Source organism: Gossypium arboreum, chromosome 6 (genome assembly GCF_025698485.1).
Source record: "Gossypium arboreum isolate Shixiya-1 chromosome 6, ASM2569848v2, whole genome shotgun sequence".
Lineage (NCBI taxonomy): Eukaryota > Viridiplantae > Streptophyta > Magnoliopsida > Malvales > Malvaceae > Gossypium > Gossypium arboreum.
Window position 1 is genome coordinate 65,626,682 of NC_069075.1, and position 72,089 is coordinate 65,698,770.

Genomic DNA, 72,089 nt, shown 5'->3' on the forward strand with positions numbered 1-72,089 from the left:
TGGTTCATGGGAACGGTATTTGCCTTTGATTGAATCCGCTTACAACAATAGTTTTCAATCAAGCATTAAAATGACACCTTACGAGGCTTTGTATGGTCGTAAATGCCGTAAACTGTTGTTTTAGACCGAGCTTAGTGAAAGTAAAATCTTCGGGGTTGATTTGATTAAAGATGCTGAGCAGAACATAAAAGTGATCCGTGAAAGACTGAAAGCAGCTTCAGATCGTCAGAAGTCGTATGCGAATTTAAAACGAAAAGACATTGAATATCAGGTTAGAGACAAAGTGTTTCTTAAAGTTTCACCTTGGAAAAAGGTGCTTAGATTTGGTCGTAAAGGTAAATTGAGTCCGAGGTTCATCGGGCCGTACGAAATATCCGAACGAGTTGGGCCAGTCGCATACAGATTGATTTTACCCCCTGAACTTGAAAAGATTCACAACATTTTTCATGTCTCAATGCTTTGACATTATAGATCCGATCCATCGCACATAATTAATCTATCAGAGGTGGAGATTCAACCTGATTTGAGTTACAAAGAAGAACCAGTTCGTATTTTGGCTCGTGAAGTAAAAGAACTACGAAATAAGAAAATCTCATTAGTGAAGGTACTGTGGCTTAAACATGGGGTTGAAGAAGCTACATGGGAACTTGAAGACTCTATGAAAGATCGATATCCTAACTTATTCACTGGTAAGATTTTCGGGGACGAAAATTCCTTATGTGGGGGAGATTTGTGACAGCCCTAATTTGACCCTAGTCGAAAAGTGGTTTCGGGACCACAAAACCGAGTCATTAAAATAATTAACCGTTATATTCTATGCTTATTGTATGTGTACATGCATGTGTGAAAGTTTCATGCTTTAATTTTGTCATTTGTATGTGAAATTTATTAAATAGGACTTATTTGAGATAATTGTGAAATGTGATAGGTAAATTTAAAAGTGGTCTATTAATGCATGTTATAAAAAGGTTGGACTTGCATGTCAAATATCCATTTTTGTTTATAGTGGCCGGCCATGATGATGCTTTTATATTAAATATATGTATTAATTATTAGTTAAATGGCTTTATACTTTATAATATAGATGAATAAAATAAAATAATAATAGAAAGAATGGTGAAGAAAACAAAGTCTCATCTTTGTTCTTCTTAGCCGAATCTAAAGAAAGAAAAAGAGGAGTAAGACATTCGTCCATTTGAATCATAAAGAAGGTTAGTAAATTGTGTTAGATTTTTTGAAATTCTAGCTTGTTTTAGGCTAATCATCATGTTTCTTACTTAGCCCATGCCAAAATTTTGAATTTTGATGGATGAATTGAACATTCGGTTATGGTTGATAAAGAAGGAATTTGATTATTGCCTTTAAGTTTTAATGAATAATTTGTTGATGAAAGAAGTTGATCTTGTTAAAAGTATGAATTGTTAATGCTCATATGTGTAATAGCTGATCATGGAGTTGCTTAATGTCTTGAACAAATGCCGTTTAGGTGTTTTGAATTGAGTAAATTAGATGTTTAAACATCTAAGGATTCGGCATTGTTCATGATTCTTATTTTTAGGGTATGATTTTGAATAATATGAGTATTGGAATGGTATCCGGGTTTAAACACCCGCAGGCTATATGCTGGAATTGTATCCGGGTTTAAAGACCCGCAGGCTTGGTGCTAGAATGGTATCCGAGTTTAAAGACCCGCAGGCTATATGCTGGAATTGTATCCGAGTTTAAAGACCCGCAGGCTTTGTTCTGGAATGGAATCCGAGTTTAAAGACCCGCAGGCTATATGCTGGAATTGTATTCGGGTTTAAAGACCCGCAGGCTTCGTGCTGGAATGGAATCCGGGTTAAAGACCTGTAGGCTCATGTTAGAAACGTGTTTCGAGTTCTAAGACTTGACAAGACCGATGCCAGTAAGTTAAGTAAGATTACGACATTGAATATTCGTGGTATCCATTATCGAGTAAGTAATATATATATTTTACATGTTAAGGTACGTATTATGTACTCATATGTGAATTGATTGCAAAGTAAATTATTAGTATCAAAGAACGATATATATATATGTGTGGATGAATTCGGTATTTAAGAATAAGACAATGACCTATTCGGTCAAGGTATGTCATCATATGAAAGTATGTGACTTAAAGTAATTGCTTAAGCCATATAGTATAGTGAAATATGTGCTGGAAATTTCTTGTTTATTCATATATATATATTCGACCAATAGGTTTTATAACTAGTGTACTTGTGTATATTCAGCCAAGTGAATTACAATTAGCATACGAATTTTGTGATACTCAATTTTCGATTTAAATGACAAGCTTTAATGGTATGAAATGCTTAAAACTTACTAAGCTTCAAAGCTTACTCGTTTCTTATTTTTCATTTTATAGATTGTTGATTTTGGCCACCGACGGGATCGTCGTGATTCATCATCTTGTCGATTTTTTGGTACAGTTATATTTTGGTCTCGATATGGCATGTATAGGTTAGACTGTTGGAAAAATATGTTTTGTAATTGTAAATATTTTGGCCATATGAAAATGGCATATATATATAACTCAAAGATCAGTATGTATGCAGCTCGATCTCTGTTTATGTTAATTAATGTGAATGAGAAATTAAATGTTTAGCTCGGTAATACCTCTTAGCCTAAACCAGAGATCGGACTCGGGCTAGGGGTGTTACAACCCCATCCACAGATACCTCGTGTACTCATATCTAATCAAATTTATCTGTATTAAAATTTTTATGAATCAGTTACAGTTCCAGTGTTTATTAACAAATATTTTATGTAAAGCAGTGCCAGAGTTTGTTTTCATTTGTCACATCTCTAGTAGTTTACTATAGTTTTGGTTTAACTACAGTTTTCAGTATATACTAACTAGAGTATTTGGTCACATTAATCAAAAAGGGGTGAGTTTCGTAAACTCGGTGTGTAATCCCGCAGAAAACAACAAACAATCAGTAATCACAGTGCACAGTCAAACAGTCTTGGGCCTAAGCCCTTTTCAAGATCGATATGATTTGGCCTTAGCCCATCTCGATGTCGATGTCGTCATGTAGTTTTCAGTAACAAAGTCCTACCCAACCAGCCCCTACACACTGTAATACCCCTTACCTGAGACCGAGTCGAGTACAAGGCGTTACCAGACTTATCTTACCTGTTCGGGGCATAAAAAAATTACTTTTTAAAAAATATTAATTCACTCACATTCATCCAATAAATCCCTAAAAAGGGCCCTCGAGACCCTAAAACATGTAATTGGAACAGTTCGGGACCAAACCGGGAACATTAAAAATTTTTCGATTACTTACACAAATCAAAACAATTTATTTCACTATTCATAATAAAACTATCCATCTGCATAACAATCACTAAATTAATTATAACTCAAGTTACGAAACTCAAAATTTAAATATGTAAATTTTTCCTGAAACTAGACTCATAGATCTTCTTACCATAATTTTTCCAGAATTTTTGGTCTGGTCAATTAGTACATTTTATTCATTAAATGTTCCCCTATTTCACAGTTCAGCTGACCTGACCTCTCTTCACTAAAAATTGATTATTTCATTATACAGAAATCGGATAATGTTTCTGTTTGTTTCTAATAAAAATATACTCACTAAGAAATCTATAAATATAAACTTTTACTTATAATTATTTTTTTTACAATTTCTAGTGATTTTCAAAATTTGGAACAGGGGATCACGAAGTCACTCTGAACCAGTCTTACAGAAATTTAAATATCCTAGAATATAGACTTCCTTTTCTTGATCTGTTTCTTTCTTATGAAAACAGACTCAATAAGCTTTAATTATATATCTCATTCGCCATTTAAATCCATTTATACAATTTTTAGTTATTTTTTAAATCCACATCACTGCTGCTGTTTCCTAACTGTTCCATGGCCAACTCTTACTCTTTTATAGTTTTTTTGCATCAAACCTCATTTAGGCATACATAATACCAAAACATGTTCTTATTTAGCTATATCATAAGCTAATTATTACCAAGTATTCACATGTAATTTTTTAATCATATCATAAGGACATACACACAAAATAGCCAAGTCCCTATACATGCCATAACTTAAAGTATTTCTAGTCACAAAATACCAAGATAACTCATTGATAGTGTGAGACGATCTCTGACATCCTTACAATTTTTCGAATTGGTTTTGCGATGCTATAGAAAAGGGAGAAAAGAAAGGGAGTAAGCATAAAGCTTAGTAAGTTTGTATGTAAATAAATAACAACATTCTAAATGAATTATCGAGATAACATGAACCTTTCAAACATGGACTTATCTTACCTTCCCTTTGGCACACTCTTTGAATTTTCCATTGAACCATTTGGAATACTAAGGATACACGGGTACTTTTCCTTTTTAAACTTACCATTTCCATGTCTTGACATGGTCTTACATGGTATCCTTGCCTTATGAACTCACCATTGTCATGCCTTGGCATGGTCTTACATGGGATCTTTGCCTTATAGTAGTTTATCAATGCCATGTCTTAACATGGTCTTACATGATTTCCTTGCCTTGTAGAACTTACCAATGTCATGCCTTGGCATGGTCTTACTTGGTATCCTTAAACCCTAATGTCACGACATTTGTATCCTACACATTCTTAAGGTTCAACCAGGACTTTTAAGTATCATTTCTCCGTCAATTCTTGCTTGAATCATCAAGAAATAAATTTATAAAATAAATATATAAATACTGAAAAATAACATCATTACTTATAAATAATAAAATATTGCATTTATTTACAGCAAACTTATCCCGATACAAAATACGATCAAATATTTTGATTTAGTCCTCAACCTTTTTCTTTCCTCGGTCTAACCCCAAATTTTGTTCTTCTTGATCTATAATAGAAAATTTAACTGATTTAATATTCACATTTATCAAAACAGTCCTTAACTCTAACTTTGGCAAAATTATGATTTTGCCCCTAATCTTTTGCATATTTACACTTTTTCCCCAAGGCTAGGAAATGAAACTTTATCCCTAATTCTTATGTTTTATGACATGATGACCATTTATTTACCTACAGCAACATCAAATTCCCACTCTAACATGTACTTATGACCATTAGGTATTTTTAACGACTATGTTGTTTTACTCATTTTTGCTTAAAATCGCTTAGCTCAAGTCGTTTAACATAATTTCAAGCTTCATATTTTACCATAAAACATCAAAATAAACACATTTCACCTATGGTTATTTTTCCAAATATGAACCTTAGGTTAAATTATTGCTAGAATAAGCTAAATCAAGTTACCGGGACTTCAAAAACATAAAGAACATTGAAAACGGGGCTTAGAATCACTTACTATGAAGCTTGGAATCTTGAAAAAACCCTAGCTAAGAAGAACCCTTGAAACTTCGGCCTAATGAAGAAGATGGGCACATTTTGCCATCTTTTTCCCTTTTTTAATCTTTTAATTACCAAATGACTAAAATACCCTTCATTAAAACTTTAGTTATTTTTATCTATGTATGTCCATTTTTGTCCATGAAAACTTCATGGTCTAATTACCATTTAAGGACCTCTACTTCAATTATACTCTTCAATTTAATCCTTTAGCATCTAAAACTCATATTTATCAACTTTTGCAATTAAGACCTAGTAGGCAAATTAGGCATGCTATATATAAAATTTTCCATCGATACTCTAACACATGCATCTAATCACTAGGTAAATTATAAAAATTAATCGGAATAAACTTTTCTATCTTGAATTCGTGGTTTTGCAGCCACTATTCTGTTTAGGCCCTATTTTGGGATGTTACACACCATCTCCGTCCAACCCTACACTCTTGTAGGGATTAAATCAACCTACCCATCCTTACACTCCAAATAGTACCGAATGCAGCACAAAACAACAATTTGCAGCTAAGCTACTTGTATATTAGGCTTAAAATCCTTTCAGTACACTTCCTCTAAATAATATCAACCCAACCCAATGCAATGCAATATACAATGAAATGTCATGCTATCACAAGTTTGTTAGAAACACTTTCAGTTCAGTATACATGCTTGTATATAACATGCTCAGTACATAATTCACACAATCAATATCACACAGTTAAGGGTCTAAGTAGTGCTTACTGACCCTACGGAAGGTTCACAGTCGACTTGGGCAACCCGTGCAACCTTAATAGTCATTTCAGTAAAAATGAGCTCACACGCCCGTGTGGCCCACACGACCCAAATTTTCCTTGGCCGTGACAGCTTGGCCTCGTTGATCACATGACCGTGTTAGGGCACACGGCCTACCACACAGGCAACCTCACATTTGGGTGGCATCGACAGTTAGGTTTTTGACTTTTACTGAAACCCCATTTTTTGTGCAATCGAGTACAGACCTGTATTGTTTTTTATGCCTAATCACTCACGAGCACTCCAGTACCTAAAATCGACAAATCAAAGCCCCAATTTCAGTAACATAATCGAGACTTAAAACAGTATTGTAACTAGACGTTCATCCATAACTATCGAAACCTTTACCTTCGATCAAAACGAGGAATCCACACACTCAACTAGTCGATTGGGAACGATTTTTAATCCCTTGATTAACTCCTAAACACCAAAAATGAACCCTCTTAGAAAGTAACTAGAAATGTTAAAACTAGCAAGAACCAAAACTTATCGATATCTTACAAAAGCTGAATTAATGAGCCACAGAAAATTTAGAAGTAGAAGGGGAATCAAACAAGGAAATCGACAGAAAAAAATAAAAGGAGCGACAGCAAAAAAAAGAGTGGAAGAGAGAACATGTGCCTTAAATCGCTAATCAGAATGGAGACTAAAGGAAAAATTGAATAGAGATGGAGGACGAAGAACCAAAAATTCGGCAAAGAACAGAGAAGAAAAGAAAGAAAAAAATGAAAAAGAAAAAGTGGAGGAGAAGATGATCAGTTTTTTTTTTTATAGAGAGAACTCTTAGGAAACTATTTTACTCAAATCCCACTACCTACCCTATCTTAATCCATTAATTTTCTCCCTCAACTCCCCCTACACATCCACCACTTAGAATCCCAGTTCAGCACAACTATAGCTGAACTTTAAGCAAAAATACTACTCCTTGCCATCGCAAAGAATCGAACACAAGACCTCCAACACACCAACACTCCACTTAACCACTAGACCAGCTGGCCTATTCTGATATGGTTTTACAAACAATTAAATAAAAGCCTACTAAACAAGAGTGAGACTTAACTTAGAAAAAATTTCAAAATTTACCAAAGACATGGTTGAACTTGGGACCTCTCACACACACCCAGAACACTTAACCACTGAAGCAGATAGAGGTTTGTGTCAAAATTTACAATAACAAAAATAAGAAATTTGGGGCATTACACGAGACCTCTACAAAGGGAGCGTACGATTTAGATCTACAATAAGGTGTGAGGTCTTTAACTTATGTCACATGATGAGTGTTTATTTTATTATATTAGCATGTTCATAACTGTTTATGTGAGGTATGCTAAATACTCATTGAAAACCCCTTCGATGATAAACCTAAGTAAGTGACTCTATCCATTGTTCTTGAAAAGTATATTATGTGATGTGATGTTTGTGCAAATTTCATCTATGTGATATTGATATATGTGTAGATCTTATTCTCATAACATATGACGTATGGTTTTTTTGTTATCCTTATGATTCCGTTATGCAAATATGAAAATATGAATATGACTATGTGATATGTGATCCTATGTGTAAATCATTTTTACAACATGTTAACGTGAATTGATTAAAATGAGAAAATGGTCATACTATATGCATGGGGTGAAATATGTGAAAGGAAGATATGTGGTAGTTTATTTGCAATTCTATAGTTATTATCACCAATTATGTGGTGGCTTGTGCACAATGTGTTATGTCGTCATTTTTGACATTTATGTGGTGGCTTGTCCACCAATGGTGTTTTTAGACAGTCAAGTTCTAGGGAACTCGATATTGGTATGTAGCAGAGATGGGTAGGAAATTCTTCAAAATGTATATTGTTTCAAAAACATGCCTCAATATGTTCTTTTATATGTAATATTGATTTTTGTGAAAATTGTATATATATATATATATATTGTTTTGGATGTGTTATTTGATGTGTTGAAATGTATGCCATATTGCATGTGTATATATTTTGTGTCGATCTCACATTGAGCCTTTTAAAGCTCACCCTTATTACTCATGTGTCTCAGGTAATCCTCGTAACTAGGACTCAGAATAGGTCATCGTAGAGGCTCTCAGAATAATGGTTTCTTGGTTATGGATTTTTAAGATGATTTGGAACTTTTATGGGCTTTATGATTATATTTTGGATTTTATTTTGTGGAAATTTATTAAACTGTGGCATGAGATATTTTGTTTTTAAAATAATGAACATTTAAGGTTTTTGCATGGAATTTTTTATATGGATTAAACATTTTAATGGTTTTCTTAATAAAATCCGATTTTTGCAAACTCAATTAATCAAATATTTTTTTATGATCAAAACAATGTTTTACAATGATAAGTCTTCCTTCGAAGTAATGTTTTTACTACAACGTATAAAAAGGGAATATTAAAGCGTGTTTTCAAAGATTAGATCTATTTTTTTTCAACTCAAGGTTTTCGCCATTTCTATGGCCCATGTAATTGCTTGGATTGGGCTGTAATGTCTAGGCCCAATTTGAAGGGTTACAAATAGTGATTCAGATCCTAATGGCTCATTTTCATGACCTTTGAAGTGAGCCAAGGAGGGTAGACCACAGTAGAATATTATAAGGGGTAATGTTGGAGGTACACCAGGATTAGGGAGGATCCCGATTTGTAGGTTCTGTGATAAACATCATCTAGGTGAGTGTTGGAAGAAGATGGGTGTATGTCTGAGATGTGGATCTATAGAGCACAGAGTGAAGGCTTGCCCACGTCCAGTTGGTCAGATGCAAGCTGTGACTCAAAGTTAGGGTTTTGCGCAGTTACCTCATAATGGTTGTGAGCAAGGTAGGAATGGGAGTTCTGGAGTCATAATAGGTGCAACAGGTACTATGGGTCGTGGTCAAAAAACACCAAGTCAGAATACAACCAAGACTAAGGCTAGACAACTGGCATTAGTTTATGCGACTAGACGTCGAAAGGATTGTGACGCATTCGATGTCATAGCAGGTACTTTTACAATCCATTCTATGCCATAACACAATCTTGGCATGCTATGTGGTGAAAGCACCTAGAAAAAATAGATGTCTTTACTTTGTGAAGGCATATTGTTATTTTTAATGATCAAAGAACTTAATTAATTGTAATTTTAATCTTTAATAACTCAATTGACTGCAAAAAAAACTATAAAAACTTAATTGATTTTCTTTAAAAAAATTTCAAGGACTTCTAAGACCATTTAGCTAAAGAAAAACAACAGTTTAGATTCTACCTGATAAAAGAGGAATTTATTTTCATGTTTTATTGCTCATATTCGATTTTCTATTTTCCTATTTTTTTTCATCAGCCAAATTATCATAATAGATCAAAACTTTATTTAACATTGCTTTTTAAATCAATTTTTTAAGCAAAAAATTCTAACTTTTAACTTTTTAAAAGCTCATTTAGGTGCAATGTTATAAACTACAAAATCATATATACAATTAACATTGTCGAAACCATTTTTTTTTTTGAAAACGGGAATCGACTTTGTTTGAAAGCGAAGATTAAAACGGGAGTCGCCACCGATCTTTCTTAGGTGTGATCGGATCACCTTTCCTTTAATAAAATGTTTTATTTCATTAAAACGGTGTTTTTGGTCTACGAAACTCGAGAGAACTGGTTCGGGAGTCGGTTACGTGCGAAGAAGGATTAGCACCCTCGTCACACCCAAAATTGGTACCGAATTGACTAGTTAGTGTCTTAATGTCGAAAGTTGAAAATCGGGAATGAATTTAAAATACGATCCTTTTTTATTAACGTCGATTTTAAAAATGCTTGAATTAGATCAAAATGGTTGCTAAAGATTTCCTTGTCTCGAGATATCGGAGTATCACATCCCGTAAGTTAGGACACGATACCATGAATTCCCGAGCGCAAGTTTGTCTTTAATTTTCATTGGAATTCAATGTATTTTAAAACTCGAAAGGATGTTTGGCCATTTAGGATCAACGAGAAAACCGAAACTCCGTAAGTTAGGGCACAATTCCTCAATGTTCCAAAACGCGAAACATTGCCTTTATTAAAGAATCTTTTTTTATGAATTTTAGTGAAAATTAATGCAATATTCGAAGTGATATACAACATGCGATAAAATATTACAATAACAATTATGCAATTTGAAAGATGAATACAAAATTAGTGGACTAGTCTCAATGCATAAGTAAAGCCATAAAACAGAAATTCATAATATAAAACAAGCTATCATAGCATAAAAGTGATTAAAATACATGGAATAACAAATGAATGAGTAAGTAAAGTAGATATATATTGTCAAGTTTAGATTTTTTATGTAAAAATAATAGTAGTAATAATAAAATGTGTGAGCAAAGGGATAAATAAATAAATACAATAAATAAATATTAAAGAAAATAATTAAGGAATATCAAGGATACAAAGACCAAATTAAGATATGAATGAAATTAGGAGTACAATTTATAATAAAGTACATAAATAATGATGACAATGAATAATAATAAGAACAATATATGTAGTAAAGAAATACAAATAATCTACATTTTAAAATAAACATATGAATATAGAGGATATTAAATAGATATATAAACAAGTAAAATAATAATAATAATAATAATAATAATAATAATAATAATAATACTCTTGATTTATAACAAAGTAATAAATAAGTAAATGAATAAATTACAATGATAACAATAGTAAAAGATAAAACAAAATAAAAGAATATAAAATGTATGTAAATAAAAAATATAAAATGAAACGAATAAATAATAAATGAAAATATGTAAATAAAACATAAATACCGATAAGCGGTTTGATCACAAATTGAAAAAAATTAATTAATTAATTAATTAATACATGAAAAAATTAAAAAGTTGAAATTAAATAGACTAGGGGTTGAATTGGAAGAAGGAAAGTTTTGAGCTAAAATTATAGTAGAATAAATGCGAAAAGGATTAAATTGAAGTTTAAATGGAAATTTAGGGACAAATCGAGATAGAACGAAAATATAAGGCTAAAATGCAACACGCACGAAGGGACAAGGACCATATGGGGAAATATTCCTAGTTCCCAAACGACACCGTTTCAGGCGTTTACCTATGAAAAGGTTCGAGGATTAAATTGAAATAAAGCAAATAAAATGTGGCGAAATTAAAAAAGGAAAGAACCAGATTAAAATAACCTCAAAAGTGGAAGGACCAAGGGCGCAAATAGACCCTTGGTCCAAAAACACGCGGATCCTAGGCTGTCTTGGGTCGGGTCTTCGGGTCCATGGCTTAAACAACGCCGTTTTGGAGCTACTGAAATCAGCACCAAACGGCATCATTTCATAGGGGTTATAAAAGTAAGTTTTTTTTTCTAAAAAATCACTTTGTTAGGTATATAAAAAAAATTCTGGGGAATCCCTTTTCCTCTGAAATGGGATCAAGCGCCGGCCATGGCTTTCTGTCTTAGCCCTGCCGTGGTCCACCCTAGCCCCGCCACAGACGGCAGTTGGAGGCACGTAAAATTAGGTGTTTCAGCCTATTTCATTTCTTTTCCCCTTTTTTTGATTTCCAGAACATGGATCAAAAGGCGAGTGCCTTGAAACGTCGGTTTTTCTTCCCTTCATGGCACACCCTTCGCGTCCCTTTTTGGCCGAAGCTCAGATGAAACCCTAATGGATTCGGTGGCTTTCGGGTTCAAGAAACGCCTTCGACGATGGCGCAAGAACGAGAAGAGAGGTAAACCATTTTTTTATTTTAATATTTTGTTTCTAAAAGGACAAAAATAAGAATCGAAACAGGAAAATCACCTTTTTTGAATCTGTTTTTTTTATACTGAATCCCCTATTTTTACATTGGTTTCTTTTCAGCTTTATAGCCGATTACAATATTAGAAAAATATTGTCTTTTCTACTGTTTGCATTTTGTTTTGGTTCTCTGTTGGTGCGTCTCGTTTTGGCTTTCCTTTTTTGTCCTTTTTTGCAGGATCGATCGGTCAAAGGCGAATGTTTCAACTTTTTACCGTTTTGGTGTGAGAGGGGGCAGACATCGGATATCGTGCATACCACGGAGGCATACGGGGTGGCCAAAGGGTGCGGCGTTGTAAGGCACTTAGAGTTTTTGTTTAGCTGATATGTTTTGGGTTAATTGGGCTATTAGGGTTTAGGTTATTGGTCTTGTAATTGGGTTTTAAAATTTTGGCTGATTTGGTTTTGTAAATGGACATTTAATGGACTTATTTATTATTTTTGGTTTATTCTTTAACTGGGCCCGGGAAAAATTTGGGTTTCACAGCTGCCCCTCTTTGCTCATTGTCGTGTAACGAGAACAGAGCAAAGACTTTTAAGAAAGACCAATTTTGCCCGGTCTCGCTGAGTCTTGACTTCTTTAGTGCCCTTCTTTTTTAGGTAGCCTCATTCCAGTCCACTGGATCTTGTTGCTTCGATCCACTCCACTACGACTACTTGTAGCTCTAACCTGTTCCACTACAACTTCAGAGAGATCAGGTTTGTGGCTTTAATCTGTTCTTCTGCAATTGCAGCTTGATCTGCTCCATTGCAACTTCAAGGAGATAAGATCTTCTATCTTCAGTCTGCTCCACTGTAACTTCAGGGAGACAAGACTTGTAACTTCAACTTGCCCCACTGCAACTTCAGAGGGATAAGGTTTGTGGCTTCAATCTACTCCACTACAACTTCAGGGAGATGAGATTCACCATGGTAGGTTTGATCTGACCTACTGCAACTTCAGACGTATAGGATATATAGCTTTAATCTGCTCTACTGCAACTTTAGAGAGATAAGATTCCTATCTTCAGTTTGCTCCACTGCAACTTCAGGGAGATAAAACTCGTAACTTCAATTTGCTCCACTACAACTTCAGGTAGATAAGGTTTGTTTTAATCTGCTCTACTGTAACTTCAGAGAGATAAGATCTATAATTTATAGCTTCAATCTGTTCCATTGTAATTTCAGGGAGAAGAGATTTTTAGCTTCGATCTACTCCGCTAGAACTTCAAGTAGATAAAAATTATGGTTTTGAGCCGTTCCAATGCCATTTCAGGGAGAAGAGATTTGTAGCTTCGATCTACTCTGCTGGAACTTCAAGGAGATACGAATTGTGGCTTTGAGTCGCTCCAATGCAATTTCAGGGAGAAGAGATTTGTAGCTTCAATCTACTCCGCTGGAACTTTAAGGAGATACGAATTGTAGCTTCGAGTCGCCCTAATGCCATTTCAGGGAGAAGAGATTTGTAGCTTCGATCTACTCTGCTGGAACTTCAAGGAGATACGAATTATGGCTTCGAGCCGTTCCAATGCCATTTTAGGGAGAAGAGATTTGTAGCTTCGATCTACTCCGCTGAAACTTCAAGGAGATATGAATTGTGGTTTTAACCTGCTCCACTACTGCGTAGGGAGATAGAATGGTGGCTTAAATCTGCTCAAGTACTGCTTAGGGAAATAAGATTCGCTGTCTTCGATCTACTCCACTACTACTTAGGGAGATAAGATCTGTAATCTTTAGCCTACTCCACTATTGTTTAGGGAGATAGGATGGTGGCTTAAATCTGCTCCACTACTGCTTAGGGAGATAAGATTTGTCGTCTTCGATCTACTCCACTACTACTTAGGGAGATAGGATGATGGCCTAAATCTGCTCCACTACTGCTTAGGGAGATATGATTCACCGTCTTCGATCTGCTCCACTACTGCTTAGGGAGATAAGATCTGTATTCTTTAGCCTACTCCACTACTGCTTAGGGAGATAGGATGGTGGCTTAAATCTACTCCACTACTGCTTAGGGAGATAAGATCTATAATTTCCAGCCTATTTTCCTAATGCTTAGGGGGATAAGGGTCACCCTCTTCGATCTACTCCACTACTACTTAGGGAGATAAGATCTGTAATTTCCAACCTATTTTCCTACTGCTTAGAGGGATAAGGCTCACCGTCTTTGATCTGCTCCACTCCTGTTTAGGGAGATAAGATCTGTAATTTCCAGTCTGTTTCTCTACTGCTTAGGGGGATAAGGCTCACCGTCTTCGATCTGCTCCACTACTACTTAGGGAGATAATATCTGTAATTTTCAGCCTATTTCCTTACTGCTTAGGGGGATAAGGCTTACTGTCTTCGATCTGCTCCACTACTGGTTAGGGAGATAAGATCTGTAATTTTTAGCCTGTTTCCCTATTGTTTAGGGGGATAAGGCTCACCGTCTTTGATCTACTCCACTACTGGTTAGGGAGATAAGATCTGTAATTTCCAGCCTGTTTCCCTGCTGCTTAGGGGGATAAGGCTCACTGTCTTTGATCTGTTCCACTACTGCTTACGGAGATAAGATCTGTAATTTCCAGCCTGTTTCCCTACTGCTTAGGGGGATAAGGCTTACCGTATTCGATCTGCTCCACTACTAGTTAGGGAGATAAGATCTGTAATTTCCAGCCTGTTTCCCTACTGCTTAGGGGGATAAGACTCATCGTCTTCGATCTGCTCCACTACTGGTTAGGGAGATAAGATCTGTAATTTCTAGCCTGTTTCCCTACTACTTAGGGGGATAAAGCTCACCGTCTTCGATCTGCCCCACTACTGCTTAAAGAAATAAGATCTGTGAATTCACCGATGTTGCTACACTGTCCTCTAGGGAAAATGCCCTGTAGACTCGGTTTCATATGCGCATTTTTATGTCAAATGATTTGGATGCTATGATCAAAACGAATCAGATGCTCCTAGCCAAATGCGCTATGAATGATATGAATGTAGAATTGTCATGAGAATGATTCCTTTTTTAAAAGCTTAAAGTGTTATCACTCATTATTCATCAGAGTTTTATCACTGTCGTATTATGCTGCCTTTTTGTTCGGCTAGCATTTGCCAACAGAAAACCCGTAGAAACACCCATTTTTCTCAACTGGTTTGCCCCATTGTAACTCAGGGTCCATTTCACTGTACTTCTGGGACCTAAGTTTGTACCATCTTCAAACCCTCCCCTACAACTCGGGAGTATAGAACCTAAATCTTTCATCAATTCAGTCTATTACACCATTCCTCGGGTGTTATGACCAGATGTGTACTCTTGATATTTGCATAAATGAGGAATATCAATTTTCTTTTCTCGAGAATGATCCCCTTTTGATTGGGTTGATCATTATTTGTCGAGGTTGTATCACCGACGCAATATCTTGTCCTTTCGTTCAACTGATAAAAAGTCCAAAGAGATAATCATCTTTCTCCAATATTTCTAGCCCTTAGGCTTGATGAGTTCTAAACAATAGTCCTGTTTCAAGTTCTTGTATTATTTAGAAACTTTTCAAAGTAATATGCATAAGTGTTATTAGTCCATTAATCATTATTTCAATACGGAATTCTTGGAAAAAGATTATAAAAATGGATAAAATTGCAATTTATGAGGAACAAAATCTGAAAAGAACGAATTAACCCAAGAAAGCAAAAATTGTCAAGATACAAAAATAAGTAAGGGGGAAAACAAATAAGCCCCAAATATCGCAGTCTGAGCTTCTCCGTACGAACTCTACAAGGACCACTTTGAGCTTAACACGTTCCTAAGAGATCTTGATACCCCAAGACATAACATATTTCCTCTTTGTTAATTCAAGCATAGCAGACTATCACGTGTTGAAATTTGAATTGCCCTTTCCGAGTTTTCAATTCAAAACCCCTTTGGTCTCGAGGCGCCATTTGCGGGTTTTCACCTCGGCCTCTCCTTTTTTTTTCAAAATGCCCTTTGCAGGTTTTCGCCTTGGCATCTCCCTTTTCAGGTGAAGTACTTCTTGACCGAATTCGAATTTACTGGGTTGGGAAGGCTTTTACGGTCAATTTTTGCTAATATCATGCCCCCACCCCAGAAAAAGCCTTTTTTACCACATAGGGTCCTTCCCAGTTTGGCATCCATTTCCCCCTGAAATTTTTTTGCATAGGGAGAATCTGTTTCAATACCAAGTCCTCCTCATGGAATAATCTGGGGAGAACCTTTTTGTTGTAAGCTCACGTCATTCGCTTTTGGTACATTTGACCATGACGGATAGCCTTCAGCCTTTTCTCTTCAATCAAGTTCAGCTAGTCATACCGGGACTGGACCCATTCTGCTTCGTCCAGCTTCAATTCTGATAAAACTCGGAGAGAAGGAATTTCGACTTCAATGGGAAAAACTGCCTCCATCCCATAAACCAATGAGTAAGGTGTTGCCCCGGTAGAAGTTCTAACCGACGTTCGATAGGTGTAGAGAGCAAATGGTAACTTTTCATGCCAATCCTTGTAGGTCTCAGTCATTTTCCCCACAATCTTCTTTATATTTTTATTAACCGCCTCAACTGCTCTATTCATTTTCAGGCGATATGGTGACGAGTTGTGGTGCTTAATTTTGAACTGAATTCAAACCTCTACTATCACATTGTTATTCAAATTTAACGCGTTGTCAGATACAATCCTTTATCACATGCTATATCAACACATGATTTCTTTCTTCAAGAACTTGCTGACTCCGACTTTGTGACGTTGGCATTTGAAGCAGCCTCTACCCACTTGGTGGAGTAATCAATGTGTACAAAGATGAACTGATGTCCATTAGAAGCCTTCGAAAAAATTGGCCCAATGACGTCCATGCCCCACATTGAGAAAGGCCAAGGAGAAGTCATAACATGAAGAGGTGAAGGAGACACATAGATCTTGTCTCTATAAATTTGACACTTATGGCATTTCTTGGCGTAATTGATGCAATCTCCTTCCATCGTGGACCAGTAATACCCGAATCTCATGATCTGTCTGGCTATTGTGAACCAATTAGCATGCATCTTGCAAACACCTTCGTGAACTTCCTCCAGGATTTCCTTAGCTTCAACAACGTCAACACATCTTAACAGCACCTGATCTTTCCTCCTTTTATACAGGATCTCCCCGTCTAAGACATAGTCACTAGCCAGCCTCTTCAATGTTTTCTTATCATTTTTAATTACCTGATCAGGGTATTCACGGTTCTTCACATATCGCAGAATATCATGATACCAAGGATAATTATCTCTCTCCTTTTCTTCGTCGATATTGTAGCAATGAGCTGGAACCTCACAGATACTTATCTAGATCAGCTTCATATCCTCTCGTTTATTTGCTCTGATCATAGAGGCTAGCGTAGCTAAGGCGTCAGCCATCTAATTTTTATCTCACAGGAGGTAACGGAAAGTGATATTATCAAACACCTTGATTAAATCCAGAACTAGCTCTCGATAGTTGATCAACTTTGGGTCCCTTGTTTCCCATTCACCTTTGAGCTGGTAGATCACTAGTTTGGAATCCCCATATACCTCCAACACCTTGATTTTACACTTTATGGCTGCACGGATTCCCATGATACATGCTTCGTATTCTACCATATTATTTGTGGAATCAAAATCCAATTTGCAAGTGAATGGATTATGATCTCCTCTTGGGGATATCAGGACTGCCCCAATTCCATTACCAATGGTGTTTGATGCTCCGTCAAAATTCAATTTCCAAGGAAGATCTTCTAGAGTGTCTTCTTTGGTAGTTGCCATATACATCAGATCTTCATTAGGGAAATCAAAGTTCAAAGGCTCGTAATCTTCTAAAGCTCTACTGGCTAGAAAATCTGCTATTGCGCTCCCCTTCACGGCCTTCTGACTCACATCGATCATGTCGAATGCGGAAAGCAGAATTTTCCATCGGGCCATCCTTCCATTCAGAGTGACTGACTCCATCATGTACTTAAGAGGGTCTAATTTCGAGATTAACCAAGTCATGTGATACAACATGTACTACCTCAATCTCTGAGTTGTCCAAACCAAAGCAAAACATAGTTTCTCAATTGACGAGTATCTCATCTCGCACTCAGTGAATTTCTTACTGAGGTAGTATATCGCCTTTTCTTTCCTTCCTGTCTCGTCGTGTTGGCTGAGCACACATCCCATTGAATTGTTAAATACTGTCAAATATAGTATCAATGGTCTACCCGGACTAGGTGGTGTTAACACTGGGGGATTGGACAAATATTGTTTAACTCTGTCAAAGGGCTTCTGGCACTCATCATCCCACACATCTGGGTTGTGTTTCTTGAGAAGATGAAATATGGGGTTGCATTTCTCAGTTAGTTGCGAAATAAACCAGGTGATGTAATTTAGCCTTCCCAGAAAACCTCAAACTTTCTTTTGCGTGCGTGGCAGGGGAAATTGTTGTATAGCCTTGACTTTGTCAAGGTCGACCTCGATTCCTTTTTCACTGACGACGAAATCGAACAGCTTTCCTAATCTAGCCCCGAAAATACATTTTTTTGGATTGAGCTTTAGCTGAAACTTTCTCAACCTCAAGAACAATTTCTTCAAAACCTGTATGTGTTCTTTTTTTGTTCGGGATTTTGCGATCATATCGTCAACGTAAACCTCAATCTCCTTATGCATCATGTCATGAAACAAGGTTACCATGGCTCTTTGATACGTTTCTCCCACATTTTTTAACCCGAATGTCATTACCTTATAACAAAATGTTCCCCACAAGGTTTTGAACGTAGTCTTTTCCATGTCTGCAGGATGCATCTTTATCTGATTGTATCCAGAAAAACCATCCACGAAAGAGAACAGTGAGTAACCTGCCGTATTATCCACTAGAGTGTCGATATAGGGCAGAAGGAAGTTGTCCTTTGGGCTGGCCTTGTTTAGATCTCTGTAATCTACACACATCCGCATTTTTCCATCTTTCTTAGGGACAGGGACGACATTGGCTACCCATTCCGAGTAATTCACCACTTGTAAGAACCCAGCATCAAATTGCTTCTTAACTTCTTCCCTTATCTTTACTGCGACATCGGGTCTCATCCTTCAGAGCTTCTATTGAACCAGCTTGCACTCCTCCTTGATGGGACGCGGTGCACTGTAATATGAGCGCTTAATCCAGGCATGTCTTGATACAACCATGCGAAGACATCTTTGAACTCTTGCAGTAGTTTAACGAGGTCCTGCCTTGTTCCCTCGGTTATGCAAGTTTCAATTTTCACCTCTTTCCTTTCTTCTAAAGTTACACTCTCAATTGTCTCCTTATGGGGTCGAATCTGTTTCTCTTCCCGTTCTACCATTCTTAACAAATTCGGAGATAACCCACAGTCTTGGCCATCTTCAAAATCTTGAAATCCCTTTAAGCACATATCTCGCTCAAAAGGAGACTCGGAGTCAATGATAGTGTCGCTCATGTCATTGATATCTAGGGACCTGTTGTAGGTACAAAGGAATATTCCGAAGAATAAATGAATCTAAAAATAATTATTTGTATGGTATGATCATGAATAAAAGAATACTTGAAAAAAAAGAATCTAAGAATAATTGTCTGTATAGAATAAGAGTATTTGCTCGAAATGATAGCAAAGATGCATTTTATTGAAATAAAGATTTTGGGCACAAGCCTATTTCACAAAAGGATTCTTATTGCTTCCAAGCTTAAAGCAACAAGCGTGTTTTGAAAATTACTCTAAATTATCTCTAAAAATACAGGAATCTCTTCTACAGCCCCACTGTTCAAAACACTTCCAAGTATGTAAGGGCAGATGCTCAAAAAAATTCTATTCCCGGGTTCCCTCTTCTGATACGTCGTTAATGTTCAGTTTCCCCAATATCAGGTCTTGCACTAGAGTCCTAAGCTCGATGTACCCTTGGATCTCATGCCCCTATCTATCATGGAACTCATAATGTTTACCCCTTTAACAGAAAGGTTGGGTAACGGATTCTCTGCACCAGAGGGATCATCGAATTTCACGATACCCAATTTGATAAGTCTTTCGATTAACTTTTTAAAAGTGGTACAGTTCTCGATGGAATGCCCCATGATTCCCGCATGGTATTCACATTAGCCGCTTGCATCGTACCATTTAAGGTATGGAGGCTGTATCGGTTTTACGTAAAAAGGGGACACAACATGTGCATCAAACAAAATTTGGTACAACTCCCTATACGTGATTGGGATGGGTGCGAACTGGAGTTTTTCTAAGTTTGATCTTGGATCAGGTTCTTTCCTTGGGGAAACCTGATGGCTAGTAGTTACCGTCCTCGGCTGCCTTACTGTAATCAGCTCCGAATGGCCCTTGTTATACCTACTCGTACTATTCGCTTCCTTTTGCTTCTTCTTCGAGGCCTTTAAAGTCCACTCTCCCATTTCCTTTGTTTCTGCCAGAACAACTGTTTTGGCTCGATCATCCTTCGAGTTAAAACCTGAACCCATCGAGAAGTTTAATAGTGCTAAGGTATCATTCTGATATTGGGGTTTGATAATGACGGGTACCCCTTGCGGATGCGTGTCTGGTCGAGTCAGGACGCTTATTGGGGTAAAACCTGGGGAATAGATGAGGTCTTTATTATCATCCCCACTGTTGACCACTGGGCCACTCCTTTTTTCAAATTCTCCGGCCAGTAACTGGGTTAACTGGCCCATCATATTTCTTTAGAATTCTAGCATTTGTTCCTGCATATCTTGTTAAATTTTGGTCAATTGTTCTTGCATCTATATTTGCATTTGCTCTATTCTCTCCAACCTTTGGTCCATATCCTTTGTCGGTTCTAAAATAATTTTACCTAACTAGGGTCCTTTTGGGAAAATCTACTACATATGATAAAATGCAATGCAAATGCATGAGATGCATGCAAAAAGAAAGAGATGCGTTAATTCTGAATTCAATTCCATTAGAACAACTTTTCTAGAAAATAAATTTCTTTACATAAAACGAATTACATATGCAGCTTTTCCCTTATATTCCAAGTAAAGACACCGATCCTTTTCTTCAGATCCGAATGTTATGGTCAAATCTTGCAAATTTTCCAAAAGATGACTTTATTATCTCCTTTCTGCTCGATCCGGATTGTAACCCATTGCTCACTTATCCTCGTGATGCTCGTCAGCTTCTTTAAGACATGATGGCTCTCGAATAATCTTTGTCGGCTTGAATCCTTAGGCAACAAAGCAAAGTCGTGTATTCCTTCATGAACTATCAGCCTTCTCTTGTTGTTTACTCGAACCATATTCGAACGGCCGTATTATAATCTACTTTATCAAGAAATCCATTTTCCCATGACAAGCTTTTCTATTTAGCAATCGAATATGAATCAACCCCTTCTTTATATGATGATGTAATGCAATGCAATCACAGACAAAACAAAACAAAATATGTCAGTGCAGAAGAAATAAACAATAAAATAGAACACCTATCTGGGTGACCCCTAGGGTTTGGCGTGGCTCTACCTAGGGTAGACTCCTAGGTTTCTCTATATCGGATCTGGTTCTACAGAAAGGGTACCTGAACCAACAGATTCCTCGATCCTCACCTGTTATAGGCTTATATGGACTGAGTTCAGTTCAGGGGAATATATTTCCCTATGGCCCTGCGAATACGAAAATCTCACGAAGACATAAGTACGGATGTATCCTGGAAGCAGTCCACTAGCCCATGCGGAGGTGAAAACCTCACGAAGGCATAGTTTCCCATTCCCACCTAAAAGGGTAAGATTGACCGATCATGCAATGCAATATGCAGAAAAATGCCTAAACTCAAACCAACACAACAATTATAAACCATAATGATGAGGATCGTAACAAAGACGGGTGAAATACAAAAAAAGATCTCTAAGAGGAAAATGCAATGCAATCCTAAAAGAAACACATCAATACAAAAACATAAATTACAAATAGTGCACCTATTCGGGTGACCCCTAGGGTTTGGAGTGGTTCTACCTAGGGTTGGCTCTTAGGGCTTATTATATGTGGCTCGGTTCTAGAGTAAGCGTACCTGAACCAGCAGATTCCTCGATCCTCACCCATTATAAGCTCATATGGATTGAGTTCAGTTCAGGGGAATATATTTCCCTATGGCTACACGGAGATGAAAACCTCACAAAGATATATGTAACGCCCTAATTTTTGGAATTTTTGGGATTTCTGTAATTTCCAATGAATTTTAGAAATACTGTGTTTTGACTATCTGGTGTGGGTCTAAGTATGTTAGTGGGCCTTTAAAAGCCCTAAGAGTAAATTTAATTCGAGGCAATTCCTGAATTTTTAATTTTTGAGAGAGAGAGTTCTGGCGATATGGGCTTTTAAAATTGAGGTGGTAAAATAGGACAGAAAAAGATCTGTGGTAAAATGGCATGTGGCACCACCTAAGTGTTTGGGAAGTGACGTGTGGATGATTAGGGGGAGCCAGAGTTCAAGTCACAAGGTAAGCGTGTTGTTACTTTTATTTTTGTGTGCATGTGCCGGGCATGTGATAGAGCTTAAGTGGAAATTTGGCTAGGGCTTTAGAAAGGTTGGGCTGTGGGTCTGAATGGCTATTAGGGCAAGCTTTATTTTCTTTTTGTTTTTCCAAATTAGGGTTAGCCACCTAGAGCCTTCACTTTCATTCTGTTCTCTTCTCAGTGTCGCAAAAAGCCAAAAAACGCAGAATTAGATCTCCTGAGTGTCGAATTCTTCCTTCTTTTCTCCTCTCTTCTTCTATTTTCTTTTTTCTCCTCCTTTTCTTCTCTAGCCGAAACATTCCTACCATTCTACTCATCTCCCCTTTCATTCATATTCTTTTCTAAACCTCTATAGCCGATTGCCATAAAAGTCGAAATCCCGAAAGTTGTTTCTTGTGTTGATTTCTTCTAGTCAAAATCCTCCTATTTTTCTTCATCTCTTTTGGCCGATTTTCACAACCTCTAAACCTCAACCCCTATCGGCAGTACCACTGCAAAAACCACCATACCAAATCATCTTCCTCTTCACAGTTCCAAAAGCCGAAAACACCATAGTTTTTAGGGACGTATAGCCGAATCTTTAGATCTCTAAGATTCGATTTCTGCTAGTGTTTAAGGGCTGGATCTGCATCGGATCTGAGTAAAAACTGAAGTGGAATCGTTTTGGTTGAAAGAACCTGAGGTAGGTACTCAAATCTATTCTTTATTTCGGGTTTTAGAAAAGCCGAAATCCCTAAAGGCATAGGGAGGCTGTCGATTGGAGCTTAAGGCTCTAAGGGTTGTAACAAATGATTTTTTTTGGTGTTAGTGTGATCCAGAGGCTGCTGGTTGAAGGCTTGGACAAGTGGAACGACTAGATCTAGATCTAGTCTCTAGTTTTGGCAAAGGTAGGATCTCAAGGGCCTTAGGTATTGACGGCCGATTATGGTAAGTAAGTTTATGATGGTTGCCATTGTATTTTGGATCTGATATGTCTAGTGACAATTGTAAGATATAGTGGGAGATTTCAGTAGCAGTTGTCGCAAATCAGGTGTGTAAACGACACCCACTCATAGACTAGATCGGCAAAAGCTAAAAAGTCAAAATTCTGAAAAGCCGGCATTATGTGAACTTGCGAGCGTGCGAGCGCTCGTGAGATGGTTTGGTTGTTAATTTTGGTAATCACAAGCGGTAAGATTGCAGAGTGCGCAATTTCGTGTACTTCCGTATTTTTGGGCTTAATGGGTCGAAATCGGGTTAATGGGCCAACGGGCCCAATTCAGTAAAAACGCTCGGTAAGTGTTTCTGTTAATACGTTAATAGATTTAATAAGCATGAAACCCTAAAAAGACTGATAAAATTACTGAAATACCTCTGTAAGGTAGAATTACCGTAATACCCCTAAAAGGGTAAGTTTACGATTATGCCTCTCGAGGGTAAATAACTGTTCTTACGCTATAATCTGACTGTCTTTCTGAAGCATGCCTTGTTAATTACATATATTCTGCATACATTTCATACTGCATGGGGTTGGATTTTGTTATGGAGGAAGAACTGTTCGGTGGTCGTGCCACATATTTCGATATAAGCGACTTTCTTTGCGGATTATCGTTAGTGCATAACCGGTGCTAACAATTGTAAGTGTAGGGATGGCGTGGGTGATTTATTCCCCATGTGAAGTGTAGGGATGGACGGAGGCAAGTGCAGGGTTGGATGGGATTATCATGCATTAATCATATGAGACTGTTTTGTTATGGGCCAACTGTGCTGATATGGGCAAGGCCCAATATATCTCGACTTGTTATAGGGCTACAGCCCAGATTAATATTGATATGGGCTAAGGCCTAGTTAACTCTGATTTCTGAATAAGGCTTAGGCCCAGTAAAGCTTAAACTGATTTGGGTGCTGGTTGGGATACTTTACATACTGAGTTTTCCAAACTCACCCCCTTTTTCCCATCTTTGCAGGTGAGCCTTAGATCGGTGGACTTGGAGCTGAAGGGATTCAGAGTGGCCATGTGGACTGTTTAAAATAAGTGTTTATACCTTCACTTTTATTTTAGATTATTTCCTTTATGTTTTCGGGTTTTTAATTTGTAATAAGGCCGCTTTAATTATTTTTAATTATTTTTAGTATGTTTTGTTAGCTTAGTTATGATATTGTTTTAATCGTATGAAATTGAATAGCTTTAGGGTGCGTTTTAAAAAGGTTACTTGTTTTCAAAATATCACAATAACAAAGCAAAGCTTCCGCAACAAAAACGTTTTCAAAATTAATAACCTCTTCAAATGGTTTTAAACGAATTGGTTTTCCATGAACATTCACTCGGTTAAAGTGTGGCAATGGTGGTGTGCATGTCTAGAATTGGATCCGTGGAGAGCTAGGTACTTAAGCAGTCTAATAGACTCACCTCCTCTTTCCTGGCATCCTACCTGGTGCACAGCTTTCATTCACTTTAATCTATAATGAGGATATTCTTTAACCACTAAGAAAGACTTTAGATAAAACATGACTTTTCTAGTAACACTTCAATGTGACACGCCGGATTCGGTCGTAACGTCTAGGCCGAGTTTGGGGTGTTACAACATAGTACGAATGTATTCCGAAAGCGATCTACTATCCTACACAGAGGTGAAGACCTCACGAAGGAATAGTTTCTCACTCTCACTTAAAAGGGTAGATCAAACGATCATGCAATGCGATATGCAAAACTATTTAAAGATTCGAACCAACGAAGCAGGTGTTATAACATAAACCACAAAGATAACAGATGAAATGTAATGAAAGGATCGTATTTCAAATCGGATTTTCAATTTCGATGAAAAGACATAAATTAATCAATTTACAGCTTAACTCTCTTCTTGTTCCCAGTGGAGTCGCCGAGCTGTCGAAACTATTTTTTTGAAAACGGGAATTGACTTTGTTTGAAAGCGAAGATTAAAACGGGAATCGCCACCGATCTTTATTAGGTGTGATCGGATCACATTTGCTTTAATTAAATGTTTTAGTTTATTAAAATGGTGTTTTTGGTCTACGAAACTCGAGAGAACGGGTTCGGGAGTCGGTTATGTGCGACGAAGGATTAGCACCCTCGTCACGCCCAAAATTGGTACCGAATGACTAGTTAGTGTCTTAATGTCGAAAGTTGAAAATTGGGAATGAATTTAAAATACGATCCTTTTTTATTAACATCAATTTTAAAAATGCTTGAATTAGATCAAAATGATTGCTAAAGATTTCCTCGTCTCGAGATATCGGAGTATCACATCCTGTAAGTTAGGACGCGATACCATGAACTCTCGAGCGCAAGTTTGTCTTTAATTTTCATTGGAATTCTATGTATTTTAAAACTCGAAAGGATGTTTGGCCATTTAGGATCAACGAGAAAATCGAAACCCCGTAAGTTAGGGCACAATTCATCGATGTTCCAAAACACGAAACATTGCCTTTATTAAAGAATCTTTTTATGAATTTTAGTGAAAATTAATGCAATATTCGAAGTGATATACAACATGCGATAAAATATTACAATAACAATGATGCAATTATAAAGATGAATACAATATTAGTGGACTAGTCTCGATGCATAAGTAAAGCCATAAAACAAAAATTCATAATATAAAAACAAGCGATCATAGCATAAAAGTGTTTAATATACATGGAATAACAAATGAATGAGTAAGTAAAGTAGATATATATATTGTCAAGTTTATATTTTTTATGTAAAAATAATAATAGTAATAATAAAATGTGTGAGCAAAGGGATAAATAAATAAATATTAAAGAAAATAATTAAGGAATATCAAGGATACAAAGATCAAATTAAGATATGAATGAAATTAAGAGTACAATTTATAATAAAGTACATAAATAATGATGACAATGAATAATAATAGTAATAATAATAAGAAGAACAATATATGTAGTAAAGAAACACAAATAATCTAAATTTTAAAATATACATATATATAGAGAGAGGATAGTAAATAGATATATAAACAAGTAAAATAATAATAATAATAATAATAATAATAATAATAATAATAATAATAATAATAATAATAATAATCTAGATTTATAACAAAGTAATAAATAAGTAAATGAATAAATTACAATGATAACAATAGTAAAAGATAAAACAATATAAAAGAATATAAAATGTATGTAAATAAAAATATAAAAATGAAACGAATGCATAATAAATGAAAATATGTAAATAAAACATAAATACCAATAAACGGTTTGATCAAAATTGAAAACAAATAAATTAATTAATTAAATAATACATGAAAAAATTAAAAATTTGAAATTAAATAGACAAAGGGCTGAATTGGAATTAGAAGGAAAATTTTGAGCTAAAATTATAGTAGAATAAATGCGAAAAGGATTAAATTGAAGTTTAAATGGAAATTTAGGGACAAATCGAGATAGAACGAAAATATAGGGCTAAAATGCAACACGCCCGAAGGGACAAGGACCATATGGGGAAATATTCCCAGTTCCCAAACGACACTGTTTCAGGTGTTTACCTGTGAAAAGGTTCGAGGATTAAATTGAAATAAAGCAAATAAAATGTGGCGAAATTAAAAAAAGGAAAGAAACACATTAAAACAACCTCAAAAGTGGAAGGACCAAGGGCGCAAATAGACCCTTGGTCCAAAAACACGCGGATCCTAGGCTGTCTTGGGTCGGGTCTTCGGGTCCATGGCTTAAATGGCGCCGTTTTGGAGCTACTGAAATCAGCACCAAACGGCGTCGTTTCATAGGGGTTATAAAAGTAAGTTTTTTTTTCTAAAAAATCACTTTGTTAGGTATTTAAAAAAAAATCTGGGAATCTCTTTTCCTCTGAAATGGGATCAAGCACCAGCCATGGCTTTTCGTCTTAGCCCCGTCGTGGTCTGCCCTAGCCCCGCCGCAAAAGGCGGTCGGAGGCGCGTAAAATTAGGCGTTTCAGCCTATTTCGCTTCTTTTCCCCTTTTTTTAATTTCCAGAACCTGGATCAAAAGGCGAATGCCTTGGAAGGTTGATTTTTCTTCCCTTCGTCGCACGCCCTTCGCGTCCCTTTTTGGCCGAAGCTCAAATGAAACCCTAACGGATTCGGTGGCTTTTGGGTTCAGGAAACGCCTTCGACGACTGTGCGAGAAGGAGAAAAAAGGTAAACCGTTTTTCTATTTTAATATTTTGTTTCTAAAAGGACAAAAATAAGAATCGAAACAGGAAAATTACCTTTTTTGAATTTTTTTATATTGAATCCCCCCTTTTTACATTGGTTTCTTTTCGGCTTTATAACCGATTACAATATTAGAAAAATATTGTCTCTACTACTGTTTGCGTTTTGTTTGGGTTCTCTACTGTTGCGTCTCGTTTTGGCTTTCCTTTTTTGTCCTTTTTTGCAAGATCGGCGGGGTCAAAGGCAAATGTTTCGATTTTTTGCCATTTTGGTGCGAGAGGGGACAGACATCGGGCATCATGCATGCTACAGAGGCACATGGGGTGGCCAGAGGGTGCGGCGCTGGAAGGCACTTAGGGTTTTTGTTTAGCTGATATGTTTTGGGTTAATTGGGCTATTAGGGTTTAAGTTATTGGGCTTGTAATTGGGTTTTAAAACTTGGGCTGATTTGGTTTTGTAAATGAACATTTAATGGACTTATTTATTATTTTTGGTTTATTCTTTGATTGGGCCCGGGCAAAATTTGGGTTTCACAAACAAATTAAAATTAAATGTTGCAAATAATTTATATTAATTCCTTAAAATATTTAAGTGTTATATTTCCTATGTTATAATATTAATAATATATTATTATAAATTATGTTTATAATTCTATTATAATTTAAGTTGAAGTTTTAATATTATTAATTATAAGTACTTCATCAATTATAAAACTTTTATTAATTATAAGTGTTATTTTCATATCCAATCTAAAATATATATTTTAAATTTAGAAACAAATTAATTATTTACTTAAAAGTTATTTAAAATTTTTATTTCACATATGATAATATAATATTATTTAAAATAACTTATTTTATTTTATATATTTAAAATAAACATTTTAAAGTTCTCCAATATTTTGATAACTCTCAAATCACTTTTTCAGTTACTTTTCGAAAACACATTTTCAAAATTTAATATTAAATTAACCTCGACGTCGCATAAATACTGCTGATGTGACTTAATTGAACGATACTAAACCATGTCAATTTTCATACCGATTATTTAATTCAATTTTTTTTTTTAAAAAAAGGGGAAATTCTGACGTGAAATTTAGCAATGGTAAATGCCACGTCATTACAGTTAAGCATTGGACTAGCTAAATCGACCTTATACAAATTTAGGTACTCAATTATGAATTTACGTTTAAGCCTCAAATACAGATCCGTTTTCAACAGTTTTGAGGGTAAAAGTTAGAAACGCATTAAAAACTTGAAAATGGAATATCAAAGTACAAACGTTTAACAGAAAATACTATACGTGCACTACACTGCACTCTATAAACATCCCTTATTGTTTCAGATAGAAAACGATTTGGTGAGGCTATCAATTGAGACAGGCAGCCACGGCCATTATAGACATCAAATACCTATCTACCTATCTACCTATCTATCAATCAATCAGTTGTGTATGTGCAAAATAGTAATACCCTAACAATAACTCGGTGATGGGTGCTTGTATGTTGGTACGCTGCCTGCTACTCAACTCCCCATCAAATATATATATATAAACAAACGAAAGTCTCAGAGAAACACTGGCGCCATTACAAGTGTTATGGTAGCAAGCATTTTTATGAGCACATGAAGTGATGGTCCAGCTGTGTCTTTGAATGGATCTCCCACTCTGCAATCCCATAAATTCCAATTATCATTTTCTTCTTATTATTATTTGAAAGATACTCGGAGATCATATCACTATACCATATTATTGGGCATGAGTATCAGACAACTTCAAGAAACATGAAGAGTTGGAGCAACACAACCCTACAGTTATTAAGGAACAGGAATACAAGAAAAGGAAAAAACAAACTTACGTATCTCCAGTAACTGCTGCTTTATGAGATTCGCTGCCTTTGCCACCAAGGGCTCCAGTCTCAATAAACTTCTTTGCATTATCCCAGGCACCACCAGCTGTGTTTAGAAAAAGAGCCATTAAAATACCAGAAACTGTTGCAAACATCAACAAAGCAGCTACTACTTTTGCTCCGAGGAGAGGATGCCCAGTATAGTGTCCCAAAACTCGAAATAGAAAACCTGCAAATTATTACAATATTGTATGTGCTTAGATTCTAAAAATATACTAAACTCAAAAGAAAATCAGAGAAACCGCTTTAGACATCTAATCTCCTAAAGTATCTTGGTAAAATATAATTTACATTCTTGGAAATTAACACTAGGAAAGAAAAAAAAAACTTAAAAGAAAAAATCAGAAAGAAATGAAGGATTAATAAGATAAATGAACAAACTACCCCAGAATATCAACAGTAAATAATAGCAAAAATAATAATTATAATCAGCAAAGAGCAATTGACGTACCAACTACAATTGGTGATACTATAGCCAAAGCACCAGGTTTTATCATCTCCCTCAGAGATGCAGAAGCCACAATAGCAACACAGCGACCATAATCTGGTTTCTCCTTGTAGTCCTGCATTAAGTATTTCAGAAAAAATAAAGCACAAATATTCACACAAGATAGAGAAATTATAGAAAAGAAACAACATGATTTAAAGCAACACTTAATTACTCTAAATTTGTTTCTGTCAGATTAATGATAAGAACAATGAATAGAAAGTTTTAAATCTCTTTTCACATCTTTATACTTTTGGAAAGAAACTTTAAAAGTGGATTATGGAACAAAGACTGCAACTGTATCTTTTTTCTCTTCTTGTCACTTCTCTCACAATTCTTCTATCCAGATAAGAAATATTTTTAAATTTCTCTACTGCTTTTTGCTCAAATACAAATAGAAAAGTGAACAGTTAAAGTACACGCTATAAAAGGCAATTGAAACCTTAGACCCACCATGATACCCGGCCTCTCAATAAATTGTCTTCTCACTTCCTTAACAACCTCCTGAGCAGTTCGGCCAACAGCAGCGCAGGCCCATGAACTAAATAGGAATATAAGCATGGAACCCAACAACCCACCAATAAAAACCTCAGGAATGGCAATATCAACCTGAAAGATCATTCAAACTACAAATGTTAGACAAATATTGAAAGACATTGCGAAGTAACAACTTCAGGCTCCATTTGTTGCCACTTTTTTACATGTTCTCATCATTTTTTACCATTTCTCAGAAGCACCAATTCAAGCACAATTACTGTGGTTACAAGAAAAACCACACATTTTTCTTTAGTAAATTACTCAATCATTGCTTCTTCTTTTTTAATTCCTAAGTAAAACATTAGTAGGAAGTGAGTGGTAAACTATACAGTCTTTCATTAAAGCATAGTATAGTAACACAGACCTGTTTAAAAGGTTCACGTGCAAAAGATGAAACCTCATCCATATATGCACTAAACAGAAGAAAGGAAGCAAGTGCTGCAGATCCAATGGCAAAACCCTTGGTGGTAGCTTTTGTGGTGTTCCCGACAGCATCAAGAACATCAGTAATCTCTCGCACACTGTCTGGCTGTACAAGGCATCAACAGCCAACTTAAATAATCCAAAAAGAAGAAACTGTAATATACAGTAAAATCTAGAGAATCAGCAATATAGCACCTGCTGACTCAGCTCTACAATTCCACCAGCATTATCAGCTATAGGACCAAACATATCCATGGTTAGAATATAAGCAGCAGTGCTGAGCATTCCCATTGTAGCTACTGCTGTGCCAAACAGCCCACCAGTTGGACTTCCTGTTTCGTCCACAAGCCCTGAGGTGTGACCCAGCCAAAAAGCAGAAATAATAGATACACTTATAACAAGAACAGGAAGTGCTGTCGATTCCAGGCCCAAGCTGACTCCAGCAATAATGTTAGTCCCATGTCCTGTAGAGCTAGAAAGCGCTAATGTGCGTACAGGCTCATGCTTGTAGTCAGTGTAATATTTGGTTATCCAGACAAAAACATACGCTGTAATAATACCAACTAATCCACATAAGGTCAACCATGCAGAAGGTGCTTGTTCAGTATAAAGCAACCACCGAGTAGACTGCAATCATTTCAAAAAGTACAAGACATGAATAAGCTTTCAATCAAAACAAAGGAATGTAAATGGCAAGATTTCAATACTTCATGAGAGAAAATAGAAAAAAATATTGCATTATGCTCCAGTTATAGATTATATATTACCCCAAAAAATGTCAGAACAGCCAAAATTATTGTAACAGAATATCCTTTCTGAAGGATTGTCATTGGATCCTCTAATGGAACTTTCACATTGGAGTCACGTGTACCCCTAATTGAAAGTATTCCAATTGATGATACCACCAGGTCAAATGAGTGCACAACAAGAGGAAACAGGATGAAGCCAGACGGGTCTGCATAAATATCAAAGATGAGGCCACACCAAAAGAACACACTCAATACAAAGAATATGCCAAAACCAGAGAAAAATAAACTGAAACAAAAACCAAGCTAACAACTCAACATGAAATGTTTTTCATACCGTCACTTAGTTACATTTTTGCAGGTCTGAACCCTTAATATTAACTACAACCAATGGACATACTCTTAGAACTAACAAACTTGGTTCTAACACCATAGGGGTATAAACTTCTTTCATACCTATTTGTTGACAAGGTTGGTTTGAAAACTACAGCAGTCATAAAACATTAGTAACCAAGACTAGAGATGCCTGATCGCTTCTAGTTAAGAGGCATTTCAAGTTTGTCTTCAACATTAGGTAAGAGCCAAATAACACTAGTCATCCACTTTTACAACCCTCTTTCAAACCTCACTTAACTACAATAACAAAACGAAACATCAGGACACAAGAATGCCTCTTTATCTCATCAAACTGCAAATTGTGGCTTCCTTGTACTGGTCAGGAAGGTTTTAACTTTCAACTTGATTTGTGGTAAATTTATTAAAACAAGATAAAATTATATTTTTGCAGTTGTAAATTGTTGTAGTTAATAGGACATTCACAGGATGCAACAGTATAAATATGTTACAATTCCATTAAAAATGAGAGGGGACTTGAACTCGCCTTCAATTTTACAACGCTGAGCCATTGTTCCACCAAGTATCATGGCACTAATTATCTCTGCTGCAATGCTTTCAAAAAGATCTGCACCTCGAGCAGCACAATCACCAACATTGTCTCCAACCTTCAGTACAAAAGGAAAGATCCAAGTAACAAACGTTACCACTAAGATAAAATGTGTGAAAACTTAAACATAAAATATAAAGATAAAGAAGAATCATCATGGCTGTAAATTTGATCACGCTTTCCAATACTGATTTGCAGTATATATTTTCCGCCACGTCCCTTATTGAACTTTCAACCAATAATTCTTTTACTAACAAAATCTTCAAATGGATTACTTCAGTTTCCACGAAATCTAGAAGGTTCAATTTTTTAATGGTAAAGAAATATAAACTTCTAAAAATAAAAATTAAAATATAAGTTTTCTGCTTTCTCTCTCAAATGCATGTGTATTTGAATCTGAGAAAGGCTTTAATAATTATGTGCAAGGTCAGGTAGAAACATATCCCCCAGAGTTCTGCTATCATAATAAAATGTTTAACAAAATTGCAATTGCTTTTAAAATACAACTTCAAAAATTTTCTTCCAACAAAAGCCCCTATAGTCAACTCCTACAACCATAAACCTTCAGTCCAGTTCATAAATGAACAAATTCATTGTCTAAAATAGGAAATTACACAAAATATGCGCAAGCTTTACATACTCATTTTCAACTCAAAACTAAATAAATAAGATGAAGAGAATAAAACCGTGTTACTTCGGACTCCAAATGATTAATTATATCTTAAGCATCAATTCAAATAAAGAACTCCATGAAGTTCAAATTCAATACCAAATCTGCAATTACAGCCGGGTTTCGAGGATCATCTTCAGGTATTCCTTGTTCCACTTTTCCCACAAGATCTGCCCCAACGTCAGCTGCTTTTGTATATATTCCACCACCCAACTGAGCAAATAGGGCAACAAATGAAGCCCCAAAACCATATCCCACAAGAAGAAGAGGCACTGAAAGAAATACACAATATTGATCAAGGGAGTCACTAGTACTATTGATTCTAAAATCCATGTAATGCTAGTTTAAGGTGAACAAAGAATCAACAGCCACAGTCCAAATATAGTCATGTTTGCATACAAGCATATGTAGTGTGATTTGATAGCTCAGCTCATCATAGGGAGACTGAAACTTTAGGACTCGTTAGAGAGAGACCCAAATCTCTTTAGGGTTTTTTAATATCAATTCTGCTTAGGGCTCATTATTCCATTTGTCCCTTTAACCAAGGGCCAGCCTTGTTTCATAAATAGGAAACCAACGGGAAAAAATTAAATAAAATCAAAACTAAAAATCCTAAGGAATGAAATAAACCTACAACGTAATCCTTAGTTAGAAAATGGAAATTAATGGTCTTTCCTGACATAGGTTTGGCACAAAACATTACTCCCCTCCTAGAGAAGAGTTTGTTCTCACACTCACAAAGTCAGATACACTAGGCCAATGCTGCCTTTCTCAAGGGTGAATGATATTTATATAGTGCTCACACATCCTGAAAATCATCATTGTAGTTGAATCAAAGGCAATTGTATTAGCTAAACCGACCACTACCACACCATTATTCCTTCGCATTACAAACAATAGAAATCAATAGAGGTCATGGACCTCCACCAACTTATTCACATTTATGAGCACCATTGAATGGATCACTTCAAACTTCTAACCAACCTTCACAATTTTTGAAAGTAACCCAATTAAGCTTTCTCGACTGGCAACTCCCATAAACTCAAGCATGTTTTTGGTAAAAAAAAAAAAATCCATTTCACTAGGTAACCCAGCAGGTTTAGACCCATTAAACATTTTTGATATACACTTGGAGGTTTTTCAAATCAAGTTTAAAGAAATAGGCAGTTTACTGGATATGAGTTTAGAAGGGGTTAATGAATAACAGAAAGGATCAAAGTTGGTTTTGACTGCCATGGTTTTTGTCAACATGGATTTAGGAGGGTTTGATACATAGGATACGGAAGAAAGATTGATAGAAGCTTCCATGGTTTGGTTTTCTTCAATTAGAGGGTCTACCATAAAGTTACCAACCTTTTTACCACCAATCATTTTATCTATTTCTTCATGCATTTGATTAAACACTTGGGTTTTGGTTTCAGCAATAATTTCATCAACATGCTGCAACTTACAATCAAGCATTTGTTCTATCTTTGCCTGCATATGCTCAAGCTCCTTACATATTTTTACTCGCCACTCTGTCAACCATTGTTCTACCATTGCTAAGGATCATTGGCTCTTGATACCAAATTGTTACGACCATGTGTTTAGGATTGATAGCTCAGCTCATCAAAGGGAGACTGAAACCTTTCAGCTCATAAAAGGAGACTAAAACCTTAGGACTCATAAGAGAGAGACCCAAATCTCTCAAGGGTTTTTTGATAGAAATTTTGCTTAAGGTTTATTATTCCATACGTCCCTTAAAAAGGACCAATCTTGTTACATAAATAGGCAACCTATTCTAAAACAAAAATAAATTAACTGACGTAAAATCACAAACAAGAAACCTAAGGAAAAGAAATAAAATTGCAACGTAAGCCTTAATTGGAGAATCAAAATTAAAGGCCTTTCCTAACATAGGTCCAGCCATAACAACAGATCACTTCAGCATTGCAAGCAACATAGCACCTGAACTTTCTATGTGAAAACAATAGTTCACCATGTGAGATAAAGTTAACCAACATGAACTGTCATAGGAAACAAAATACAGTACTTGCAGAAAGCAAAGACTACAAATTAGCAACAATGCCTCAAAAATCAAGAATACCATGTTACAAACACCCAACAATATCATACATAAGATGTTATGCATACAGCAATAAGCTTCAAAGAAAACATGTGAGACAGATTCCAAAAGACATATTTGGTATAATTAAATCAAGAACCTTCAATCACAAAACTTTCAGTCACTCTAATTCAAATAGAAAGGGCAACTCAAATCATTAACTTTGACAAGAATATAATAACAATTATTCTAAGGAATGTTGTGCCACTTTCTCCATTGTATTTTGTTAGTAATTCATAGAATGTTCATATGTGCCATTCTCTTCATTAGTAAGAAAATTTTAGGTAGCCAAAAACCTAATAGCTAGAAGCCATACCACACGTCATTGACAGATATAACTAAAAGTCTAAAACCCAAGTCATAGCTGCTTTAAACTAATGATCACACTTGATGAATTTGCAAGGCAATTACCAATCTTAGATAGCCAAGAGAACCAACTACTACCCACTTTCATTTATATGGGGGAAACAGGAAATCATGCTTATACACTCAATCAACATTTAAACAAGAGAACATGAACATTCAAGAATATTTCTCAATATGTCAACGTATGTAGGAAACGGTAAGAACCATGTAATATGAATATCCATCTGCACAAAGTGAATTAATATAAATAAATTAAGGAATAAGGAAATTAATCACATACAATCTGTAACCTTCATTGAACCAGGTTAATGCACTCCTAGCCAAACATAAAAAGTTGCATAAAGGATGGCTATACCAATCACAGCCATACCAACCACCACCAAGGCGGAAAAACCACCAGCACGGACAGCTATCTGCATGTTATGTCTGCACTTAGTACTCAAATCCACAAGCATCCAAGAAAAAAAAATGAAATTTAAAAGGATACAACCTGCAGTGCTTCCCTTGCTGACCGTCTTGCAGCATTAGAGACTCGAACATTTGCACGAACTGATACCCACATCCCAACATACCCAGCGACACCTGAACATAGAGCCCCCAATAGAAATGCAGCAACAGTGATACATGCAGATGTTGCCCTGCACAAAATCATATTTGTCACAAGGGTAAAGAAAAAGAAGTCGAATGCTATTTTACATAATGTTCATATATATCTCAACCTTCCTAAGCCTGAGGATTCTTGTTGAGGAGTTGTATTTCGAAACAAATATATGCTAAGGATCACTAGTGCTAGCAACAATGCCATCTTGGAGATAGTACCATACTGTGTCTTGAAGAATCCTTCTGCTCCATCACGTATAGCCTCAGATATCTAGAAACAAAAAAGATAAGCTTGATAAAGGTGAATGACGAGATTGCTAGCAAATAGAAAGTTATTAGTTGCATTTTAAGTGTTAACAAGAAAATGACAAACAATTTGGGGGAGGCTCCTCTTTATCAAGATATGTATGTGACAAAGTAGTGAGAAAGCATGGAGTTCTTAGCCTTAAGAATTTCTTCTTGTTCCAAATGCCGACAATGAATAAACTAGAAATCATACTTTTTCCTAGATCTATGCATGCTATTCAATTGCAAAAATATTTTCTGAAAACGTTCTGTACAGATTAGATTAAGAGGCTAGAGTTTAATTGATGTAAAAAAAAAAAGTGTCCTCTATCATCAATATTTCTTATCAAGCCTTACATGAAACTCTAACGGTCGTTAGATATGACTGATGTACATTAAAGCAGTAAAATTCTAACAAAATTAACAGGCATTGAGAATAAAACATTCATTTAGTAATTAAAAAGTTGCTGGAGAAGCATTTAATACAATTTTTCCAAGAGCATAAAGAAAGCTTGATATTTGATTTTATGAAAGTTGAATTTACCCTAAAAAAATATTACCTGAGCCATCTCTGGAGGCCCTTCATCCTTGGAAAGGACCCACTTTGTAAGATAAATTGACAAAAGGAAGCTGACAATGCAAACTGAGAAGACAAAAACAATGAGAGGAGAAGTACTTGCTCCAATGTAAAAGACATATCCGAAGCCCAAAAAGAGAAGTATAACAAGAACACGAACATTAATTCCCCTGAGAATTCGAAAAATCTGCAGAAAGGAATTAGTCTTTTTTTTTTTTCTTTTTTGAGAATAGGAATTAATCAATGAACACACAATAAGAGGAAAAAGAGTGTCTCATGAGCCAAGAGGAAGGAGAGAGAGAGATAAAAAAATATGCTTAGCTAGGCAAGACAATAGAAATGAAAAAGAAAAGAATTCTCCATAGTATCCACATCACTCCTTATTTTCTTGACTAAAATATTCAGCTGTGGGTCTCTATTAACTTTGCCAGTACAAGTCAAACTACCATTCACATCAATTCAGCGGTCTCTGTGAAGATCACGCTAAGCTTCTTTCCTTTTTTTAATGCTAACCATATTTTTCCATTTTAAGTTCAATAGAACCACAACTATTATAAACAACATAACACCAAAACCAACAGATAGACACACATAAGCCAAGATAATAGACAAGAATCTTAACTGCAATTAAGAAGGAAAAATGTGGCCAAATGAAAAAACAAAAAGTCAGGATGTATTTTGTGGACTTCATAACAAGTACTTGATATACCAATTGATCTAGAAAAGAAATATTAGAATGAGCAGTCTCACCAAGGTAGCCTTCAAACAATTCCTGAAACATATAGAGTTCTAAATCAAGCATCTCCGCTCACTAATTGTGTATATAGCTAAAATACACTTAATCTATAGCAATATTAAATTATTCCGAAGCAACTACAAATTGACAATGAGAAAAATGATCTGGCCAATAGGAATTAATTCCCCTTTTCCAAAAGTATCCAAAAAGGAAAAATGAGAACAAAAAGAGACATCAAGGCCAAAATATCCAAATGCGCACTCATCTACAACTAACAAACTGCACACAAAACTGAGACAAACATAATGTCCTTACCAAGGGAGTATATGGTTTACTACACATGTTCGGAAAAGTCCTTGGCCTATCTAGGTAAGGCCCCAAATTACCATTCTCAACGTCATCTCCCATCATCATGGCACTGGCAGAGTTCACCCTCCGGGAAACAGGAAAAGAGTACTCCCCAGTTTGGGGCAAATCACCCCCTGAACTTGGTCGCTGAATTTTGAATGCTTTAATTTGTCCAGTGAAAGACTATAATTTCACCTAAGACATAAAAGACAATCAACTTTTTTAATAACAACAGCCTTAATTCAGGTTCAATAGCTTCTATTCTTGCCTTCCCTCCAGTTCAGTGATTTTTAGACACAAGTTAATTTTCCTGCATAAAGATCAAAACATTTACCGGTTAAAACTGAAGTAAACAAACAAAAATTACAAACACTTAAGGTTTAGGTCAAATCAAACCAAGCCAAAACTTTGGTGATGTAAAAACAATACCTCATCAGTGAATAAGACACTTTTAGGCAGATAATTGGAGAAGGATTCTTAATACACTGCATTTCCAATCATAGAAACCCAATATCTCGAGTCTCTAAGCCTAGAAATGTGATCATGGAAGTACTCTACACTGATCAGAACAAAATCTAACATCATAATTATGCTCATATTGCTTAATATTAAGCAGCCAAAGCCCCTACTTATGACTGTATCTGAGTAGATAAAAAATGAGAACCTGGAAAAAGGTGCAAAAGTAATTGCATAGACTAAAAGATCTGGAAAGAACAATCTCATTGGTTTTACTGAAACTGAACATTTAACCAGAATATCTTTAAAAATCTCAGCTTACTGTGTCAAGAATTGCATAAAATACAATTCAAGTTTTGCTAAGTGGAAGGATGGGATGGAAAAGAAGGGAGATGTAAAAATTTTGAATGCAATGGTTAGGCTTACGCTATGAAGGTGGTAACGAACCTAAGTACTTAACCATTAGATTAGAAAATTGTTCCTCACCCTTAACATCAAGCAAAGGCTCAACCTAAAATATTCAAACATCTTACAAGATTATAACCACCAAATATCATTTCGACCTCCAATTAACCACTTCACTTCCCCTATTGCACTGCCAAGAGATATTCCATAAAAAGTGCAAGATGTTGCAAAAGGCCATTAGAAGCTAATAAATTAGCCAAAAGATGAAGTAGATTTTATATTTTTCAACCCACACATTTGCAAGAACCAAACATTATTTTGTTCCATTTTGACCTATCATAAGACTAAAAAACAAGACCAATTCAACTCAAAATACAATAATTTCAGTTCAGCATTCATGAATCATGATATTTTTCTCCTTTCTTTTTTTCTGTTTTGTTCCCATTTTTCGGACCTCATGGACTGTAGTTACGATAGTAAAATGGAAATAAATAAAACGAAAAAGAAAAGTTAATCCGATTAAAGCATCCACTAAGTTTTCAATTTTCGAAGGTTCCAAACAGTTCTCATTCCCGACATTTCATCAAGAAAACAACCAAATGAAGGGACCTCCCTGAGAAATATAACAACTTAGGATCCAAAGCCAAAATCCCAGATTCAAAGTATTGCATAATTTGATCTAAAAAATAATCAATTAGATCTACAAGAAAAGAAAAAGATTACACATACCGTTTTCAGTGGCCGCAGCGAAACCAAGTAACCGCCATTAAAGGGAAAAAAACGTTAATGCTCTCCCTCCCTCTCCCCCCCCCCTTCTCTCTCTCTCTCTCTCTCTCTCTCTCTCTCTGCGGAAACCGAAATTTTGCAGGCCTCTTAGCCTTAAGATTATAAACTTTTAACAAGTCGAGAAGGATGAGTTATTTTTGTTTGTTTGATTTTTCTTTTCTACCTTTTTTTTGTTTCCTTCGGTTTCATTTTATTCTTTTGGTTTAAGCTTTTCTCTGCTTCTGTTTAAAAAATCTCTTTTGCCATGTCAGCGCTGCCAATAGTTTTCTTACATGTAAGCTGTTTCCACGACCAGACAATTAAAGCTTTTATCCATTAATTATTAAAAGATTCCTTCTTCTATAAATAAAAACTTAGGTACCCAAATTTTTTTATTATTTAAGAAAATGAACTATTTTGAAAATCATGCAAGTAAATAACATCTTTTGAACAATAAACATAGGTGCACTTTCACCTAATAGTTGTCTACAGGGAATAAAAATATTTTTTAGGTCGCGTCAATGCTTTTGACGTCACCAATAATATGTATATGGGAGAATACGAAAAAAATGACGTCACCAAAAAGCTATATATACTCATGCCCCTGATGAAATATCAGTGTAAGGTGAAGATTAGGATTTTGGGGAGGTTGAAAATTTTTTGATTAGTTGTAAGGGAGAGAAGAGAGAAATGTTTGTATTAAGAAAACATGGAGATCAGGATCGATTTTTTTTTTGTTTGTTTCTATTTATTTAGAAAATTTATAATTTGAATGTATGTTTTATTTAATAGTGATCCAGTGGAGCTCGGACATCGACAAATTTAATGGTCCGTTTCGTTAGTATAAATCTCCAATAAGAGAAATTTCAAACAGATGAATGAAACTCGAACAGAAAAATAAGAAATGGGACAAGGTTTCGAAGCGTGTATCAAGTCATTATTTTTAAGGTTATATTCGCTCCTACCTATCTTTAGTGTGCAAAAGAGTTTTAAGCAAATTAACCTCGAACATACAATAAAGCTAATGACTATTTGCGTTTTGTATTGATGAGAATAGTCCACTAAGCACTAAACAATGTATAACAAGAAATTCAATTTCTAAAAGGATTTTTGCCGTAATACTTTATAGAATAATCTAATAATATTAGAAAATAGAGGAATAAAAGAAAGAATTTTAGATTTTTTTTTCGGTGTGATTTCCAAATGAAATATCATTTTATAGGAATTTTCATGTCTCTTCATAAAGACATCTTTTAATAGTTCTCTTTCGAATAAATAAATAATAATTATTCATCTAATTTTATAACTATTCAACTACTATTGTTTGAATAGTTATAAGTCTTTTTCAAAAATCAAATGATATAACTTTTAACCAATGACCAAAAGATTTATCTTTTGATTAATTACACTCATTCATTTATAGTTATTGGAACAGTATAAACATTTGAAAATGTTCTAACACTTTTCGGAAGTGTAGATTTGATTCCTTAATTTCATATGTGTGACAATTTCAAATAACAATAGGAGTCTCGGTTGCTAGTGATTTATGTGGTAACGGGTTCAATTTGATTATGTAGGTCTTTTCGTTGGATGTGGTAAGGTGATAATAGGTTCAAATTGATTATGCATCTAACGAATGGTATTATTTGAGATTTTCTGGGTTAGGGGATGTTTAAAGGTTCTAATAGAATCCCAGTTGAATACTACGTGTGAGATTATCTCAAATATTAGTATTAAGAAAGTTGCTCATGTTGCCATTAAAAATGGTATTTTTCAATTTGTAAGACACAATGGTATCGATCTGGAACAAAATCAAATTCATCATTTATTTTTGTTTTATTAGTATTTAGAAACTTGCTCGTGTTGCTGTTAAACATGGTCTTTTTCAGTTTGTAGGACACGATGGTTTCGGTCTTGAATAAAATGTAATTCATCATTTATGTTCCGTTGTAATTTTTATGTTTTAATTTTCAATCTTCTTTTTTAAAATGTAGGAAAATATAAATCACGTACTAAAGTAAGTTATTTGAAATTATTTTGTAATGTTGCAAATGTCAAATATTATTTGAAAAATATTGGCTTTGAATTATATAAATTAATAATCATTTTAAAATTTTCCAATGTAAAATAATTTCTATTTAAATTATTTCCTCAATGTGAATTAATCGCTTGACAAGGAGCGTAACTTAAAATATAGAAAGATAAGGGCAAAATTGTAATTAGAGGAAAAAGTTTAGGAAAACTAATAGATATTTGATATATTTAATATGTATAATAATTTCCATTTAAATTAGTACCGCAATGGTAAATAGTTATTTCATTGGATATAACAAATTTAAGATCATAAATGAAATGAACGATATAATTTAAAAAAATAGAGAAAAAAAGGAATTGGGGGTAGAACAGTGAAAACATAAACATTAAGGGAGAATTTTAAATAGAAGAAAAAAGGAAGGATGAGAAAAAAAAAAGAAAGTAGTAAAAAAAATAAAAGAGGAAGAAAAAAAAAGAAAGTGGGAAAGGGAGATTGGTGGAAAAAAAGAAAGAAAGAGGGGCCATTTATGTAAAAATTACAAAATATTAGGCCATTTTTTTAAAAAATAAAAAATAAAGATCAAAAAATAAATATGAGAAACCATGACTAACCGGTCATATCACATCAGTCGCATCAGCAACACTAACGACGTGACAAGTCAGTGATTTCTTTAGTCTGTTACCGTTTTTAAAAAAAATCAATTTTTGGCTCCCCTCCCACAATTCATTAGTATAAAAGGGGGGACTTTGGTCCCCAACATGCTTAAAATAGATTAGATAGAAGCTTCTTCTTTCTTTTTCTTTTTTTTTTCGTTGTTAATCTTAATTATTTAGTTTGTGGTGTTGGATTTAGTTGGTGTTATCTAAAATTTGAAGTTAATACAACTAATATATGTAAATTATATATTTTCATGTGTGTGTATTATATTAATGTAATTATTATAATGTAATGTTTAATTATATTTAATTTATTAAGTGATGTTTAATTTTTTTTAAATTATGCAGATATCAAAATGTCTTCTCTACTCCAAGCTGTCGATTACATTATATTGAGGATAAACGAAATGGTAAAATATCGATATATGTATTATTCAAGATTATATGTATATTTATAGAGTTGCAGTATGATTTATTTTAGTCAGATGATTTTAAAAAATCGGTTTATGATATGGACAGGATGAGTATCGAGTGTTGAGATCGCGAGTTTATTTTCTGAGGTACCGTTCAGACGAACGGATCATGTCGTACTTGGAGGCCGCAAGATTTGGATATGCGACATTGGTCTGGATGTTCGACCTGATGGCAAACATAATATCTGCCTTGGTTAAGCGGTGGCGCCCCAAGACCCACATTTTCCATCTGGTGTTGTGCTAGGAGTGCACAATCACCTTGGAAGACGTTGCGATGGAAGTTGGGCTACCAATTGACGGTGACGTGGTCACAGGTTCAAGCAAACTGGCGCAACCTTTGGCCCTATGTTACTAATTGCTTGGACAGTCTCCTGGTGACGGGGAAAACAACTTCACCTCTTTGAAATTCTCATGGTTGAATGAGAATTTCAAACACTTATCGAGCATCGCCACTGAGTACGAGCTAATGTGTGTAACTCGAGCGTATATATTGCAACTAATAGGGGGTACTTATGTTGGACCAATGTATAACAAAGTCCACATAATGTACTTGCCTTTATTGGCTAATTTGTACCATGCTCATACTTAAAGTTGGGGATCAACAGTATTACCGATGTTATATCGAGAGCTTTGTTGAGCGGCAAGCATAAAGCACAAGATATAGTTGGTTGATACTGCTGCGGTCTTGGGCATTGTATCGGATGCCATTTCTGGCATTAGCAGGTCACCAACCACATATGTGGCCACTTTTAAATAGGTAAAAGAATTTATACTTAACATTGAACAAAAAATATTTGTATTTATTTTTTTGATTCTATGCTAACAAGTTTTCTTTGTTTTTAGATGGGTGACATCTCAGGGTATTAGCGTTTGTAAAACACTAGTTGTGACACCCCTAATTTGACCCTAGTCGGAAAGTGGTTTCGGGACCACAAAACCGAGCCACAAAAATAATTAATTGTTATATTTTATGCTTATTATTTATGAATAAGTATGTGTGAAAATTTCATGCTTTAATTTTTGTCATTTGGATGTGAAATAAATAAAAAGGGGCTTACGTGAAAATTCTTGAAAATGTCATAGGTTAATTGGTAGTGGCTAAAAATTGCATGGTTTGAAGCATGAGGGACTTGCATGCCAAACATTCCTTTTTCTTGGTAGTGGACGGTAAGGATGGGCATGAATGACACATTTTGGCATTTTGTATGTTATATTTTAGTTAAATAATATCAAATAGTTTTATTTTAAATCAAGTTATTATATGTCATAAATTATAAGAGGAATTAAATAATTAAAAGGGTGAGAAAAAAACAAAGTTGGGTCTTTTCTTCTCCTCCATTGCCGTAGCCTAAAGGGAGGGAGGAGAAAGTTTGGTTGCTTTGATTTTTGGCTTAGAAGATGGCTAGAATGAGGTATGTATTGAATGATTCTTGAAAATCTATGCATGTTTGAGATGATTAGTTCAAACTCTACTTATCCCATAGATTAAACTTAGAATTTTGAGGTTTGAGATTCGGTCAACAAGCTTGAAACTCATAGTAGTTTGTTTTGGTAAGCTTGGTATACGGATGATAGATGTGTTTTGGTTTTGGTTTGATAATGATGTTAATGATGGTGATTTTCGGTCATGCATTAACTTAAATTGTAAGTATGATTTATGGTATAATTTGTGTGATGGAATGGTCTTGAGATTTGGCTTGATTAAATGGGTAAAATGCTAAGTGTTTTAAAGATGATGTAATGGTTATTTGGTTTATGTGAAGTAAATATAGATGATGGTTATAAGTTGTTTTATGATTTGATAATGGTGATTAAATCTTGTAGTTAAGTGTTTAGATATATATATATATATTAATAATGAATTTAGTTGTACTTGCTATGTGAGAAATGTGCAATGCTATAGGTATTTGATTATTAGATATGGTTATTTTAAGTTGATTTGTAATGGTATGATTGCATTGATGAATTGGTTTGGAAATGGTGGGAAGAATTGGCTATTATGCTTGATACTAATGCCGAATATGAGAATATTGTACTTCAAAATGTAGGTGAACATGACAAGTGTATTCGCTTAGGGCATAAAGGATATGAAAATTTGGTATTTATTTTGATTGTGTGTGTATGACCATGGATAATTGGCTGCACAAATATTATGAATACATAATGTATGTTAAATTTATTAAGCTACAAAACATTATACATGATCGGCCAATGTAAATTATTTGAGTAAAGTATATCTTGATGGTACATTTCGCTAGTATAAAATGTATATGGATGTCGTATGACTATGTTTAATTTGGGAAGTAAATTGTTTGATTTAGCTCAAGAGCCTAGAGGATCAAAGTTGGATAAGGGAAAGGAAAAAGTGATCGAATAGCCGTCGTAATCGTTCGGCAACTTCTGAGGTAAGTTTTAAATGATTAAACATTGAGTAAATTCAATCATAATAGGACATAATGAGTTGATTTAATAAGATATGATGTGGCCATGATATGTCTTAAACTCAAATGGTAAGTTCATAAGTGTTTGGACTTGGAAATTTAAGAGCAAATTGTAATAACTTGCTTAGGACAGCAGTAGTAACGTGATTTTAGAAAATCACTATAAATTGTTGGTGTGGAATTATAGGCCGAATAAAATATGTAATCAAAGCTTAATTATTCTAGTTTCTTATAAAAGAGACCGTGTAAGCAAAGAAATTTCCTATAAAGAGATATTTAAAGTTGTGTGAGACAGTGTCAGAATGACTCCGAAATCCCTTGTTCTGTTTTTAGAAAATCATTATAATTTGTACAAAAATTGTTATAAGATAAAATTTATATGCTTAGACTCCTTAATGAGTCTAGTTTCAAATGAAATCAAATAGAACATATTTTGAATTCTGTACAATGAGAAATTTGATTCGTAGTGAAGAGTGGTCAGATGAGTCAAACAGTGAAACAGGGGAAATTTTAAGAAAAATCTGGTATTGATTGGCCAAACCTAAAATTCTGAAAATTTTATGGATGGAAGATATATTAGTCTATATTCAGGGAAAATTAACGGCAATTGATTTTGAGTTTTGTAGCTCCAGTTATAAATAATTTAGTGACTATTACTCAGGAAAACAGCTTGTAGTGAATATGTGAATTTGTTGTAAACATTGATGAAACTATTTGAGTTGCTTATAAGCTATTGCTGAAATTGATGTACAAGATAAATATATATGTGTGTGATAAAGCCGAATGGCTAATGTGAAATATGTATGAGATATGTATATGTGGTAAAGCCGAATGGCTAATGTGAAATAAATATGAATGAGATGTGTATATGTGGTAAAGCCGAATGGCTAATGTGAAATATGTATGAGATGTGTATATGTGGTAAAGCCGAATGGCTAATGTGAAATATGTATGAGATGTATATATGTGGTAAAGCCGAATGGCTAATGTGAAATATGTATGAGATATGTATATGTGGTAAAGCCGAATGGCTAATGTGAAATATGTATGAGATATGTATATGTGGTAAAGCCGAATGGCTAGTGTGAAATATGTAGGAGATGTGTGTATATTGTGGCCGAATGACCAAATGTGAAAGGTGTGTATTATTAGATATTTGATGAGGCAAATGAATTACAAATATGACAGTCGATGTGAATGTTGTAACATGTGAATAAATGTACATGAATCTTGGAAATATATTCCGGGTAAGACCCAATGGCTACGTGTGGAGATTATGTCCGGGTAAGACCCGATGACTATGTGTGGAGATTATGTCTCGGTAAGACCCGATGACTACGTGTGGAGATTTTGTCCGGGTAAGACCCGATAACTACGTGTGGGGACTATTCGAGCTAAAGCTTTCGCTAAAGATTCGAGTAAAGCATAAGATTATACGACTTCACAGTAACAATTGGTAATAAATACGTTCAATGCGTTAAGCTGGTCAGGTATGTATTTTGAGATTATATTTAAGCTTGATTTGGACTAAATCACAAGGTCGTTATGTGATGCATATGTGAGTAAAGCAATAAGACTGTTCTATGATTATTGTGCGTTTGGTCAATGTGGAAAGTTAGGTGAAAATATGTAATGTACCTATGTTTATAAGAGATCACTATCAAGTGAGAATTTATCTGCCTATTATATATGATGAGATGGGCATATTCGGTAAAGGGATGGTATGCCGAAGGAAGAGTGAAATAAAATACGAACAACTATGTTATAATTTGATTGTTATCTGTTGACCTTGCTTAAAACTTACTAAGCATTGTAATGCTTACTCCGTTTACTTTGTTTCCTCTATTTTATAGATCTCATTTGGAAGCTACAGGCTCGGGGATCGTCGGCAACTAGTCACACTATCACTATCCACTGCTTTTTACTGTTATGTTTTGAATTATTTTATGGCATGTAAAGAATAGACTAGTGGCCGAAGAATATTTTGGTTAATGTATATAAGCCATGTGAAAATGGCATCTTCTGAATGTGTACTTATAGCAGTTAGATTGTATGTAACGCCCCCACGCCCGAAACCGTCACCGGAGTCAAGCTTGAGGTGTTACTAAACTTATCTTACCTTTTAAACAACTCTAAATCACTTATTTTAATTTTCGGAATAAACTGTTTTCTGCGTCATGGTTGCTTAAAAATTCATTTCTCGAGTTTCAAAACTCGAAATTAAGATCCGTAAATTTTTCCTTAAACTAGACTCATATATCTATCTATTAATTTTTTTCTAGAAGTTTTTTACTTAGCCAATTAGTACAGTTTATTAGTTAAAGTTATCCCTGTTTCAGAATTTGACTACACTGGCCTCTACTTACTACGAACCACTTTTTTCTCTGTACAAAATTCATATGACTATACCGTTTATTTCCATTAAAACTAGATTCAATAAGGATTCTAAACATATAAAGTACACCACCTAATTATTTTTGTAAAAGTTATGGTGAATTTCTAAAGTTGGAACAGGGGATCCAGAAATAGCTCTGGCCCTATTTCACTAAAACTCAGATATCTTATAAAATACAAAACATTTACCTGTTTTGATTATTCCATATGAAAATAGACACAATGAGCTTTAATTTCATATATTATTCACCATCAACCCATGTCTATACAATTTCTTGTGATTTTTCAAAATCACGTTATTTCCGATACTTGAATCTCTTTTTAAGTTACTTTCACATTTTCATAGTTTTCATGTGATAGTTACTACTTAATCATACATACTATTAAACATGTATATCATCAGCCATTCTATTAGTTAATCACTAGAAAGTATTTACACATCATTCATTGATCATATCATATTAAAAGAAACCAAGTTCCTATACATGCCATACACAAAACGAAACGTTTAACTATACCAATGTGGTTTCTTCGATAGTGTGATCGGTCTCCGACGCTTCCTTCGATCCCGAGTGGCTTGATAAAAACTATAAGAAAAGAAAATAAAGAGAGTAAGCACTAGGCTTAGTAAGCTTACAAGCAAATAAATTACAACATTCAACATGTTGAATAAATATACATAATGTCACCTAGCCTCATAAACTTCCTTTACTTCTCATTTTCTACCTTCTTCTTTACTCACTTACCTTCTTTCTTACCGACCTTTCACTATTCATAAATATAATATACCTTCCCTTTTGCTGATAATTCACTGTAATTTAACGTGTACAATGACCCGTTGAACCACTCGAAATACTAAGGATACTAGGTCGTTCTCTCTATCAATATCTCGCTAATGCCATGTCTTGACATGGACTTACATGAATTATTCCTGTCTCCAATGCCATATATATATATATATATATATATATTATGGGCTTACATGGCTCATTCCTGTCTCCAAAGTCATATATATCGATATGGACTTACATGGCTCATTTTGTCCTCTCTCGTCTGTCAACCCCAATATCCTAACATTCCTAAGGTTCAAACGGGGCTTCCTGATGCTTTTTCTCTGTTACTTCGCCTTTAATTAGACTTTAAATATTCTCATAACATAAATATATAAATGCTGGAAATTGACAATAATAATGTAAATAAAAGAATATTGCATTTATTTACTGTAAACTTACCTTGATACAAAATGTGACTAAACCTTACAATTTAGTCCTTTACTTTTCTTTTCCTCGTTCTTCTTTGGATTCTTGATCTATAATATAAAATATTTCTACTCATTAGCATTTATTTGATTTCTATTTCACTTCACAATTTATGCTGTTCAAATTTCGAAATTGCACTTTTACCCCAAAATTTACAGTTTTTTACAATTTAGTCCCTGCTCAATTCACCCATCAATTGAACTAATTTTTTTCTAAATTAACACTTTTATTTTATCGTTATAAACTATTTCACAGCCTTTGATATTCTGAATTTCAACACCAACATCTAATTCACAATTTTGCTCACAATTAGGTCCTAAATACCATTTTCTATCAAAATGACTTAATAAAACAACCTTAATATGAAATTAGAACTTCAATTTCATAATAATTCATCATAAACTACCCTTACTCAGCCAGGGTAACTTCCAATTTCACCCACCAAATCAAAAACTAATGAATTAGATGATTGGACCTAATTGTAAAAGTCACAAAAACATAAAAATTACTAAGAAATAGTAAAAATTGAACTTACATGGTGCAAAAATATGAAAAACCAGCATAGGAGACCATTACGGCGTTTCGGTGAGAAAGATGAAGAAATGTCTAGATTTTCAATTACATCATTTTTTAACTATTTACTTTTATGCTAATTCCAATTTTGTCCCTTGTTCACATTGTTTTCTTGCTTATTTCATACCCAAATCGTCCAGCCATTAACCTTTGGTTCTAATTGCTCTTTAAATCCATCTTTTTAAATACTTAAGCTATTTACTCACAATTTAACAAATTTTGAGCTATTTTCAGTTTAGTCCTTTTTAATTAATTAGCTATCCAAACATCAAAATTTTCTAACGAAACTTTAATACTAACTCAATGACACTTCATAAATATTTATAAAAATATTTATAGCTCGATTTTCAAATTCGACATCTCGATACCTCGTTTTTGACCCGTCTGACCTAATAAATTATTTTAATTTACTAATTTCACCATTTCACAAATTCTTCTAAATTCTTACTTGACTCATAAATATTAAGTTACTATCTTGTTCAATCTTATTTGTCCGATTTAGTGATCTCAAATCACCATTTTTGACACCATTGAAAATTAGACCGTTACATTCTACCTCGGATTTGTGGTTTCGCAACCACTGTTCCGTTGAGGCCCTATTTCGGGATGTTACATTTCTCCCCCCTTTAGGGATTTTCGTCCCGAAAATCTTACGTGTGAAGAGATTTTGGTACTATTTTTGCATAGCCTCTTCGAGTTCCCATGTAGCCTCGTCTACCCCATGTTTATTCCATAGTATTTTCACAAGTGCAATACTTTTGTTCCTTGATTGCTTTACCTCTCGAGCTAGAATCTTTACCAATTCTTCACCGTAAGTCATGTCTGGTTGAATCTCAACCTTTGTTTAAGAAATCACATGTGACGGATCTGAATGATAACGACGTAGCATAGACACATGAAATACATTTTGAATCTTCTCTAACTCAATCGGGAAAGCTAACCAATATGCTAATGGTCCGACTCTCTCAATCACTTCAAACGGTCCAATAAAACATAGACTTAGTTTGCCTTTCTTGCCAAATCTGAGAACTTTCTTCCACGGGGATACTTTCAAAAAAACTTTGTCACCAACTTGATATTAGATCTCTTTTCTTTTAAATCGCATACGACTTCACTTTCGTCTCAAGTCGCTTTTAAACAATTTCGATAACTTTCACTTTTTCTTCTTTCTTTAACTAGATCAACCTCAGAATCCGCTTTCTTTAAGCTCATCCAATATAAAGGTGTGCGACATTTACGTCCATACAAAGCTTCATAAGGTGCCATCTTCAAACTTGATGATAACTATTATTGTAGGCAAACTCTACTAATGGTAAATATTTTTCCCAAGCGCCTTGAAATTCCAAAGACACAACATCTAAGCATATCTTCAAGTACCGAATAACTCTCTCGATCGACCGTCGGTTTGAGGGTGGAAAGTCGTACTAAAACTCAACTTTGTGCCCAAAGCCTTCGTAATTTCTTCCAAAAGCGTGAAGTAAATCTTGGATCTCTGTCGAAATGATCGATAATGGTACCCGTGTAGTTTGACTATCTCGAAATATACAACTCGGCCAACTTGTCAAGTGAATAATCCATCGAATGGGATAAAATAAGCCGACTTCGTTAACTTATCAATCACAACCTATCTGCATCTTTCTTTCTCGGTAAGCGCAATCCTGTCACAAAATCCATAGTAACTCGATCTCATTTCCACTCGGGGACTAGCACAGTGTAATAAACACGAAGGTACCGATGTTCGCCTTTACCTGCCGACAGATCAAACATCTAAAACAAACTCGAAATGTCCTTTTCATTCCTACCCACCAAGACATTTTTTTAAATCATTATACATCTTTATACTACCGGATGAATAGACAAAGAACTACTATGTGCTTCCTATAAAATCTTTCGAATAAGCTCATCATTCTTGGTATGCATACCTGTCTCGGAACATCAAACAACCGTCGAATCGATCCGAAAATCGACTCTACATCCGACTCAGACCGATCTCTTTTGGCTAACAACTCACTGTCATTTTTTGAGCTTCACAAATTTCTTCAAGAAACATCGGTTTAGCTCTCAACTCAGCTAAGATAAAACCATCATCCGATAAGGCTAGACTAGTGTTCAAAGCTCTTAATGCAAATAAAGATTTCCTACTCAAAGCATCAAGAACAACGTTTGCCTTACACAGTGATAATCGATCACTAGCTCATAATCTTTAATCAACTCTAACCATCTTCTTTGCCTTAAATTCAAATCTTTTGAGTCATCAAATATTTCAAACTTTTGTGATCGGTGAATATGTGGCACTTCTCACCGTACAAATGATGTCTCCAAATCTTGAGCAAAAACAATGGCGCTAGCTCTAAATCATGTGTCGGATAGTTCTTCTCATGTGGCTTTAGTTGTCTAGAGGCATAAGCAATTACCTTCCTTCCCGCATAAGTACACAACCAAGTCCATTCATGGATGCATCATTGTAAATCACAAACTCCTTACCGGTTCTAGTTGCACTAAAAGCAGGAGCTTTAGTCAACAATGCTTTTAACTTGTCAAAACTCGTTGACACTTCTCATCCATTCAAACTTGACATCCTTTCGCAGCAATCTTGTCGGTGGGTAGCTATCATGGAAAATCCTCTACAAATCGCCTATAATATCCGCAAGACCAAGAAAACTTCTAACCGATACATTTCTAGGAGGCTTCCAATCAACAATGGTGAAATCTTGCTCGGATCAACCTTAATACCTTCACGAAACAACATGTCCAAGAAAACCAACTTCGTAACAGAACTCACTTTTGCTGAACTTGACATACAACCGATTATCTTTCGAATCAGAAAGCGTTCTCAAATGCTCGCATGCTCGGTCTCATCATGAGAATAAATCAAGATATCATCAATGAACAAAACTACAAACTTATCCAAGTACGGTTCGAAAATTCGGTTCATTAAGTCCATGAAAATGGAAGGAGCATTAGTCAAGTCAAATGGCATCACAAGGAACTCATAATGACCATACCTAGTCCGGAAAAATGTCTTCAAGACATCGACTCTTTAACTGCATGGAATCGATAGTATCCGGATCTCAAATCTATCTTGAAAAACACAAGTAGCTCCTTCAATTGATCAAACAGATTATCAATTCTAGGCAATGGATACTTGTTCTTTATTGTTACCTTGTTAAGTTGCCGATAATTTATGCACAATCTCATCGATCCGTCATATTACCTTGTTTCAATTCCAGAATTCCTTTCTCTTCGGTCAATAAACCTCGATGATGTACTTTTACGAAATTCCTCCGAAAGAAATCCCAAGTGACCCTCTCCTTTGGTACAACCGATACAAGTGTCTTCCACCAGTAGTAGGTGAGTCTCTAAGAAGTGATACTACACATTCCATACATTCCTCGGGTGTACAAGATAACTCATCAAAGACTCGATAGTATTTTCTAACCAAAATTCGCTCTTTCTGCATCATCATTTTTGTTGCTCGAACTCTTACGCCTTGTTTCTGATTCTATCAACTGGTGGCTTTTCTCTTATCACTTGCACTGTGATTGGGGAGCTTGAGCTACATGGGTAGCCCGAGAATCATGAGGGGTGGAGGTCTAGCTGCCGGATTAAACGAACGAACTCGGCAAACAAATCATTCAAAGCTTGGAAGAGAGCTTCTCGAGTCACTCCTCCCGATTAATCACATTGGCCTATTCTCGATGGTGCTACCCTTACGTGGGAGCAGCGCATTACTTTCTACATCATCATCACCAGCTCACTCGGGATCCATTACAATAAAACAAAATATTTAAAAAAATCGAGTCGTCACACTATCAAAATACAAGTATGGCATGTATAGCTAGACTTTTCTCACACTAACTGCTCCGAGAACCGACTAAACCTGCTCGATACCAATAAATATAACGCCCCACGCCTCAAACCGTCACCGAGTCAAGCTTGAGGTGTTACTAAACTTATCTTACCTTTTAAACAACTCTAAATCACTTATTTTAATTTTCGAAATAAACTGTTTTCTGCGTCATGGTTGCTTAAAAATTCATTTCTCGAGTTTCAAAACTCAAAATTAAGATCCGTAAATTTTTCCTGAAACTAGACTCATATATCTATCTATTAATTTTTTTCTATAATTTTTTTACTTAGCCAATTAGTACAGTTTATTAGTTAAAGTTATCCCTGTTTCAGAATTCGACTACACTGGCCTCTACTTACTACGAACCACTTTTCTCTCTATACAAAATTCATATGACTATACCGCTTGTTTCCATTAAAACTAGATTCAATAAGGATTCTAAACATATAAAGTACACCACCTAATTATTTTTGTAAAAATTATGGTGAATTTCTAAAGTTGGAATAGGGGATCCAGAAATCGCTCTGGCCCTATTTCACTAAAACCCAGATATCTTATAAAATACAAAACCTTTACCTGTTTTGATTATTCCATATGAAAATAGACACAATGAGATTTAATTTCATATATTATTCACCATCAACCCATGTCTATACAATTTCTTGTGATTTTTCAAAATCACGTTATTTCCGATACTTGAATCTGTTTTTAAGTTACTTTCACATTTTTCATAGTTTTCATGTGATAGTTACTACTTAATCATACATACTATTAAACATGTATATCATCAGCCATTCTATTAGTTAATCACTAGAAAGTATTTACACATCATTCATTGATCATATCATATTAAAAGAAACCAAGTTCCTATACATGCCATACACAAAACGAAACGTTTAACTATACCAATGTGGTTTCTTCGATAGTGTGATCGGTCTCCGACGCTTCCTTCGATCCCGAGTGGCTTGATAAAAACTATAAGAAAAAGAAAATAAAGAGAGTAAGCACTAGGCTTAGTAAGCTTACAAGCAAATAAATTACAACATTCAACATGTTGAATAAAAATACATAATGTCACCTAGCCTCATAAACTTCCTTTACTTCTCATTTTCTACCTTCTTCTTTACTCACTTACCTTCTCTCTTACCTGACCTTTCACTATTCATAAATATAATCTACCTTCCCTTTTGCTGATAATTCACTGTAATTTAACGTGTACAATGACCCGTTGAACCACTCGGAATACTAAGGATACTAGGTCGTTCTCGCTCTATCAATATCTCGCCAATGCCATGTCTTTGACATGGACTTACATGAATTATTCCTATCTCCAATGCCATATATATATATATATATATTATGGGCTTACATGGCTCATTCTGTCTCCAAAGCCATATATCGATATGGACTTACATGGCTCATTTTTGTCCTGTCTGTCTCGTTAACCCCAATATCCTAACATTCCTAAGGTTCAAACGGGCTTCGATACTTTTTCTCTCACATTTCGCCTTTAATTAGACTTTAAATATTCTCATAACATAAATATATAAATGCTGAAATTGACAATAATAATGTAAATAAAAGAATATTGCATTTATTTCTGTAAACTTACCTTGATACAAAATGTGACTAAACCTTACAATTTAGTCCTTTACTTTTTCTTTTCCTCGTTCTTCTTTGGGTTCTTGATCTATAATATAAAATATTTCTACTCATTAGCATTTATTTGATTTCTATTTCACTTCACAATTTATGCTGTTCAAATTTCGAAATTGCACTTTTACCCCAAAATTTACAGTTTTTTACAATTTAGTCCTGCTCAATTCACCCATCAATTGAACTAATTTTTTCTAAATTAACACTTTTATTTTATCGTTATAAACTATTTCACAGCCTTTGATATTCGAATTTCAACACCAACATCTAATTCACAATTTTGCTCACAATTAGGTCCTAAATACCATTTTCTATCAAAATGACTTAATAAAACAACCTTAATATGAAATTAGAACTTCAATTTCATAATAATTCATCATAAACTACCCTTACTCAGCGGGTAACTTCCAATTTCACCCACCAAATCAAAAACTAATGAATTAGATGATTGGACCTAATTGTAAAAGTCACAAAAACATAAAATTACTAAGAAATAGTAAAAATTGAACTTACATGGTGCAAAAATATGAAAAACCAGCATAGGAGACACATTACGGCATTTCGGCTAAGAAAGATGAAGAAATGTCTAGATTTTCAATTACATCATTTTTTTTAACTATTTACTTTTATGCTAATTCCAATTTTGTCCCTTGTTCACATTGTTTTCTTGCTTATTTCATACCCAAACCGTCCAGCCATTAACCTTTGGGTCTAATTGCTCTTTAAATCCATCTTTTTAAATACTTAAGCTATTTACTCACAATTTAACAAATTTTGAGCTATTTTCAGTTTAGTCCTTTTTAATTAATTAGCTATCCAAACATCAAAATTTTCTAACAAAACTTTAATACTAACTCAATGACACTTCATAAATATTTATAAAAATATTTATAGCTCGATTTTCAAATTTGACATCTCGATACCTCGTTTTTGACCCGTCTGACCTAATAAATTATTTTAATTCACTAATTTCACCATTTCACAAATTCTTCTAAATTCTTACTTGACTCATAAATATTAAGTTACTATCTTGTTCAATCTTATTTGTCCGATTTAGTGATCTCAAATCACCATTTTTGACACCATTGAAATTTAGGCCGTTACATTCTACCTCGGATTTGTGGTTTCGCAACCACTGTTCCGTTTAGGCCCTATTTCGGGATGTTATATTGTATCCCTGACTGTCTTTAGTATTTACCTAAAGGAACGTTCTTTATAAAAATATATATATATATATTCAAAATTTTTACTATTCGGATATGAGTTTCAAGTCCGGTAATGCCCCTTTACCTATTCCAGCGACGGATACGGGATAGGGGTGTTACATTTTATTGGTATCAGAGCTACGGTTTAGTCGATTCTAGGACTAACGTAGCACGCGTGAGTCTATTTATACATGCCATAAAGTGATAAAGTGATAGTGTGATGATTTTTGACTATTAAAATGTGTTTGTTGTATTGTAATGAATTTTGATCCCGATCGAGCTGTAGCAAGCTTCTGACTATGAGAATTTGCGATATAACTTCACTTGGATATGCTTAAATTATTAAGTTGATCAGGTACGTATCATGTACTCGTATTTGAATTTTGATATGGATTGAATTATAAGGGTATAAGTGATGCAATTTTGAAAGAGTGTTACGACTATAAATGTGATCTTTGTATGTGGCTATGGAACTAAAAGTTGAATAGTCGATAAGCATGTTGTGTTTGTATTCAAGTAATGTAAATGATATACTAATGTGTATTGTTATATATGTATATGTGCATGAGAATTGAGAGTTATATAGCCGGGCTAAGTCCCGAAGAGCATTCGTGCTGGTGTTATGTCCGGGCTAAGTCCCGAAGAGCATTCATGCTGGTGTTATGTCCGGGCTAAGTCCTGAAGAGCATTCGTGCTAGTGATATATCTGGGCTAAGTCCCGAAGAGCATTCGTGCTAGTGATATATCCGGGCTAAACCTCGAAGGCATTCGTGCTGGAATTATGAGGCACTGTGTGTGCAAGTTCTTCAATCGAGCGCTATGTGTGCGAGATTGGTAATTGAGGCACTATGTGTGCGAGTTCTTTAATTGAGGCACTATGTGTGCGAGTTCTATAATCGAGCGCTATGTGTGTGCGAAATCAGTCAGTGGGCACTGCGTATGCGAAGTGTGTTTCATGTATGACCTCGTGTGAGACGATAGCATTGATTTGTAATAGTAAGTAAGACCTAAAGAGAAAATTCGTTAAACGGACTAAACATTGGTGAACTAATTAGAGTCGGAGATTATACAACATTGTGCCAAATTGGTAATGAAATAAGTTCGAGACATTAAATTGACAAGGTATGTGATATATATATATATACATTATAAATACGAGATTCTCGGTATATGCAATTATATGTGCTATTGTGAATAAACACTATTTTGTTAATCATGTTCAAGAAATTATTTTGACTAAGTTTCGACATTTGAAAGTTGGTAAGAATTTCTGATGAATGGTGATAATTTTGGATATATGAGTTATATGCTAGAATAAATCTCATGCCAGAATATTATATTAGGCTTTATGCTTATTCGACTGTATACGGGTAATGTTAACTATGAAAGAATGTGCTAAATGAAATAAATGTTCAGGTACGTGGAAGTTGATTTTTCCTTTGAAAATAAGTTAAGTTAAATATTGATGCAAGATGTTAACATAATCTCGTATCAGCTTATAAATGTTGCTGAATTGAGAATTTAAAACTTTCAGCTACTGTATCAGTGGTTACTTGAAGTAGCCGAAGATAAAGGATAGTATTAAATTCTTATTGATAGTGCTTTATTGATGAATGGGTGTGTGAAAGATTATCTAAGTCACATGTATAAAAAAAAATACTTTCATAAGATGTTAAATGAGTGTTGTCATGAACCAAATGAATATATATATATATATATATATTTGAGTTATTCAGGCCTTGTGCCTAGTAGGTTTGGGACCGGTGAAGTGTATAGTAGGCTAATAGCCTAATTAGTTTATGGTTGTCGAGTTTATTCGGACTTTGGGATTAAGTAGGCTAGAACCTGTGTGTGGGGTTCGAGCTTATACCTAATAGGTTCAGACCGATGAGTAAATTGTGTTATACCTATGTGTGTTATTACCGAAATGAAAAGTAAGTGAGTAAATGTCAATTTTGTGGATCTCTGTGATTTATTATGATCAAACTAAGAAAGTTTTGTTAGTTAAAGCCTTGAAGCGTAAGTTCGAGTAGGGGAAACTAGGTGGGATCTAGAGAACACAACGAGAGAAAGTTACCCTATCTTATTTTACGGTAAGATTTTTGGGACGAAAATCCCTAAAGGGGGGAGAGTTGTGACACCTCTAATTTGACCCTAGTCGGAAAGTGGTTTCGGGACCACAAAATCGAGCCACAAAAATAATTAATTGTTATATTTTATGCTTATTATTTATGAATAAGTATGTGTGAAAATTTCATGCTTTAATTTTTGTCATTTGGATGTGAAATAAATAAAAAGGGGCTTATGTGAAAAATCTTGAAAATGTCATAGGTTAATTGGTACTGGCTAAAAATTGCATGGTTTGAAGCATGAGGGACTTGCATGTCAAACATTCCTTTTTCTTGGTAGTGGATGGCAAGGATGGGCATGAATGACACATTTTGGCATTTTGTATGTTATATTTTAGTTAAATAATATCAAATAGTTTTATTTTAAATCAAGTTATTATATGTCATAAATTATAAGAGGAATTAAATAATTAAAAGGGTGAGAAAAAAAACAAAGTTGGGTCTTTTCTTCTCCTCTATTGCCGTAGCCTAAAGGGAGGGAGGAGAAAGTTTGGTTGCTTTGATTTTTGGCTTAGAAGATGGCTAGAATGAGGTATGTATTGAATGATTCTTGAAAATCTATGCATGTTTGAGATGATTAGTTCAAACTCTACTTATCCCATAGATTAAACTTAGAATTTTGAGGTTTGAGATTCGGTCAACAAGCTTGAAACTCATAGTAGTTTGTTTTGGTAAGCTTGGTATACGGATGATAGATGTGTTTTGGTTTTGGTTTGATAATGATGTTAATGATGGTGATTTTCGGTCATGCATTAACTTAAATTGTAAGTATGATTTATGGTATAATTTGTGTGATGGAATGGTCTTGAGATTTGGCTTGATTAAATGGGTAAAATGCTAAGTGTTTTAAAGATGATGTAATGGTTATTTCGGTTTATGTGAAGTAAATATAGATGATGGTTATAAGCTGTTTTGTGATTTGATAATGGTGATTAAATCTTGTAGTTAAGTGTTTAGATATATATATATTAATAATGAATTTAGTTGTACTTGCTATGTGAGAAATGTGCAATGCTATAGGTATTTGATTATTAGATATGGTTATTTTAAGTTGATTTGTAATGGTATGATTGCATTGATGAATTGGTTTGGAAATGGTATGCTTGATACTAATGCCGAATATGAGAATGTTGTACTTCAAAAATGTAGGTGAACATGACAAGTGTATTCGGCTTAGGGCATAAAGGATATGAAAATTTGGTATTTATTTTTGATTGTGTGTATGACCATGGATAATTGGCTGCACAAATATTATGAATACATAATGTATGTTAAATTTATTAAGCTACAAAACATTATACATGATCGGCCAATGTAAATTATTTGAGTAAAGTATATCTTGATGGTACATTTCGGCTAGTATAAAATGTATATGGATGTCGTATGACTATGTTTAATTTGGGAAGTAAATTGTTTGATTTAGCTCAAGAGCCTAGAGGATCAAAGTTGGATAAGGGAAAGGAAAAAGTGATCGAATAGCCGTTGTAATCGTTCGGCAACTTCCGAGGTAAGTTTTAAATGATTAAACGTTGAGTAAATTCAATCATAATAGGACATAATGAGTTGATTTAATAAGATATGATGTGGCCATGATATGTCTTAAACTCAAATGGTAAGTTCATAAGTGTTTGGACTTGGAAATTTAAGAGCAAATTGTAATAACTTGCTTAGGACAAGCACGAGAACGTGCTTTTAGAAAATCACTATAAATTGTTGGTGTGGAATTATAGGCCGAATAAAATATGTAATCAAAGCTTAATTAGCCTAGTTTCTTATAAAAGAGACCGTGTAAGCAAAGAAATTTCCTATAAAGAGATATTTAAAGTTGTGTGAGGCGAAGGTCGAATGACTCAAATCCCTGTTCTATTTTTAGAAAATCATTATAATTTGTACAAAATGGTTATAAGATAAAATTTATATGATTAAACTCCTTAATGAGTCTAGTTTCAAATGAAATCAAATCATATTTTGAATTACGTACAATGAGAAATTTGATTCAGTAGTGAAGAGTGGTCGATTAGTCAAACAAGTGAAATAGGGAAAATTTAAGAAAAATCTGGTATTGATTGGCCAAACCTAAAATTTTGAAAATTTTATGGATGGAATATATATGAGTCTATATTCAGGGAAAATTAACGGCAATTGATTTTGAGTTTTGTAGCTCTAGTTATAAATAATTTAGTGACTATTGCTCAGGAAAATAGCTTGCAGTGAATATGTGAATTTGTTGTAAACATTGATGAAACTATTTGAGTTGCTTATAAGCTATTGCTGAAATTGATGTACAAGATAAATATATATGTGTGTGATAAAGCCGAATGGCTTATGTGAAATATGTATGAGATATGTATATGTGGTAAAACCGAATGGCTAATGTGAAATATATATGAGATATGTATATGTGGTAAAGCCGAATGGCTAATGTGAAATATGTATGAGATATGTATATGTGGTAAAGCCGAATGGCTAATGTGAAATATGTATGAGATGTGTATAAAGCCGAATGGCTAATGTGAAATATGTATGAGATGTGTATATGTGGTAAAGCCGAATGGCTAATGTGAAATATGTATGAGATGTGTATATGTGGTAAAGCCGAATGGCTAATGTGAAATATGTATGAGATGTGTATATGTAGTAAAGCCGAATGGCTAATGTGAAATATGTATGAGATATGTATATGTGGTAAAGCCGAATGGCTAATGTGAAATATGTATGAGATATGTATATGTGGTAAAGCCGAATGGCTAGTGTGAAATATGTAGGAGATGTGTGTATATTGTGGCCGAATGACCAAATGTGAAAGGTGTGTATTATTAGATATTTGATGAGGCAAATGAATTACAAATATGACAGTCGATGTGAATGTTGTAACATGTGAATAAATGTACATGAAACTTGGAAATATATTCCGGGTAAGACCCGATGACTACGTGTGAAGATTATGTCCGGGTAAGACCCGATGACTACGTGTGGAGATTATGTCCGGGTAAGACCCAATGACTACGTGTGGAGATTTTGTCCGGGTAAGACCCGATAACTACGTGTGGGGACTATTCGAGCTAAAGGTTTCATTGAAGATTCGAGTAAAGCATAAGATTATACGACTTCACGGTAACAATTGGTAATAAATCGTTCAATGCGTTAAGTTGGTCGTATGTATTTTGAGATTATATTTAAGCTTGATTTGGACTAAATCACAAGGTCGTTATGTGATGCATATGTGAGTAAAGCAATAAGACTGTTCTATGATTATTGTGCGTTTGGTCAATGTGGAAAGTTAGGTGAAAATATGTAATGTACCTATGTTTATAAGAGATCACTATCAAGTGAGAATTTATCTACCTATTATATATGATGAGATGGGCATATTCGGTAAAGGGATGGTATGCCCGAAGGAAGAGTGAAATAAAAATACGAACAACTATGTTATAATTTGATTGTTATCTATTGACCTTGCTTAAAACTTACTAAGCATTGTAATGCTTACTCCGTTTACTTTATTTCCTCTGCTTTTATAGATCTCATTTGGAAGCTACAGGCTCGGGGATCGTCAAGAACTAGTCACACTATCACTATCCTTTGCTTATTCTTGTTATGTTTTGAATTATTTTATGGCATGTAAAGAATAGACCAAAGGGTAGAAGAATATTTTGGTTAATGTATATAAGCCATGTGAAAATGGCATCTTCTGAATGTGTACTTATAGCAGTTAAATTGTATCCCTGACTGTCTTTAGTATTTACCTAAAGGAACGTTGTTTATAAAAAATATATATATATATATTCAAAATTTTTACTTTTCGGATATGAGTTTCAAGTTCGGTAATGCCCCTTTACCTATTCCGGCGACGGATACGGGATAGGGGTGTTACACTAATAGTATACAGCTAGAAGATAGAGGCGTCTGTCGGTGACCAAATAATATTTATAATTTTAATTAAGTTATATTGATTTAATTTATTTAATTGCACCATGTTATTTGTCTCATGTTACTAACATCATGTTAAATATTGTGCAATTCATATGGATGCCATATTCCACACTAGACGTTGTACCCCTCATTCTACAGTGGGTTCACGCCAATGTAAATGTGTGGTGCATCAACGTGTCGTGCTGAACTTCTTAACGGTTGAGTGGTACAATGCCGACCGGGTTATGCTACAGTTTGAATGTATACAATATGTTTTGGACGTTCCACAGAGATTTGATGTTGTCTATGGTATGGACAAGAGAGGAAAATAATGAAGCAATTGGGTAGTGGAACATCAACAATATATAGTATTGTGGAATGCTCAGTTTGAGAGGCGACCTCGGATGCAGTCCTATTTGTTTGACTTCAAGCCCTTGGTCGAGTACAAACGTTAGTACATGGAGAATGAACGGGTATAGATGAGGAACTCAACCTGTGGCTAAATGACACCGTCCTCGAAGTCAACCATCTCGTGCTTCCCAACTTGTGGCAGAGCCTGACCTGGAGCCCCAACCTCCGAGCCCACACATTTCACCAGTGGCTGCTTCTTCGCACCCAGAGTTGCAGGTTGACACGTTTGGGAAAGGGTCCCAAAGCTACGCATATCACTTGGATATGGTCGATTGTAGTTTAAATTACCAGCAATCGCAGTCATCAATGATGGTTGATATATTTAGATTGGTACCCTTATATTCTATGTACTCCACCCCGCCCAAGCGAAGCTTCAACCTGACGTATGATTTTTCTGATATTCTGAATATACCTCAAGGGTCATTTCGTACAGGAATAATGACCAACACAGGTTGGGGAAGGAGGAAATGGACCGTAACCAACAACCACGCTGTCGACGGAGGCCACCGCAACGATACCACTACTGGCTCCCGCCAGTTTTGATAATTGTAAATTTCATATGTAATATAATGTTTGTACCACTACAATTTTTTATTTGTTAAATAAATTTATACTTCCACATTCATTCATCTTATTATTATAGAAATTAATTTTGATCATTAAAAAACAATATGCAAAAATATGTGGAAAATTTTATCACTTTTGGGGTGAAAGCACAATTTTTTCTTTTATTATAAATAGAAAATTTAAAATTTGATGTTTCTAAATGTTGGAAAATATTTTTTAATATAAAAATTTGTTGAATTATTGGTGTTCAATATTGAGACTTTCAATAATTAAACAATATGAATTTGAGCACATTTGAAAATGTATGTTATTTTATAATACTAACTTAAGATAAAGACTTTAGAAAAACATAAACCCGAAATGTTGAATTAAATTTAGCAAAAAATAATTCCTATGTCGTAGTTCGTAACCATGAAATAACACATTATTATATCCATATATTTACAAATTTAAGTTTTAAAAACTAAATTAATCAAACATAATTACAAATTTCAATTTCATAAAATAAAAAAAAATCGAGTGCATAATTTAATTTCCTCCCGACTGTGAAGATTGACCAGCATGGTAGTTTCGATGAGGGCACTTATTCTGACTATAGCCAATTGTTTTGTATAGCCCACAATGCTTTGTTTCGACCACCTCTCTGACGTCCATATTACCAAGAATCATTGTCGCCTCCAGTCAACATTTGAGTTTTCTATGTACGGATTGGTCTGGCAATATCTCGAGTGCAGGCGAAGGAACTTCCCATGTCGAGACATCCCATAGTATGGGGAACTCGTTACCCCAAATACGTATTGTGCATTACAACATGTACACATCATTGATATATTCTTTGACATTCAAATTGGCCATTGCACACGTTGCAACGACATGCATACATGAGTACCAACGTGTCTAGAACTTTCCACACTCGTACTGCCTATTTCGGAGATAAACTCTGTAGGACCTTGGTGGGACCCCCATGATGACCAATGAAGTTTGTCACATGGAAAGTTTCCAAGTTCTGGGAATATAGTTATGCATTCATCGACCTCTCCCTCTAAGCATTGTCTTTCATGGCATTCTTAACCTCTTTCACGTACACGTGTCTGGCCTTTATTTGTTTTGCTTGTCTCAACCCCATTTGTGGCATCAATGTTGCTAACCTATAAAATGTAGCTAAGAAAACTAATGAAATTGGCAAGTGACATGTATGAAATTCCTACTCGTAGCATGGACACAGTAGATGTGGCGAATACAGTAGATGGACCTCCACGGAGCCCCGGGATTCCTACTCGTAGCAAGTAGTCCCTTCGATCTGTCAGAGATAATACAAATGTTGTCTTGCCTAGCAACATACCTTCACAAGTTCCTAAGGAAAAATTCCCACAATTCAAATTTCTTCGACTCCACAATAGAAAAGGCGATCAATAGTATGTTTTATTTGCCATTTTGTGCAACTGCAGTGAGGATTATCTGTGCGTATTTCCTTAAAGCCACGTACCATCAACCTGCACCAGTAACTTATAGTGGGAGAAGAGCATAATACATGGATCAAACATCCTGAATAATCAGTGAAAAATCCTTCTTCCAAGTTATAGTGTGTCATCCGAGCCTTTGTAAGGGAATATCTACAAGTTCAAGACTGTAACAGTCCGATTTAAACACTAGTCCGATTTAAGCATGTGTGAAAGTCTCGTATGAAAATTTGAATGTTTGTGTGCTTCATTTAATAAAAAGGACCTAATCGCGTAAAATGTAAAAGCTGTGCTCTAGATGTTAAAAGTGCCTATTTGACTTGGCTTTATAACTGAGAGGTCCTTATGTGGTTATTATGCCATTTACATGTATAATGGACATTTATAGCCTTAATATGTGAATTTATAATGGTTTAATAAAAGGGTAAAATTGTCATTTAGATTATATGTTAATTAAAATAAAACAAAAGCTTAAAATAAGCTCATTTCATGCTTATGTTGTCGAAATCATCAAAAGAAAAAGAAAAGAAATACAAGCTAGGGTTCGACCTTGATTTTCATTGATTAAGGTATGTGTTTTGATCGGTTTTTAATAATTTCCACGTTTTTGTAATCGTTGCTTCGTCTACTATCAAACCCATGCCTTAATTTCTAATTTTGATAATGATTTTGAAATGTGCCATTAATGAAATTATAAGCTTTGTAAAGTTAGTTGTTGATAAATGAAAGTTTGATGTTGGGTTTACATGTTTTGTCTTTGGATTTTTGATAGTTTTGAGTAAAATGGACTAAATTGTGAAAATGAGAAATTGAGGGACTAAACTGTGAAATAAATGAAATGTGTGGACTAGTACGAGTACTAGGAGAATTTGACTAAGATTGTGTACAAGCAAATTATGTGTATTTTGTGATTTTGTGATTTAGGGACTAAAGTGTCGAAATGCAAAAATGTGATGGTTAGTTTGCAAAATGCCCTAATTGTGTGTATATGGATTGGTTTGAATGATTTAGTGAATAAAATGATTAATTTTTAATACATATATATATCAAGAAAACAAGAATTTGGACTTAGACCGAGGGAAGTCGAAGATTATAGAGTAAACAGTCCGAGTCGACAATTCCGAGTACGAGGTAAGTTCGTATGTAAAACATGATGTTACAAATTTATTTTTGATGCTTAGATTATACATAGATTGTACATATAATTGATTATGGTTGAATACAATGATAAATCAATGGTATTTGGCACTAAGTGTGCGATTCAAAATAGCTTCGGCTATCTGAGGCACTAAGTGTGCGATACCGAGATAGCTTTGGTTAATTGAAATGGCACTAAGTGTGTGGAATCTTTCTAGCTTCAGCTAACCCTTAAAGCACTAAGTGTGCGGATGTTAAAGCATGAATAATCTCCGGAAAGTCTTAAAATATCTGAACGAAAGATGAGAATGAAAATGAATAAATATGGGAAGGTTCAGGTATGTATGATACCTATGTGATAGATGATGTTATGCATATGAAGTTCATTGAATTGGTATAAATATATGAATGGTGTTCGTATAGAATTGATAGATGAATTGAGAATTAATAAGTACCCCGGTGTTGATGTTTTACATTTTATAAACTGTTGATGATTTTGGTACGAACTTACTAAGCTTTTGAAAGTTTACTCTGTGTATGTTTGCATTGCTCTTATAGATATCAAAGCTACTATAAGCTCGGGGATCGTCGAGGATCGTCACCACACTATCGAATCTCATTTTGGTACCTTTTGAAAATGTATCTAGTAACGTATGGCATGTATAGGCTAAAAGTACTTTGGATAGGTTTTGTAATGTTTATATTTAGCCATGTGATATGATTTGATATGGTTGTGTTTATGTTTTGATTTTGGTATATGAAATGTGATGCAAAACGATCTATTTGGTGTGTTCATGAATGGCTAAGAGAAATGGCAAGTTTGGTAAGTTTTGGTATGAGATTTGGTAATGAGTTTAGAGATTATGAGACCATATGTTTTGATATGATTTAGTCTTATGTTTTGGCACAATTGAGTTGAGTTTATAAGCATGTAAATGGTAGATAATGTTATCTCATGAATGTTGTAAGGTTTGGTATAGAAATTGGCTGAAATTGTTGTGTAAATATGCTTGGTTTAGTACTTATGTGACATCCCTAATTTGACCCTAGTCGAGATGTGGTTTCGGGACCACAAAATCGAGTTATAAAATTTATTAAATATTAAAATTCATATCTACTATGTGTGATAGTGCATGTGTGAAATTTTGATGCTTAAATTCTATTAGTTGAATGTGAATTTTAGTCAAAGGGCTTATGTGAGACATTTGTGAAATAGGTTAGGTAAATATAAAGTGATCTATTAATGCATGTATTCAAAAATGTGGACTTGCATGTCAAAATACCCATTTTTGGGATAGTGGCCGGTCATGATATTGTTTTATATATAATATGTATTTTTGATTTAACATTTTATATTACAAATGAATTAATAAATAAAAAGGAGATATTAGATAATAGTTAGTGGGAGGAGAAACCAAAGTTGGTTCATCCTTGTCCTCCATTGCCGTAGCTTAAAGTGAGGAGAAGAAAGTTTTGTTGTTTGATTTTGGCTTAGATGATGGCTAGAATGAGGTATGTATTGAATAATTCTTGAAAATTTATGCATAATTGAGATGATTAGTTCAAATTTTACTTATCCCATAGATTAAACTTAGGTTTTTGAGGTTGGAAATTCGGTCAATAAGCTTGAAACTCATAGTAGATATTTTTTTTTGTGACATTAAGATGGTTGGTTATATATTGACTTATTAGCTTTGAAAGTTGAATGACATTGGTTAATTTGTTCATGTGGGTATTCGCCTTGTGAATGTTATGGAATAAGTTTCAATTATGTACATATGTGATTTTTGAATAATCGGTCATTTATCTAGTATATGTATAAATGGTAAATTGTTTTTAACTTGAAAGTTGAGATTAGTGTATTTAAAGAGAGTTGCCGAATGTGGTCCTTGAAGATGTTTTAATGAATAAAATGTGTAGTTGAGTTATAACATTCGGTTAAGGATTAAGGGTTCTAGCAAGTTTGGTATAATGTATAGTTGTAAATTGCCTTGTATTTGACATTTTTTTAAGGATAGGAAACGGCTAATTAAGATGTTGTTGGATAAAATTCTAGTTAGGTTATGTTAAAGCATTCGACATTTCTTATAGTATTGTATACGAGAGTGGGAAAAGATTAGTAATTATTCTAAGTGAGTTATGATCTTAATAGGAGCAAAATAGAATCTGCTATAATTATGATGGAGTGATTCGGTCATTGTTTGGCATAGGTGAAACCATTATGAAATTGCTACTTTGATCTTGGAATGAAAATTTTAAATGGAGGTTAAATTTGTTTGGTTAGGGCCGAATAGGGTTTATAAGTTAATGGTATGCTATATATATATATATATATAGTTAAATTTGTGTATATGAAAGTGTGGTAAGTAATGTGAATTTTTGTTTGTGCATGCGAATTAGGTATTGGTATAATAAGCATAAAAGTTAGTCATGACATATTTTATAAACATATTATGCATTGAAGTTATATGATTGTCAAATGTGACTATTAAAGAAGTAATGTTGAATAAGTAATTAAACAAATTCATTTGTTTAAATTAAGCTCATGAACAAAGAGGATCTAAATCAGATAAGGGAAAGGAGAAAGCAATCGAGTAGCCTATCCGTAGTTGTTCAAATAAATCCGAGGTAAGTCTTTGAGTAATGGAACTTAGCTTAAGATTTGATAAACGATGATATATATTTATATGAACATAATAAATAAAATGTGACCTAATGGTTCTACTTGAATTACATATTGAAATAAATAAGTTTCTAGCATATAAGTTTAGTTATAATGAAGAATGATATGGAATACGGGTAAAGATGGGACTATGAATTGGTGTAATTACCTATAGTAAAATGATAAGGAATAAGTTACTTCTATGAGCCTTAGCCGATTGGTTATTAGAAAAGTGATATTTAAATTATGATTTGTATGTGATAATAAGAAGTACTTATATATGATGATATGTTTTAAACTCAAATGGTAAGTTCTTAAGTGTTTGAACTTGGAAATTTAAGAGCAATTGTAATAATGCTTAGGACAAGACGAGAGCGTGATTTTGAAAATCACCATAAATTGTTGGAGTGGAATTAGAGACTGAATAAAATATGTAATCAAAGATCAATGAGTCTAGTTTCTTATAAAATAAACATTGAAAGCAAAGGAATTTCCTATAGAGAGATATTTAAAGTTGTGTGTGATAGTGTCGAATGAATCAAATCTCTGTTCTATATTTAGAAAATCATTATAAATAGTACAAAAATTTTTATAAGATAAAATTTATATTCTTCCTTAATGAGTCTAGTTTCAAATGAAATAAACAAGAACATATTTTGAAATCTGTACAATGAGAAATTTGATTTGTAGTGAAGAGTGGTCAGTATAGTTAAACAGTGAAATAGGGGAAACTTTAAGAAAATTCTGGTTTTGATTGGCCAAACCAAAAATCCTGAAAATTTTATGGATAGAAGATATATGAGTCTATTCTAGGGGAAAATTTACGACACTACATTTGGAGTTTCGTAGCTCCAGTTACAAATAATTTAATGATTGTTGCTCAAGAAAACAGCTTGTAGTGAATCTGTGATTTTGTTGTAAACATTGATGAAACTAATTGAGTTGCTTATAAGCTATTGCTGAATTGATGTACAAGATAAATATATAGGTGGTGAGGCCAAAATGGCTAAAATATAAATGTGTGCAAGTTATCCAAATGGCTATTTTATAAACATAAGCAATGTATATGTAATATGTGTTGATAGTTTTATAAATTGAAGGTGTGGTGACTTATATGTTGTTTAGCTGAATAGTTGTCATGAGAAGAATGTAAGTCATGTGTGTATTTTCTTATTTAGTTGGAAGTTTATTGAAAGGGATATATATATATATATATGTATATATAAATATGTGTTGAAGTCGAATGCTATTATGACATGAAGTTAAGGTACATGCTATATGCTTATATTCGAATGAGGTTAATGAATTACAATGGTGATAGTTTGTATGAAATGTGGTAACATGTGATTAAATATACATGGAATTTGGAAAGTATCCGGGTTAAGACTCGCTGACTGCGTGATGTGGCCTAATGGCTCTTGTGAAATGAGACTAGCTATATTGAGATACGAATAAGTTTGAATGAAGTGATACCTTATTAATGTGTTTCCGTGTTGGAAAAATCGAAGGTATGTGAATTGATGTGTATACAACTTTGTGAATTAACTATGATGATATATCAGGGCTTAAAGTCCCGCAGCTTGGTAATCTCGTAATCTGGATTCGATTTTTTAAAACCTAGCAGGCTATGGCTAAGTGCCTTGAATTATTTTAAACCAAGAATATTTGTATATCTTTAAGATAATGATTTAATTAGTTTCATAAAATTTACTAATTTGAGTTGTATTCGCGGGATGTGCAAATACAAGGTATGGATTGCGTTTGGTCATTTATGTATATGTGATAAGGAATATGTTTGGTCCTTTATATACGATCTGAAACTTTAATACTTGTCATGATTTGATTATTTGAAATATTAATGTGAATATGAACTCAAGAACTAAGCTCCTAAATACATATATACAATTATGTATGTGCACGAAATGAGTACATATGATTAAGTGGTTAGAGGTATTGAAAGATTGAATTGGTAATTGGTAACTATGGAAACGGTAAGTGTACAAAGGTTAAGTATATGGTAAGTGATATTTACTTGCTATGTGAACTCGATTTCGTTTGTATTACAAATGTACTTAGGGAATCACTTATGAGATGGTTATAAGTTATATTCAACGAGTATTGACTCTATCAAATTGTTTATGTAAGATGAAAACATTAATATGTGCTTCCAAATATGGAAACCGAATGTGATTATAGTGTTATGTTTTAGTTCGACTGATTAAACTAAAAGTAGCATTGATGTTTTTAAATGCGAAGGGGTATATACTCTTAAATTTGGATGAAATAGATGAATTACATGTGCATACATAGGGTTTAATCTATTTGACCTAATGGTGATATATCTTGACATTTCAAAACGTGATTTGTGTAAGGCCTAATCTTAAGCGACTTAGTAATAAATCAACAATTACGGATGATCAGCACATTAAGTTGGCCAGGTATGTATTATGTACTTGTGTAGGCTTATTAAGCCCATCGAGACTTCACTTGGATTTTGTGTAAGTTATAAATGTATTTAATCCAGCAAAGTTAATTGTTTTACTTAAGACTTACTAAGCCTTGAAAGCTTACTCTGTTGTTACGTTTCTCGGTTTTATAGATTATCAAATTTGGCCTTTGCTCGGGGATCGTCAACAACTCATCACACTATCACTATCCTTTGTTTGGTACTGCTATGTTTTGGATTATTTTATGGCATGTATAGAATAAACTAGTAGCGGAATAATATTCTGGTTAATGTATATAAGCCATGCGAAAATGGCATCTTTTGAATGTGTACTTATAGAAGTTTAATTCTATCCCTAGCTGCATTTAGCATTTATCTAAATGAATGATCTTTATTTCAAGAAAAAAAGTTAAAAAAATTTACTGTTCTGACATGAGTTACAAGTCTGGTAATACCCCTTTCCTATTCCGACAACGGTTACGGGATAGGGGTGTTACAACTTATAGGTTTAACCCATTTGGGGTGGCAAGTTGGCTAATCAAATGGCTTATTTTTGTCCACACGGGCAGGGACACGGGTGTGTGCCTCAGCCGTGTGCGACACATGGCTATGTTGCATGGCCGTGTGTCCCCTGGGGTACCCTACAATTGTAAATCAGGCTTGAGCACGGCCAAGGCACACGGGCGTGCGGCTAGCCGTGTGGCCCAAGTCAGATTCGACCACGGCCAAAGCACACGGACGTGTCTTGTGGCCGTGTGAACAAGTCAGTATGTATGCCTTGCTTTGACACGGTCTAGACACATGGGCGTGTCTAAAGCCGTGTGAGGCACACAGCCTATTCATATAGGCGTGTGACCTGTACTTGTTTGAAAAATGTTTAAAATTTGGAGAAATTTTGTATGTGTTCGGTTTAGTCCCGACCCCTTTCTAA

General features: G+C 34.5%; 1 protein-coding gene across 1 annotated transcript; it reads right to left on the reverse strand.

Moving 5' to 3' along the window:
• Window positions 1–28,758: 28,758 nt before the first annotated feature.
• Window positions 28,759–40,209, reverse strand: LOC108465412 (pyrophosphate-energized membrane proton pump 3-like). The gene is given in 15 exon segments (XM_053029737.1): window positions 28,759–29,203; window positions 29,394–29,613; window positions 29,896–30,007; window positions 30,385–30,540; window positions 30,833–30,997; window positions 31,087–31,518; window positions 31,659–31,846; window positions 32,518–32,638; window positions 33,350–33,522; window positions 36,001–36,133; window positions 36,211–36,358; window positions 36,440–36,591; window positions 37,166–37,369; window positions 38,234–38,576; window positions 39,857–40,209. Coding segments are annotated over 14 exon segments (2,403 nt in total). The 5' UTR covers window positions 38,333–38,576; window positions 39,857–40,209; the 3' UTR covers window positions 28,759–29,103.
• Window positions 40,210–72,089: the final 31,880 nt, after the last annotated feature.